At 38.1% G+C, this 60,093-nt stretch overlaps 1 protein-coding gene across 2 annotated transcripts; it reads left to right on the forward strand.

Annotated features, from left to right (window-relative positions):
• Positions 1 to 1,026: 1,026 nt before the first annotated feature.
• Positions 1,027 to 26,140, forward strand: c1orf116 (chromosome 1 open reading frame 116). 2 transcript variants are annotated; one of them, XM_012956176.3, is made up of 4 exons: positions 1,027 to 1,130; positions 11,259 to 11,428; positions 18,224 to 18,398; positions 22,387 to 26,140. In XM_012956176.3, the coding sequence occupies exons 2-4, from the start codon at positions 11,315 to 11,317 to the stop codon at positions 24,423 to 24,425; spliced, it is 2,328 nt and encodes a 775-aa protein (XP_012811630.1). In that variant the 5' UTR covers positions 1,027 to 1,130; positions 11,259 to 11,314; the 3' UTR covers positions 24,426 to 26,140.
• The last annotated feature ends 33,953 nt before the right edge of the window (positions 26,141 to 60,093 follow it).

The raw sequence follows: 60,093 nt of genomic DNA on the forward strand, positions 1-60,093 counted from the left end.
AGTTATTCTATTAATTTATTGTTCTACATCGTTACATAGTTAATTTAAGTTAAAAAAGCACAGTCCATTTGAACCTTCAAATGACCTTACACTAATGGCTTTATATTTTTTAGTTCAAGCTTGTTGGAGGGGGGCATTCACATAAGTGGACTAAAGAAAAACTGGAGTAAGACATAATTTGGTGCTAAATAAACATAAAGAGAACTTCAAATTCACAAAATCCATTTGTGGCACAGCATTAAATTGTCTTTCCCGATGCCACTGTTATAAATGTGACATACCATTTAAGAATCAGACAAATCTGTGATTACGATATTATGTTGGTGTTAAAATCATTGTGGAGAAAATTCACAAAGGTGAAGTTAATTCAAAATTGGAGTTAAAGTGGAGCACAATACCTGTGCCCTTCCCCCTGGTGGGTCAGCCTGACAGTTTGAGAATCACTGCCTGCTACCCAACATAAACACACAAACTCCCAATTTGCTTATCTTATCCCCTCACCACTTCCCTGTGCTAGGTATTCAGTGTGTATGTAATCTAGATACAAATTGCATATCTGAACAGAACATAGCACAGTCTGTAGCTTGCATCTGTATTACATGCTGACTAGTTACGCAGGTTGGGAATTTAATACATGTCCATTTTTAGACTTCTGAAGTTGCAAACCTAGTATGAGTCATTATAATTTTAGCTTTAATACTTGTTTTCTATAACAGCTTTAATGATAGTAAACAATATCCTGAATTGTACAATTGTAGTATAATGCTAAAAAAAGACCTCCACTTAGTAATCTACTCTTTTGCTGAGCTGTGAGTGAGCCACCACAGGTTAAAAGGATTTATAATATCATTAATACTACTTAAAGTTTTTAAATATATTTCTTTCACATTCTTAAACCTGCAATAACAACACACATTCCAACCTTCACCTTTAAAAAAACATGTATACCGTTGCAAAAGAGCTGTGCATAGCACAGTAAGTAATTGGTTAATTGTTGATTTGGCAATGTACCTGCACATACCTCAGCTTGCAACACACAAGAAAGCTGATTGGCTACAACATTCTTGCAGTACCGCCTCTCTGTGACCCGAGAGAGTGAGCAAGTTAGGGAGGGACTGACAGCCAGACAGGTGAGTTGCTTTTCACCTATGCAGCTGAGTCAGAGAAAACTCTCTGGAGACAAAATGTTTTAGAAGGATTTGCTTGTGGATTTAGGAAAACAAAATCTGACAGCTAGTATACTCCATTTGGCCATCTGGATATACAGATTTACAGGTGAGTTAATTAATAACTAGCCTTTATTTGTTTAGTTAACTAGACAGAAGTGCCCTGGGTTGTATTACACAGCAGAGGACTTCTTTGCTTCATTTAGATTTTCCTATTTTCTGGTAAACCATTTTCTAATAATGCTGGATGGGTTTAATTATTTAGAAGTAGAAACTGTTATCAAGGTTTTTGGTTAACTTTCATAGAAGCAAAAGGACAACGTTATGCCCAGCTCTTTTAATTCCCAGTCACCTCTTTGGGGAGGGAAAACGTATAATGAATAGTCCACTTAAAGAAATGTACTTATTTTTATCTGATCCATTATTGTTCTGGTGACTTTTACTCTTGAAACATTGAACTCTGACACAGTGGATAGAAAGCCGAAGGGCAATACTTGGTAAAATAGTTAATACGGCAACCAGTGTATGCTAATACTGCTTGAAATTCATGTTGGCTAGAATGTGTTGACATAAAGAAAATTCTATACATGTTTCTCCAGCCCTGTTATCACCATTTTGTGAAACTTGCTCTTCCTCTGTACTGTAAAACATTTTATGTAGGTAGAATATTTCTTTAAGTAGAGGCAGGTAATGGAAGCTAAGCTGTAATATACATTTAAGCTTGTCTATAATTATTTGCCTGATGCCTATTTAACTTGTAGCATGGGAACCAGTGGCTTGCCCTGTAATGATTACCTAGTTTTCATTTACCCTTTTTCTGCACTAGAGTGCAAACTGAAGGACTCTTATTTAATCCTGGTATGTTAGCTGTGTATGTGTATCATTAAATAGAAATCAGGTGATGTCTTACTGTTAAAGATACAGTGTCCCATATGTGCTGCCTTTGTATAAACCAACATGTGAAGTATATGTACTATGTTCAGAAACTGTAGCAATAGGTTTTACCTTCTGCCCACAAGCTGTCACAGGCTTTATTGGAAGCCATTCCATATGTCTTTGCAGTCTTGCTCTCGCTTTTTACTACACATGCTACCCTTTAGTAATTATTATTATTAACAGGTACAGGTATGGGGCCTGTTATCCTGAATGCTTGGGACCTGGGTCTTTACATAATTTGGATTCGGCTGAATAATGAACCGAATCCTAATTAGCATATGCTAATTACTATATGGAAGAGGTAAATGTAGGCGCATGCGGCTACGGCGAAAATTTTTTCACTTCCGTGTTCACATTGGGACATTTAACCCTTCAAATTAGCATATGCTAATTAGGATTCTGATTCGGTCCAGCCAGGACCGTGGATTCAGCTGAATCTGAACCCTGCCGAAAAAGGCAGAATCCTGCCTGAATACCGAACCAAGTCCTGGATGCGGTGCATTTCTAGTACAAATTATGTTCTCAATGTTTTGCAACATATGTGTTTAATTAAAAAAAAAAAAGGATGAGCATTAGATCTGGTCAGGCATACAAGAAACAATCCATTAAAAGCGAATTAATCTGTTTATGTAATGCTTGCAGATTTGTTTGCCTGTGGGCACAAAGTGATTTTACAAAGTGACTAGGGTTGTATGCAGCATCTGATGGGGGCATGAGGAAACTGAAATCTTATAGGAGGGGTTATGCTACTAGGGTTGGTGTATATTGGTGCATAAATATATGCATCTATTCTTTACTTGAGAACCAGTGTAGACTACCGCTAGCCATATATGTAACAATTTTGGCTGATTGCTTTGTCACGCTTGACTAGGAATGCACCAAATCCACTATTTTGGGATCCAGCTAAACCTCAAATCCTTTGTGAAAGATTCACTGAATACCCAACCGAATCCGTGGACATTTGTTTGATCAGATCACTGTTCAAAAGTAGGTCCCCATCCATGGACACAAGAGCAGGCAAAAAACAAAGAATGAAAGGGACACTAAACCCTACCATGCTGCACTACTCAACCACACTTTACTTTGTTGTTGGACTACAAATCCCATTATACTTTAACATATTATCAAGGTGGAGGCATTTAAACTATAGTTAAACAATATAAGCAATATTGCTAAATAAAACTGTGCCCCAAGTTTTCAGGCCCCACAGCTCTAGTAAATTGAAAAATAATAGACCACTGAAAATTGCTTTTCATCTATGTAAATCAGGCTCCATGTTTTTTTGTTCCTGCCACAGGCATTGAAAGCTTTAAGCACAGTTTTCCTAGCACTGAACAAGTGTGTCCCTTATCCTATGTATGATAACAGTGTATTGTAATAAATTACATAATATCCTTATGTAAGATGATAGCAAGATGACTAAATGGTAATCAGCATTCTCATTAGTGAATTCTTTTGTTTCGTTCAAATTCTCATTGGTGGATTGGTTTCTATATGTTTTCTTCAATCTCTAGTGGGTGAACTTCGGGGCACATGGGAATTTTGTGGTTGGTTTTAGTGTCCCTTTATGGTAACTTTGAACGTAAGATTGGAGTGATAGATGCAAACAAGGTGAAACCCCTCCCTTGTCTCAAAAAGCGAAATATTGTTTTTTTATTCTTGTACCTTATGGCAAGTTATTACATACATTAAAGTTTTTTAATGTATGTACGTACAGTAATTAAGGTTTCTGCTAGAAGATCAGATAGCAGAACAGTCAAAAAATCTCATGTCTTGCAGTGCAGACTTCTATGGAGTAACTGTTGAATTGTGAAGCCTATGAATCTGTTTTTTGAACTACCACTTTGCAATCAAAAACAAGTAAAGCTAGCTTAAAGCTACATTTTTTTAATATAAAAAATGATTAGAGTATTTTTCCTATTATTCTTGAAGCAACATCGGGGCCCAGGGTTTTTCTGGATAAGGGATTTTTCTGTAATTTGGATCTTAATACCTTGTCAGCTAAAAATCATTTAATTATTAATTAATTAATCATTAATTAATTGTTTTACCCCCAATATGAATCCATGTTGCTTAGGTACCAACAAGTACAAGGTACTGTTTTTTTAATTACAAAGAAAAAATAAATTATTTAAAAAAATATTATTTGCAATTTGTATTCCTGTAGGAATATTCTTACTTTTTGTTTTTAGGTTTTGGCCTTATGGATCAACAATGTTAGAGAATAGACAGGTCCTTCTGTATGTAGAGAGTCTTCAGTAAACATAAAGGATTGTCCCACTTCCCAAATGTCTAAGTCAGCTGTTTTGTACCACTATATGCCTGCCATCATGGATAAGCTAGCATTAGATACTTTCTCCTACAAACACGACCAGCATGCCATGACAGTCAGAGAAAGGAGCAGACTATTACCACACATGCTTAACAAATTTTATGTTGTTTGAAAACAACCTAAAAAAAACAATGAAAAGAATGATCACCCCATACCAGATGCTGGAAACTTTATCATAAGGAGACATTAGAGAGCCAGGTACTGGCAGACATTCACAATCACATTTTCTCTGTCCTTTAATAACTCCTTCTAATCTAATCTAATATTTAAAGCAAAAACTAATACAGAACACACTCCTTTGCTAGGACGACCTATCTACATGCTAAACAAAGTCCTTTATGTTTGAGTGCTCCTTCTCTGGGGATTGCCAATTTCTTAAGCACCCTGTGATTATAATTGTTTACCTCAAACATAAACCTGTGCAGTGTAATAGTCTAATGAGCACCATGACTTAGCCATTAAAAGCTTAACTTTTGCTCTGCTGTGCATGCCCATACCCCAGGGTTGAACAGAGATTCAGGGAAAGATAACAATATGGCAGCACTTACTAGGACAGTGCTCCAGGCCAGTGTGTTTTTTCAGCAGAGGAGTAAATGATCCATGTATGTGTTTCCCATTTTTGTAATGCAGTAAAAATTTTGTGCTGTGTGAGAGAGGTGTGAGAGTACTTGTAAGGAAACATTCCTGCAAAATTTTCTTTTTACTGTTTGTAAGCAGATCCTTGCAACACAAGTAAAACATGAAACAAGTTTACCGAGATACAGTAACCTATAAGAGATTTCCTTTTACTCAGGTAACTACTAAATGGTCACTGCTGATTGGATGATAAAGTTAAACTTTGCACCTTTTATTATATAACTTCATAAAAAAATTACTGCATGGTGTACTAAGTAATTTTAGCACTGATTAAAACAATGTTTTTCTTAGATGATAATATTTTATTATTATTATTGTTGTTTAGCTCTTTGTCTAAAAATGCTAACACTTCATTGGTTTGTTTACACAGGGGACCATTAGGCCATGGGCACACAGAAAGTTTGCTTGGCTTCTCTAAGCCTGCGTTTTTTTTTTTGTTTTTTTTGCAGGCTGAGAGAAGAGGATCCGCCCCATTCTGCAGCTCCATTTATCTGCAATGAAAAGTACAGCTTCTGCTTAAGTGCAGGTACACAGCACTTGGGCGGAAGCTGTACTTTTCAGTGCAGATTCACAGAGCTGCGGAAGGGAGGGTATCCACTTCTCTTAGCATGCAAAAAAAATATGAAGGCTAAATAAAAGAGAAGCGGAGCAAATGCTCCTTGTGCCCATGGCCTAACTAAAATGTGTTAATTTGTAAGACTACATTTGTAGTGTATATAAAGCTTATTGTTGTTTAAAGTGTAGGGGCAGACACTCAGCCTGTGTTTATCTTCAGGCTGAGACTCTGCCCTGTGTGGCAGGGGTCTAAAGCTCCTCTTTCATCAGTTGCTGGCATACTGAGCCATAGGCTGTCTGTATCTGATTGTTTCTTCAGTGTGAAATAAAGACCTATTCAAATGTTGGTTCAGTATACTTGCCAGTGCCAAATTTTTGCAAGGCAACACGAGAAGCAAGAACAGGGAATGAATCCCTTGCATGTTTCTGTAAAAACCACTACATTTCTGCTTGAAACTGTGCCAGGAGGAAGGCAGTGCATTCAACTTTCACTATTTACATACTACAGAGAAAGTTGAATATTAACTGCCATAGAAGCCTGCACCCTGTCCCTGGTATGCACACTGCTACTAGCATTTTGTTAACTGTATAATTGCTGTCTGCATAGTTTGCAAGTGTTAATACTCTTTTATGCACCACTTTTTTTTTATAGTTTTTATGTACCATCAAGATTAAATATACTAAAATATTTGTCTATAAAGTTTGGTGCAAGCAACTATAGGCCACGGCATCTAGGAGCATATTTATAAAGCAGTACAGTAGGTAACTTCACCCTAATTACCACAAGAGAACAAACCCTCCTGCTTGCTAGTCTGCTGGCACTAGTAAGGGCAACACCCTGAATATTTCTCTTACTGTTTGTCTATTTGCAGACAAGTATTCTTACAAACCACTCCCAAACCTCTGGAAATACCTTTCTAGCTACAAAAGTTTACTTTCCCAATATAAGGCAACCTGCTAGTAACTAGTAACCACGTTTCCTCCTGGTTGCTGATGAGGCACAGTACAACGAATTTGCCAAGCTCTTTACACACAGTAGCTGGGTAATATAAAAAGGAGGAAAATCTGATCTGGATTCTTCAGAAGCGAAAGTAGTTAATAAATCATTAACTATTAATCCTTCCTAACTGTGTTGCAAAAATATAGTACACCATTTTCCTATAGATTACGCTGTTGCAGTTGTACTAAACCAAATATGACAACCAGGCTAGGACTGGTTATGAGGCTCAACAAAGTTTGTTTGTGCAATACTTTTCATGGACGGAAGCATTCTGCAAACTAAAGTAATGTAGGACCAGTGGAACCAGCCTGGGAAGAATGCCACAGTATGAGTGGATAGAGCGGTCATATTAAGCCTACTGATAAATACCTGAATAAATACCTGAAGAATACCTGAATTTTGAATTTCATACGTTTTGCTTTTTGACACAGGGCTGGTATCTAAAATGTTAATAGCTTAAAACACAATATGGCTCATTTATTAACTCAGCCCAAGTGCAGTTGTTAAAAAAAAAAAAAAAAAAAAAAAAAAAAGGATGCAATCAGTGCATGTATGGACGCCATTAATTAAAGGTACTTTCACCTAAACACACTCTTTGCTTGTATTTCTGCCATTGCGCAAGTGGTGGGGTTCCAGGGTTCCCATCCTGCATTAACAGTTGGAGCAGGCTGGTGCCTAAAGAATAATGTGTACATTTTCATTTCAAGCGGCAAAAATTAAACAATCCCCAATATGAAACAAAATTACCTCTGATTCTTGAAAGCATGCAAGTGCCACTGTCCTGTTTTATTGCATTATATTGCATTATTTTGCATATTTGTGTCCAAAATTGCACTTGGCATACTACACTTGCTTCTCTAAATTAACCCCAATATCTAAACCTTGTAGGTGTCAATGTGACCAGCCATATTCTAGGTAAAATGTAATTGCTAGTTTGAATACTATGCAATGTTTTATTAATTTGCTTGGAAAAACATGTACTTTGACCTATGTATCTGGAAACTGGGCAAAGATATATAGCCATTGCTCAATATTGCAATCAGGTTTCACAAGTAAAAAAGCCAGTAAACATAGGATAGAGCTGTTTGCATTTTTTCCACTTTGATACTTCTTTAGAACTTGAGATTTGCAAGGAAGTATGAACTTTTAGATTTGTTAGGGCTTCACTGCCATGACATTCTCAATAATATCAAGAACCTTGGCAGTAAGCTTTTGTTACTGCCATCATAATAGCCAAAAGACTAATATCACACGTGATATTGGTATTCTTCTCTGGCATACAGTAAATATTCCAGCAGAACTAACAAGCACTGCATCTGCCTCTCAGTGCACACCAGAAGTAGGTCTCTGCCTGAAAATGCCCATCTGTGCATATTCAGCCACAAATCCTCCAGTCCTCCACCTAAAAAGTTTGTTGCACAGTGAAAGAAAAACAGCATTTTCAGTCCTCCACCCAAAAAGTTAGTTGCACTGTGAAAGAGAATGTAATATACATTGCAACAATGCAATGGTACAATATACATTAATTACAGTGGTAATAAAGTTATTTGTAAATGCATTTGCTATTAATAGCAATATCTGTCTGACTACATTTTCTGCATTCCTGGCTATGACTCCTAAAACAGTGTTTGATGCCAGCTGATCAATGATGGCAAAACATCATGGAGCAGATCTGACTTCAGTTACATTGGTTTGTGAGTCAGACCCAGAAGAGACTGCAAATATATTTCCAAATAACTTTAAAACCATGGAAATATACATTATGTGGGGAAGGTAGCTTAGACTTTCAAGTTCTTTCATTTAAAAAAAAAACAAAAAACCAACATTGTGCACTATTGCAGTGGTTTTTTACAGAGATGTCAACTAACCCTATGTCTCCCAGCCCTGGATGTTTTTTCAACCTTTTCCACTCTAAATTGTAATATCAAATACCTTCACAAAATGTGAAGAGTTTATCATAAATACTGGGTTAAATGAAGTGTAGTTTCTACTACATTCACCAACCTACAGTGGAGGAAATAATTATTTGACCCCTCACTGATTTTGTAAGTTTGTCCAATGACAAAGAAATGAAAAGTCTCAGAACAGTATCATTTCAATGGTAGGTTTATTTTAACAGTGGCAGATAGCACATCAACAGGAAAATCGAAAAAATAACTTTAAATAAAAGATAGCAACTGATTTGCATTTCATTGAGTGAAATAAGTTTTTGAACCTTCCAACAAAAAAAGACTTAATACTTAGTGGAAAAACCCTTGTTTGCAAGCACAGAGGTCAAACGTTTCTTGTAATTGATGACCAAGTTTGCGCACATTTTAGGAGGAATGTTGGCCCACTCCTCTTTGCAGATCATCTCTAAATCCCTAAGGTTTCGAGGCTGTCTCTGTGCAACTCTGAGCTTGAGCTCCCTCCATAGGTTTTCTATTGGATTAAGGTCCGGAGACTGACTAGGCCACTCCATGACCTTAATGTGCTTCTTCTTGAGCCACTCCTTTGTTGCCTTTGCTGTATGTTTTGGGTCATTGTCGTGCTGGAACACCCATCCACGACCCATTTTCAGTTTCCTGGCAGAGGGAAGGAGGTTGTCTTTCAGGATTTCACGATACATGGCTCCGTCCATTTTCCCGTTAATGCGAATAAGTTGTCCTGTGCCCTTAGCAGAAAAACACCCCCAAAGCAAAATGTTTCCACCCCCATGCTTGACGGTGGGGACGGTGTTTTGGGGGTCATAGGCAGCATTTTTCTTCCTCCAAACACAGCGAGTTGAGTTAATGCCAAAGAGCTCTATTTTGGTCTCATCAGACCACAGCACCTTCTCCCAGTCACTCACAAAATCATTCAGGTGTTCATTGGCAAACTTCAGACGGGCCTGCACATGTGCCTTCTTGAGCAGGGGGACCTTGCGAGCCCTGCAGGATTTTAATCCATTGCGGTGTAATGTGTTTCCAATGGTTTTCTTGGTGACTGTGGTCCCTGCTAATTTGAGGTCATTAACTAACTCCTCCCGTGTAGTTCTAGGATGCTTTTTCACCTTTCTCAGAATCATTGACACCCCACGAGGTGAGATCTTGCGTGGAGCCCCAGAGCGAGGTCGATTGATGGTCATTTTGTGCTCCTTCCATTTTCGAACAATCGCACCAACAGTTGTCACCTTCTCTCCCAGCTTCTTGCTAATGGTTTTGTAGCCCATTCCAGCCTTGTGCAGGTCTACAATTTTGTCTCTGACATCCTTGGACAGCTCTTTGGTCTTTCCCATGTTGGAGAGTTTGGAGTCTGCTTGATTGATTGATTGATTCTGTGGACAGGTGTCTTTTATACAGGTGACTAGTTAAGACAGGTGTCCTTAATGAGGTTGACTAATTGAGTAGAAGTGTCTAACCACTCTGTGGGAGCCAGAACTCTTAATGGTTGGTAGGGGTTCAAAAACTTATTTCACTCAATGAAATGCAAATCAGTTGCTATCTTTTATTTAAAGTTATTTTTTCGATTTTCCTTTTGATGTGCTATCTGCCACTGTTAAAATAAACCTACCATTGAAATGATACTGTTCTGAGACTTTTCATTTCTTTGTCATTGGACAAACTTACAAAATCAGTGAGGGGTCAAATAATTATTTCCTCCACTGTATGTAGAGAATGCATACTTCTGTTAGTATAGCAAATGGCATTCACAACTTAATTCACTGGCAAACGTCATCTTTGTAAGACCTACACAATGCAAAGTGAGTGTGATTTAAATATTGGTGGATGGATTTGGGCACTTGAAGATAGAAAAATTTTGTATTAAAAGGGAATAATTCAGTGAATGTGGTATCATTTGCAGGGATCATTTAAGAGGTGGACAAACCATGTCAATAACCCAACTGTAAGAAGCTCTGTGAAGGAATGATTTTAATGCATTGGTTTTTTTTTTGGCTAAACAAGTGCTTGCCAACTCTGTTAACCCTTTTTGTCTGTAACGGTCATTTGTTTTGTTTAATTTTCAGTAACAACAAGGATGCCCTGGTTATTTTATGGAATTGGTGATCCTAAGTAATGCACCGAATACTGCCTAAGTATTTGTTAGATGGGTGGGGGCAGTCTGTAGGTCTGGGCCTGATTATGCCACATTGCAGTCTCTTTATTGTGTTTATAAAGAAGTCTGAACTGTGCTCCTACCAATCTATATAGGTAAATTACTCTTTCATCCTACCAGCTCCTCAGCCATGTATTAGATGATAAACCTAAAGGAGTGCAAGTTTTGGCTGTCATGAGCTGTATTTTAGACCATGTGGTAAAGAATTTGAGTCTAGATTTGAGTAGATTCTAGGCAGTCCATACAGTAAATTAATTCTAGCCAGCTTTTAACCAGTTACACTGAAGGTGGAAAACCCAAAACCTAAGAATTCCTGGGGCACATCACAGGGCATGTCTGATAAAACTGACCATAGCGTGTGTAAATGGTATAGGGACTTATATTGTAAGCTTCACTGGGGCACATAATTATGTTTATGTATGATCTCTGTAAAGCCCTGTGGCATATTGTTTTTAGGCACAGAACTGAAAATGGTTTTTGCATTGTTTTTGTATATAATGATATCTTGTTACTGCTGAAATTATACCTGTATTTCTGTTTTTCATTGTTCCGATATCAGATATCCATATCTTCTGGAAAAAAATTTTTATTTTCTTCTGCGACTTTTATGGGTTGATGCCTGAAAAGGATCTTTGTATACGGAATGTAGGAATGGAGGTATTAAACAGCGTGGGCAGCACAGGCAGTTGTGACAGCATGGAAAGCATCTCTTCCAATCATTCTGCTTTGGTAAGTAGCTTACGCAAAATACATGTATCTAAGGCTAGGTAGAATGCTCAGATAAATAACAGTTGACGCCTTTGTTTTGCATCAATAGCTGCATGCATCCACACCTTATTTGATGCTCAATGCTTTCAAATAAACAGCTTTAACCATAATCCATGATTTGTGCAGACACTTGACTGCTGTTCTAATTTAAGGACTAGTGTTGCCAGAATGCCAGTTAAATCTGAACTGTTTTACTACACAACTCAGGCCAATAAAAGATTGGCAAAGATCATAAAAAAGCAAATTTATATTATGTTTCAACAATAGCCCTGCATAAATAACTAATGGAGAAGCAATTCTCCCCTTACTTTCTTTTGTGCGCACTTTTAAAAACAGTTACATTTTATTATGTGAGCACACAAACAAGAAGGAAGGAACACTTTGGGGCTGAGATTACCTAGTGGAGAAGACAGTGAAATACGTGAAATTGTTGCCTTCTCATATGTACATATTAGGACATCCTCCCCCAAGTACTTGTGCTACATGCATATGTCACACACTAACGTCATCCTCTGTGGGCTGTTAGAGTAGTGAGCAGGGCTGTAGGCACTGTGTACTTAAAGTGGGTAAGGCAGGGCCTCAAATTTTGTTTTTTAAGTAAGGAGATATGAAAGTTTAAATAACTGATCATATTTGCTTACCTGATACCCTGGGATGGTGCTTTTGTTTGAACTGCACTGGTCCAGGTTATTCCTGTAGTAGCTCTTTTGCTGTTATTTTCTTCTTTTTCTGTCTTCTTCTCTTTGGGCACGGGCAAGTGCGTGCGCAGTAGAGTAAATAAACTGGTTTTGTATCGAAGTTCAGCTTTCACTTTGCTGCAAATGCACCGGCCCAGACTGGAAAACAGAGAAGATAGAAGAAGACAAAGAATATGGAGATGAGGAACTTCAGAAATACCCCGAGCCGGTACAATTTCTAGCAAACGGGAGCACCGCCTGGGGTGTCGGATAAGCAATTATAACCGCAGGGGGGTTCATAACAATTTGGAACCCCCTGCTGATTTAAATTAAAAAGTAAACTTTTCTAATGTGGATCTTGAAGAAAGGGCTGAATATTTAGACAGATCCTCCTTTCTTCTAATTGAAATGGGTGCCATCATGGCTGCTGAAAGGACCTACTGGTATATAAATCATTATAAAGATTGTTATATGATACCTTTATAAGTGCCTCTTCTCCAGTGTAAACCACCCCAACTTGGCTAGTCTTTCCACAAAACTGAGTGCAGATTTTTTTTTGTTGCACGTCAAATTGAATCTATTCTCCAGAAGTGAGACAATTTTAGGTTTAGCATAGAAACAAATGGCATAAGCGGTATACCAGTCCCCATTTGGTTGGTGTCCGCTAAATAGGAATAACAGTACACCACTTGCTATAGAGTTTAGTTAATAAAATGTACCTGTAATAGGAACTAATTTAATTGGATACATTGCAAATCAGATACCTAGGGTTAAGATATTCTGCTGTCTAGATTGCTGTCAGAAGAATGGTATCCCCTGCAAATGATCATATCTATGCACATTTCTCTGAAGCTGATCACCCACAACACAGTGGAAGTTAGTGGAATGTCATGTGGGCTCAGATGTGAAATGATAAAAATGGGTTGGCCTTAATTAAAATAAGAACAACCAACTGTTTAGTACTATCAAAGATTGCCTTGATTGGGTGCTTATAGTGCTACATGCTACTATTTTAAAGAATGGAAATATTAAAGGGATTTTGTCATGATTTTCTGGTGTACTTTTTATTTCTAAATGACACTATTTACATTGCAGATAATTCACTCATCATATAAAATTTTATTCTTGAACCAACAAATGTATTTTTTTTATTCATTTATTTTTGGAGTGCAGCGGTAAAGAGTGACTGAAAGTTTATCAGAGCACAAGTCACATGGCTGAGGGCACCTGGGAAACTAAGAATATGTCTAGTCCCATGTCAGATTTCAAAATAAAATATAAAAAAATCTGTTTGCTCTTTGATAAACTGATTTCGGTGCAGAATTCTGCAAGAACACCGCTATTAACTGGTGCATTTTTAAAAGCATGTTTTCCCATGATAGGATTATTTTAATACTAACCCATAACTTTGAAATGTTGAGATTAATCTTAATTTTTTACAAATAAGAGTAAATTCAATTATATTTTGTTTTGGTTTCTCTATATTGTTAAAACATTTGTTGGGAGACAGTGAAATCAGATAATGTGGATTTTTGTATTTAGGCACAATCATCTGAGCATAGAATGTAAATTCTGTTGTGTACAGGGCTGATACTACACAATATTCAACAAACATGCCTAGTTTTGATTTTGTCCCTAAATTCAGCATACCCCGATTACCGCCAAACCCCATGCATGTTTCAGGTAGCCCTACTATGTTTGACTCTATGAATTAGGACTATGTGTCTAGTATACCTTTTAAAATATGCATTTTTCATCAGATCATATAAATGAGAATCTACTATGCTAGACTACTATGGAGAAAATGATGCATTCTTGTCTATACATACTAGGTATAAACAGGGCCACCATCAGGAGGTGAGAGGGGGTTCATGGTGTCCCAGGCCCAGTAAATTCTGCTTCAGGAGAGGGGCCCCGTCAGCGTTGTGAAAGTTATGCAAATTGTGTAAATTATGTATATAGTTACTTAATTTAATAACTTAAAGGAAAACAATACCCTCAAACGTAGGTTTCTGTAAAAATATATTGCATAAACAAGCTCATATGTAAAACCCTGCTTCTAAATAAACCATTTTCATAAAAATATACTTTTTTAGTAGTATGTACTATTGCGTATTGCGAATTAGGGGCCGCCTCCTGAGATCATAGAATTCACAGTGCACACAAACGAGCCAAGGCGCACATGCATGCTAGGCCACATCAGCCAATTAATGGACAGAGTTCTGTCTTTTGTTTCCACACTTCTTCCTGTTACAGTTAAAGCTGCATTATTTCTGGTCATGAGATTCTTTAATAGGTTACATAATATAAACTCTGTTTGTTAAGTATTCATTTTGGGGGTTTTCCTTCAACGTAACCTGCCAAGATAATAAATGTAATCTGCAAACTCTAAAATGCTATAATATTGTACTGCTAAAAACTCACTGTATCTGTTCTAAAAGTGTTACTTAAACTTACGTTTTTATATTATGCCAGTGGGGAGGAGGAGAATCCAGTTAGGGGCCCTGTGAAACTCACAGCAGACCAAACTGTATGGCATGGTTTTGGCATATCAAGGGCATGTTCTAAGCATAATGGGGTGTAGACAAATATGGAATTTAGTTTTTTTTTTTTTTGTTTTGTTTTTTTTAAAATTTGGGACTCATCCTAATCACTAACAGCTCTTTACTTACGTATACTAATAGCACTTCAGAGTATTAATGGGCCCCTGTCTGCTGCATAGACTTTTTTGTATGTACAATTTCCGAACAATCCAGACAGTGAATCAGATACAGGTATAGGATCTGTTATTTGAAAAACACATTATCCAGAAAGCTCAAAATTACAGGAAGGTCATCCTCCCATAGACTCAATTTTAAGCAAATAATTCAATTTTTTCTTTTTTATAAATGGTTTCTTTTTTTCTGTAACTATACTGTAAATCAGTAATTTGTACTTGGTCCCAACTAAGATATAATTAATTATTACTTACTATTTAATGTTTAAATACGTAGACTTAAAGGGGAACTATCGTGAAATTAATAATCATTAAAATGAATCATCACATAAAGTTATGAAAGTCTCTAAATATAATGTATTAAAAATTTTATACAGTTTTTAATATATATCAGTTTTCACAGTGCTCCCTCTAGCAGCTGCTTCTCTCAGCCCTGCTCCTAGCCTGCTATGAAGTCGGAGTCGGGTTTAGCTAACTGACAGGTATGCCTTTCTCTCATTGGCCGCCAGTGCTGTCAATCTGGAGCTAAGGAAAGCCAGCATCAGTAGTTCAATGGCTTCAGAGGCTCCGTTTGAATGCAAAACTCCTGCCTGCTCTCTCCTTTTGCAGTGCCCTCTCCCTAGAAAGGTTTGTAAGAAGTAAATCAGTGGCTGGTGAATATTACATACAGGGCATTCAAACTGGGACATCAGCGTGTCTCACTGCTCAGCTAAAAGCATGTGCTGTGAAGGGGGGGGGAACTACTTCTGACACAGTCGGGGGAAGGGGGAAGTTGAGGTAGAGGCAGGAGTTTTGCAGAAATCTGTCCCTGAACGGAGAGAGGAGCCTTTTGCAGCAGTGACCTACCAATGCTGGTTTGTAATGCACACGCTGTTGGGAGGGGGCGGGGTCAGGAGAGAGCAGGAGTTTTCTGTGAAGATTTCAGAGAAGGGACAGAGCTAAAGTTGCTGCCTTTAGGTGCCTTTTGGGAGAGGGGAGAGTTGTATATCTCTGGGTGTTTGTGTGTATGTGTATCATTATCAGTGTGTGTGTTTGTATATTTGTGTGTATCTGTGTGTGTGTGTGGGTATATTTGTATGTATCTGTGTGTGTGTGTGGGTATATTTGTATGTATCTGTGTGTGTGTGTGTGGGTATATTTGTATGTATCTGTGTGTGTGTGTGTGTGTGGGTATATTTGTATGTATCTGTGTGTGTGTGTGTGTGTGTGTGTGGGGGGGGGGGGGGGGGGGGAAATCTGTGTGTGTGTGTGGGGGGGGGGGGGGGGGGGGGGGAAATCTGTGTGTGTGTGTGTGTGTGTGGGTAAATCTGTGTGTGTGGGTAAATCTGTGTGTGTGTGTGTGGGGGGGGGGGGGTAAATCTGTGTGTGTGGGGGTAAATCTGTGTGTGGGTAAATCTGTGTGTGTGGGTAAATCTGTGTATATGTACGTGTGTGGGTATATCTGTGTGTGTCAGTCCGTGAATCTATGTGTGTCTTTCTGTGTGAGAGAGTGTGTGTGTGTGTGTGTGCAAAGAAACCCTTACAATGGGCCAACTGCGTATGCAACCTCACATGGGAAAAATAACCTCTGTTGTGTAACATTTGCCTAAAAAAAATAAACTTCAGATTTGTAAATGTTTTTTCCCAAATCTGTGTTTGTGGTTGTAATTCCTGCTCTGAACCCTGAGGGGAGTTACCAAGGTCAAGTAATTAATTACTGTTTGGTATGGTACAGGGTTGGCCAAGTGTTACACTAAGGCTACTGCTACGCAGGGCTGGATTGTCTGAACGAAGACCAAGAATCAGCCCCTTCACTGGCATCAGCCTTCTTACTTGCCTGTGCCCGGTACCACTGCTATGTACAGAGTGCACACACGCAGTGGATTTCAGCTCTGAAATGTTTGAGTATGCATTTAGGAACTGACACGTGTGCGCACCCTGGACAAAGCAGTGGTACCGGGCGCAGGGAAGAAGATGCCAGTGAAGGGGCCAATTCTCTGTGTTTTTCCATATGTTTTTCCATAGCCTTATATGAGAATGTAATGTAATGCAAATTCAGGGAAAATTCATATGCACTATTTTCATTTAGGGTCTATACATCCAACATACTTTAGCAAGAAATTGTATTGAGATGTGGCAAATTGCAACATTTTTAAACATTTTTCAGAAAAGTCATAAAAACCACTAAATTTAGGAGAGCTTTGCAGATTGGTACTTTGGTGTAAAAAAAGACTCTTTAACCTTTTTGGATTTGTCAGATTGTGTACTTTCCAAAAATATGTGGTTTTCAGGGGTCACCCTACATTTCTGCAGCTTTTACCCCACATAAAACTGCCATGTGTTTATGAATTAGGTAAAGGTAAGCCATGAAATTAGTGTGCACAAGGTATATTTTGGGGTCTCTAAGTGCCATGTGCTTTGATAAACCTATGTACAGTGGGCATCAAACTGTTCATTAGCCCCCTGGGGTTCATATTTAGGATGTTTTATCTTGGTACCTAATCACCTGTAGAAAATAAGAGGCTGCATATTGGAGGTTTTGAGGTGATTTTTGGAAATGTCATAAAAATCGGTAAACTTAGAAAAGCTTTGCAGCTTGGTACTTTGGAATGTGTACTTTCCAAAAATATATGGCTTACAGGGGCAAGCACACTTTTTACTAGCTTTATCCCACATATAATGATGTAAATGTGTTGATTTTGCAGGAGCTGAAATGACAGAAATAATTAATCATATGGGGGTATGTTCCCATTGGGCCCCTACATGCCACCCACATACTTAGGTAAACCTATACATATTGGTCATCAAACTGGCGTTCATATTTAGGGTGTTTTCTCTTGGTACCTAGTGATTTGTGGGAGATAAGTTGCTGCAAAGTGGAAGCTTTGAGGTGTGGAAGGATGCTTTGCCTTCAGCATAGGGGAGGGCGGGACATTGTTACTGGTTTTGTGACATCACAGCACGTTGTTGCCACTCCCATTCAGCAATCCCTTGAACTGACTCTGTGAGAAAGGCTTCTAATAGTCTGTAATCTTATTTCTTTTATTTAAAAAAGTAAGCATTTTTGGTAAACAAATATATTTGAGAATTTTATTATTTTGATTATATCTATCCATCTGAAAAATTTAATTTTCACGATAGTTCCCCTTTAAAGTATGGAGATCCAAATCACAGAAAGACCCCATATCCGGAAAACCCCAGGTCCTGAGCATTTCGGATAATAGATCCCATACCTGTATTGAGAATTCCCCCCATTTTATGAAAGAAGCAAAGAGAGCACTGTTTCAGTGTTGAAATGTGTATATACCCTCTTGTGTGATGCAAACTTCCTAAACTTTGGTTATCCTTATTTACCATTTTATATCATTTATTTAATTTGTTCAGAGTGGGGACAACTATGATCATCTTTCTGCCGAGGAACGAGAATGTTTGATGTTTCTTGAGGAAACTATAGATTCCCTAGAAAATGAAGCAGACAGTGGACTGTCCAATGATGAATCCGAAAACACAGAGAATATTCCCAGCCTACTGCAACCAGAACCCATTGGTATTAGACCTGGTACGTATATCTGTAATAATGAAAGAACAAGGTTTTTTGATAGACCTAATTTTATTCCATTGTTTGCTGCTTTATGGTGACTTCTTAAAAAAAATATTTTAAAAAAGGGCAAAATGTATGCTGTGCTTTTAGCTATTTCATTTACAAAGGGGCAAAAATCACAGATTATCAATTTGTCACACATTTTTCCTTGGAACCAAAAGTTTATATTGTTATCACAGATTATATAATATATATGACAAAAATAACGTGTGTGTTTGTTACATTCATTTAGTTAAATCATTTTTATTGGGGCTTATTTTAATTTAATTTTTATAAGGATGTACTGGCATTCCTTAATTCCTGCCATATCCATACTTTCAGTACAAAAGCTCTATGTACAACAGTTTAGTGAGTGGCTGCACATGGATCCAAAGTATATTATACAATAACATCTTATGTCCAGCTCTCAGTACTTAAAGTCATCAGCTTTTACCCTTGCACACTTTTTGCACAGGACATCTCTACACTTAAACCACATATGCATTAAATAACTTATCTTTTACTCCAAACTACAGGCTTGATAGAACTCATATTGGAGGTCCATGACTTATATAAGGTCACAGAACCCAGGTGGTGCTTTAAACCTCATATTATAATATTTATGGCCTGGGTGACTGTGATTTGCCAAAAACCATAAAGCGTTTATACAACAGATGTGGTCAGGCTTTAACACCAGGCACTCCTTTTCCTTTTCAGTTATTTTTTCTTTATCTTTTTCTTAAACTCTTATTGCAGTCCATTGGTGAGATATTTTATATCTGCTCAATGGATGAATCAGCGTGGGAAAAATATTCACATGAATAAAACCAACAGTCAAAACATTTTTTCCTGTGGAGATTAATCTTCCCCAATGTGTTTTCCATGACGTATTTAAAATAGGGATCACTTTCCTTTAGGGCATGTGGTTATGCATGTTAAGGCAGATTCTTAAAGGGTGTGGACATATAATTATAATCACAGCCTAGCAATCCACGTGAGCATTTGTTGGCCAATAAATCCATCTATTCTGTGCTTTTGGATTACATAAGATACAATTAAAAATCTAAATATAGCTTTTTTATGGTGAAATAGTGTGCATACTTATAATCATTTATCAGTCACGACAACCTCTTTGTACCATAATACCTTTTGCCTTTTTAAATGAGACTTCTACTATTTATATCACATTTAATGTGTGTAAGGGCTAAACTACACAGGAGATTTTGATCACATTTTGTAGGTCATTTTATCACACCCGCAGCATCTTGTCATACAAAACAGCACAAGATTTTGTTAGAATCCTACAAAATCTGATCCCTACAGCTGCAATATAAGTTGGTTCAGATAAAGTCAAATGGTGTCTTCTGATACAACAGTCCATGTATTTAAATGAGAGAAAAAAGTTAGTCAGACACCTTTAGATTTTATCTTGTTGGATGCAGACACAGCACACAGCATTCCCTTCCAAGAGACATGTTGTGTCAGACAGCAAGCCTTCCTTGTAGTTTACACATTATATTTTTCCATCAGTCCCGTTACTGTTTAACCCATACAGCTACATCTGACTTGTAACATGTAATCTGTCGATTCAACAGCACTATCCTCCTGTGTAGTTTAGCTCTAATACTTAATAAGTTGGTATTGAAATATAGTTTAACACTTTTTAAAATCCTTAGTTACAGTACCTGAGATATTTACTCATCATCTAGGCAGAAATGTGTAATAAGCGCATCTTCAGCACCAGTAGCAGAAAGCAGTCATTGTTTGTGGTCTGCATTAAACCCCACCCCAAACTGCTGAATACTTATCTCTGTCCTCTTTGCTGTGAACATGTGGCAACTATTCCTTATTTCTGGAACCCTTCACAGGATAACTTTTGGACAGTTGTGCCCCATTTTATGAAAGCACTACCTCAACTGATAAAAGCATGTCATCTCCTTTTAATATAGATAAGGAGGTCCCATTGCAGTAGGAAGCAAGAAAAAAAGACGACATTTTAAATATTTTTACTTAAGAGATTAAAAAAATGAGATGTTTACAAAACGTAAACAAGGCAACAACAGTCAAAACTTTACTATAAATCTGCCAGACTGACCTAAATGATGTCCTTTAGTTGTCACCCATCTCAGGTTAGATTAATAGGCTGTATTCTTGTGGATTTCTAAACATTGTAAAGGACTCACTTAGTTTATAGTGGCCAGTCTAAGGGGCACATTCATTAAAGTAAGAATCCAAATCACGAAATCGGATGATTGCCAAAGTCACAAAAATTCCGTTCTTTTGAATACGAAGATTTCGTACTTACGATCCGAAAGTTAAGAAATTTTTGTATCGAAACGATTGTTTGCGAATGGCGATCTGATAGTCACAAAATTTTCGTATCCAAACGATCCTAAACGGTGGGAAAACCTTTCTGACTTTGACACTTCAATGCATGATTTTGGAAGCCTCCCATAGGAATCAATGGCACTCCAGTTCCAGCCTGGCCCAAGGAAAGTCACGACATCGAAGCTTGAATGAATCCGAAACTTTCGTACTCTTTGCGACAAATACTATTTTCTTGCACAAATTGACGTGCAAATTAACAAAAACATCGCAGAAAATATGCAAAAGTTGTAAGCTTTAGAAAAAATACAAATACCAGTTGATATCAAATACTTTGTGATTTAACTCTAAAGGCATAAAATCCTTTCAGGATGTATCAAAGTAGAACAGTATATCCCACATTAGCCTTTTACAAATAGTTAATTTCATTAAAACCCCAAATTTGTTTTTATGAACCTTTTAAAGAAATGACAACACACCATCCAACTAACACTGTAGGCTGCATTTCCGCAGTATGTAGAATCCTTCTGCCTGACACCTTCAATGACCCATTAACGGGGTAGTTCACCTAGTTCATTTTTATTTATTATAGTGTTATAATTATTTGTCATGCATTTTTGCAGTTTTTAAATCATGGTCACTGACCCCAGCAGCCAGAAAATTATTGATCTGTGAGGTTACAATTTTATTGTTACTTTTTATTACTTATCTTTTATTCAGGCCCTCCTCATCATCTTCTAAGGTATCACTGAAACCACTGCTTCGTTGTTAGGATAAATCGGACTGTAGCAACAAGTCCTCAGACATTTAAATCTGGAATGCTACTTGACCGAAACCTAAATAATAAAATAAATATAAAAATTAATTGCAAAATGTCTCATAATATTACTGTGTACATTATACTACAAGTAAATTCAAAGGTGAGCTACTCCATTAAAATATGACAAATTGGGCAACAAACTTCTACAGGTATGAATGATGATAAAACATGCTTAATATTGGGCACCATTACAGTTAAATAGTTACTGATGCTATTCAAAATCATAGCCTATTATGCAACATGGCAACTCTTATCTGAACTTGTTTTCCCATCTTAAAGAGATGGCAAATCTTGCTTATGACAAATTTATTTGCCCCTGAAAAGTTGGATCATGGACATCTATGTTTTAATGCAACAATGTTTACCAGTATTTGGAATATTTGCCACATAATGTACCCTGGCAAAATTATTTTTGCCAGGATACAAAGGTTCAATGCAAAATATATTATTTGGAAAACTTCAAATAGATAAGGGGCTTAGATCCAGGGATAGTAATTCAATGTAACCAACTGCTCTACTCAGTCACTGACTTCTAAAAATTTAAAAATGTAATTTTTCTAAATGTGCACATTTTTTATTTTTTATAAAATCAAGTCAGAATAAACTTAGATTTTTTTTCAGCTTTCCTCTTGATGTGATATATTTTCATTGTCTCTCTGCTATCCATCTGATATTGTATATAAATGTTGAAGCCATCTTTGTGCTATTTGAATCCTGGTGGCTACTGATATGTATACCTATTAAATGTTGTTCTATAAAGAAATCATTTTTAAATGCGTTGTATCAGAAATAAATTAGTATTTTTTTTTGTCTTGGATACAGATTATGAGAAAACCAAAAGTGTTAACCATCCCAGAACTGAAAATATTGCAAATGAACAAGATACAGTAAATTTTAATAAACCTGCTTTGCCAAAGCAGGGGTACCACAGCTTTCCAAGAATCATTCAGGTGCCAAAAGAGGAAACCACGAAGCATTCAACTGAGGAAACACTAAACTCAAGAATACACCCAGGCAATGCACTGGATATTAAACACAAAAGTTTGTCATCTTTAAACTATACTGAAATAGTAGAGTTGCCTTTACAAGACCTTCATCTTTTGCCACCCCCAGAGCCTTTTCGTGATCTCCAAAATGTGGAGAAAGAACACTATGTAAGCATTCCCGCTGAACCACTTGAGGTCCAGCTCGAAAAGAGTTCGATAGCATCTGCACAACCTGTTGAACAGCCAGAAGCTGCTCACTCTGGTCATAGTAATGTAAAAGGGACAACATCTCTTATTTTTCCACGGCCCATATTGCAGAAAACAGTGGTAACTGGATTAGAAGAATCTCCCAATCCCCTTGTGGAAAAAGGGGATGGTAATGTTAAACAGGGGCCTCCAACTGCACCCAAGCCACGCAAATTGCCCCCACACATTATTATAAAGCCAAGCAGTGGAGTCATTGCCACAAACCTTGATCCTCAGCAAAGGCCAAGAGCTTTTTCTGCACATGAAAGGAACACTGACAAGTCTATTGAATCTATAAATACTAAACTTTCTCATTCTAAAGAGCAGGAGAGGGCAAGAAGAGAGGCTCTGCAGAAGTTGGGTCTGATGCAGGAGAAAAATGAAGCACAGAGAACTACTTCAGTTAAACCTCCTACAGTCTTTAGGGCTGCAGAAATCTCAATATCCCAGAGTATTGTAGGGCCTGGCCATAAGGATTCTTATGGAAATCGTATAAGCATAAATCAACAAGAAAAGGCAGATGTTCTAGGGACCAGTCCTACACAACATTGTTTCCAAGGTTCTCCAAAATCAGTTGATATTGGTCCTAGAAATGAAGCTTTGATAAACAAACCGAAGTCAAGGTTTATAGAGAATCCATATGAACCTCAGAGTGGGACTGGCACTCTGAAACAAGCTGAGTCTTGTAAACATGAAAGCACAAGCTCTGGAGTAAAAATTGATATTCACAGAAACCGATTAAGTTTGAAGGGAAGCTCTTTGGAGAAGTCTGATGAAACGTTGACCAGAATCTTTCAACCTTCTAAGGAGGCTCATTCTATTAAAACTGATAATCTTCGAAACCCTCCACCTGTAAGCTTACACACCAAAGATAAGGGGGGAGAGGTACTGGCTCAATTAGTGACTGATAATTCAGCCAGTAATGCGAAAAATGATGAAATTAGAAGCCTGAAAATAAATGCCCACGAGAAAGACCTTTCTGGTCCAGCATCATACCATGTTTCTGCTAGAGGAATTGAACATGTAACTGAGAAGAAACAGCAAAACATAACTAAAGTAGGCTCATTGGAGAATGTGAACACTAGTCCTGGCAAAAGCATTAATTTCCCAAGACCCATAGATACTGCAGTTCCTCAGAGTGTTTCAGAAGTTGTGCTTAGGGAGGGGAAGGGCAAGACTGTTGTAGACAGCAGCCAAAGACACAGTACACACTTTGATCATTCTGATGAACCATTTTTACGTCTTCCTCAAAGTACAGTACCTGGCCTAAGGCAAATTAACATCAAGTCTAACACTTTGGAACGGTCTGGAATAGGTATAAGTAGTTCATTGCCCAGTTCTGATAACCAGAGTCAAAAGGGAGGCAACTCTTTCTTCAAGAAACCAATGTTTTCAGCAAATTTCCTCAGAAATAACCGACCACGACCAGCTTCCTTAGGCACAGGCAAAGATTTTGCTAGTTTGGAAGAGCAAACTACTGATGCAGAGAAAGGTGATAGTCGACGCTTACTCTTCTTTAGGAACTCTAGAACCCCTGCTCCTGTCACCAGTGTAAAGATTACTCCTAAGGGATCCAATGATGAGCACCGCAGGGAAGCACTAATGAAGCTTGGTATTCTTAAGGAATAAGTTATTGACAATATGTCTTGCTTTAGTAAGACATAAGAGCTTAGATTTTTAGGTGTTACTAGCACTTGTTCAGTTTTGTATGTGTAAGGGGGGTATTTTTGTTTGTTTAGTTTTTCCTTTTTTTCCAGCAAATTTTTTTTTCTTGTATCTACTTTGTAAATCACCTACCCCACACAAATTTTGACTACTAAAATTCTGGGGTAAGGAAAGTTTGGCATAAAATGCAACCTAAATGGTAGTTGGGAAACATTAACCAATACATTGGAATGATCCCAGTATATCCCAGTATGTAACGAATGTTACTCTGTTTCTGATACATTTTTTTTAACTAAATAAAACAGATTAGGACAATCTTACCTAGAAATAATTGCAATGTTTGTGTATTTTATTTACAATGGTCTTCATTTCTTTTCTCCTTGAATAGCTTGTTGTAGTCTGTGCAGCATTACTTCCCAATGCAAGCAGAAGTGTCACTGACCAACAGAAGTGTGCTGTTCATAATGGAGTATTATAATAGGGAAGGAGGATGTATTTTCAAGACACATCAAGTCTCCTTTCATTAGTCTGCATTACCTAATACCAATTTTTAATGTGACTTTCTTTGGAGATATTCAGCATAAAAATTAGCATGGAGAAATTATGCTATTTAATAAAATAACATAATTGCAGTTTTTTAATTAACTTTTTCATCTACAGTTATTTTTTGAATGAAACGTTTGATTTGTTGATGGGTTCACTTTATTTCTATCACCATGCACCTGTTTAAATAAAAAACTGGAAGTCAAATAGCAAGACTACCTAAATAAGTGGTAATAACACATAATAGTAAAAAAATTAATTACTTTTTGACTGCTGAGCATCACTAATCCTCTCAACCATTTTGCATTTTAAAGATCCAGATTTTGAACAAAAATTCACACAAAAAATGTTAGGGTGAAAAAGGACAGAAATGGACTTTGTGACCAAACTGAAGCAAAGTTTGCTTATTAGCAAAAAAGCAGTGTGAAAAAGTTCAGTTTTTTCAAGAATACTGTTTATTACATTTCCGTTTTGTCTAATATAAATATTTCTATTAAACAGTGTGCATCTAATCACTGCCAATACATAGTCCATTTTTTGTTTTTAGCTGCAGCCTCCTTCATGGCTTTCACATGTTTGCCATCAGGCAGTCTGATAGACTGGACTAATGTTTGTCATCAGATTCTTTACCAGACACTGGAGAAATGGGTGACAGGCACAGTGTTTTATATACTTAATTTTAAAGAAATATTGATAAAGAGCTTTAGGTATTCCTTCAGAAACATCCATTTTGGAGAATATGTGTGAAAATAAATGTCGTCTTTTCATGGTTCTCCTTTTAAGTTTAATAAGAAACCAGGTAGATGCTAAAATATTTAAATCTGCTTCTACTAAGACCTGCAAATTACAGTAATTATATAACAGGATATAACGTATGTGCCTAATTGCAAATTTGCTTTTTCTTACTCAAGTTCAAATATGCAAAAGACATTGACTGTTTTTGCTACCAGTAAAATTCTGTTCTTAATTTGTTTCGCTATCCATACATTGCTGTAAATATTAATTCCATTGTCAATGTCTACCAATGTATTTAAATACTTGCTGATTTTTTTATTTTTCCTTCTGTGTGGCTTGTCTAATGTGAATGATTCTCTATGGCAATATAATATTTATATTAAAGTTATGAAACTGACAAAGGTATGGATTTTTCTTTTAGAAATTTGATTGATTCCTTTGCTGTAGCTTATAGGATAGGGTTTGCTAACGTCTCAAGAGGAGTGTATATATATACACAAAGGATGGCACACCGCTACATAACATATCTCGGGTGCTCAGTAAAGGGTTCCAATAGTATAAAAAAGACCAGCAACTCGGGGATTTATATATGTTTTGATTTTTCACAAGAAATCCCGGAGTTGCTGGTCTTTTTTATAATATATATATATCTATATACACATATCCACACGAGAAAAACGGAGCACACTCTATAGAATGAATCTTGGCCAAAAAGGCTACTTCACTTCACTTCCGCAATTTTGCAAGGTAGGGGCTTAGGACTTTCAAAGAGACAATGAGGTCCTGTAGAAGGCAGCATTTCTAGTGGACTCACGAAAAGTGCTATTATAGTATATGCAAGCATATACTGTATGTTTGCACATTCTACAGGCAGGTTTTATCCGGGTAATTCAGGTGTTTGGGGTGTGTCAATTTTTAAATCGTGTCACAGGTTCTCAGTTGGCTTGAAATCAAGGCTTTCTTTGGGGCATTGATAGACAGACATTTGCTAGAATGTAAATCGCCGGTAGGATGGCATACGCGGTGCAGCGATTTGCTCAAGTTGGCAAGTTGCCTTGAGAGGAAACTTTGGGCGACTTGGGCAAATCGTGGCGCCGCGTATGCCATCCTACCGGCGATTTGCATTCTAGCCGGTGGGATGGCATTGCGGGGAGATTAGTCGCCTGTAACAACGAAAATTTGTTGTGCAGCCGTGTGTCACTGCCCTAAAGCAATATGTGTTGAATAAATTGAACACCGCCCATGCCTTAAAACAGTCCTACGTTGAAGTATATTCATTAGCATCATGCTCTGTGGCATCTACATTTTTTACCAACAGGGACTGGGCATCTTTTTAAAATTAAAAAAAAAAAGGATGGATGATTCACAATACAAAGTCTGGATGAAAAAGTCACATTCACTATAATGCAATGCATATGTAAAACTACAGCGGAGTGGGAAAGTGTGCAAACTGTGTGGAGATCTGGCACAAAGGTGGTATTACCACATACAGTATTAAAGTGTGGGAACTGAATACTTACAAAACAGAATATTTCAGTTTCTTATCTATTTTTCTATAAAAAGATGCCTGGAGTTAACAGTATTACAGACAACACAACTTCATTTTTGGATTTGTTATTTAGAAAAAAAAACTGAACTGGTCAAAGGTCTGTTTTAAGAGCAGCAAACACCTTTATTATATATTCACATGGGAATGGAATTTTACTGATGCACACCTTGGGGCTGAAAAACTTGCTTGACTACCCATGCTCGTCACAAGTTGATCTATTGTGATGTGATTACAGAGGACTGTGCCAGCAAAGAATACTTCAATAACTTATATTATATTTAGATCCCCCTGTGAAAAAGAGTAGAAAAGGCATTTTGGCATTTTACTGCCAATAGATTAGCCACAATAGTGCCACCTAGAACACTATATTTATTCTACAGAAAACTTTGCCATACGTAAACGGCCCTAGAAGCTCCCTCTGATTACACAGCACAGCTGGGAGGGGGAGCAGGAGGAGGGAGAAAGGAGCAAATTGAGTAGACTCGTGCCCATGCCCTGAAGGATTTTTCTGAGAGCAGAAAGTCTGATACCGAAGAACATGTACACAAAAAATAAGAAAAGAAATCCTGTGTTTCTTTTGAAGTGCAGCTTTTCTGTGAGTGCTTATGGCTGTATTTACACGTTTGTGTTTCTGTTTTGTGAGAATTTGCATTACAACAGCTGTCAGCTGTGTGTAAGGCTTAGCCACAGATGTGTGACTGGCAGGTATAAGCCTATGAGAAGGGCAACCGGGTGTATACTTGTTAATGGCTAGATTAAGTCCGCAAGCCATGATACGGTAAAAACAATGATTTAATATCCAAGAAAAGAAAGGGGAAAAAAAGGGGTCCAAAACTCTAAAGCACATTCCCATACAGGCCTATTGACTGGCTGAGGCAGAGCCCAGTAACAGTCTGGTGGTTTGGGCTGACTGAAGACAGGGCAAGTCCAAAAGACAGACTGAGGTCTGGGAAGGCAATAGGCAAGTGAGAGTCAGGAACAGGCCAGAGGTCAAAACCATAGGATCTACATAAATTGGGCCGTCTTTTTGCTCTACTGCCCTCCCAGCCAAAGGCTGTACAAGGATGCATGAAGAGGAAGAATATGACTGCGTGGTGCTTCTAAAGTAGTCCTCTGGGCTGGTGCAGTTTACAGCAAACAGAAGCCCCTGACCCGGGGTCTCAGTTAAGCAATTAAAATCACTAGGCTTTGCCTAAAGCTGGCCATACATGCAGGGGCGGACCAAGCCTACCGGGCGCCCTAGGCAACCCGGTCGGCCAACTCCGCCCACCTCCCCACCCCCCCGAATGGCACATGCACGCCAAAGCACAGGCAGCGGTGCAATTAGATCAGTCATTGCCTCCACTGATAATGACAAGCGGCGGAGGCAATGACAAAGTAGAACTAGGGGTAGGCAGGAGAGGCTCCTGCCTGGCACCCCCCCAATCGTTGCGCCCTAGGCAGCTGCCTCTTCTGCCTACCCCTAATTCCGGCCCTGCATACATGTACTGATAAAATTGTACAAAACCTAGTTTGGTATGATTTTCAGGCCATGTGTGGGCTCAGAATTATCATCCCAATAATTTATGTACTATGTTAATCAGACATTTAATCAATCGGCCAGGTTAAAAAATTTAGGCCAGATAACGCTAAAATCTGCACATGTATTGTGTATCGGATGATATCCTTGGGGACCTACAATGGAAGTCACTTTTGTACAATTGGTGTCTGTAACTGTTTCATATTCAGATCATCCTTCGATTTGTTATTTTTAGGGCTTTATCCTAGAATTTCAGTCTGGATGTTAGCTATGTTGGGTTGAAAAACCCAACATACTGTACTTCGACTTCAGCTTATTCTTCCTCTTCTTCTTCTTCTTCTTAGCGCCCCCTATTTTCTAAACATTCCTTCTCCAACAGTGTTAGGGGTACAACACCCAAACTCTCCACACTTCTTGGCCCTATAGCAGAGCAGGTTGCTTGTGCTTTTCTAAGCGATCCCGCCCCCTGTCTTTTTGTAGCGCCGCTCTAAACACCCCAATTTTCCCATTGACTTTGACAGGGAAGATTTTCAAACTTACAGCTGTGAAGCTACACCCCCCCAAAGTGGGAGGGGCCAACAACAGCCAATCAAATTTCACCCATTGCCTTTAATGGGGAAATTGAAACTGATGCCAATCTTACAGCTTTGAGGCTACACTCCCCAAACTTGAATCACATAGTCATGGGGTCAGCCCGAATGATAATTGTTGGATGCCCAAAAGTGGGAGGAGCAGTAAACAGCCAATCAGATTTTACCTGTTGACTTGGTGGAAATTCAACTTGCTGCCATTCTCACAGTAATAACACCAAGGTCCCCAAACTTTGCAGAGTTATGCACCAGGTAACTGCAGTTCAAGGTTAGAAAAAAGTTGGAAAAGCCACCAACGGCCAATCAGATTTTACCTATTGACTTGGCAGAAAGTCAACCTGCTGCAAGTCTCACAGTAATAACATCAGGGTCCCCAAACTTTGCAGAGTTAGGCACCAGGTAACTACGGTTCCAGGTTAGAAAAAGTGGGCAGAGCCACCAACAGCCAATCAGATTTTACCAATTGACTTTGAATGGGGAAATTCAACCTGCTGCCATTCTCACAGTATTAATGCCAAGGTCCCCAAACTTTTCACAGTTGGTCACTAGGGGACTCCAGTTTTAGTTTTAAAAAGTGGGAGGAGCCACCAACAGCCGATCAGATTTCACCTATTGAATTTTATTGGTTTGATGCCAGGGTTCCCAAACTTTGCACAGGCAGTCACTGGGTGACTTCATATTCAAGGTTAGAAAAAGTGGGTGGGGCCACCAAAAGCCAATCATATTTCTTTCATTGCTTTAAGTGGGGAAATTTTAACTGCTGCCATTCTCACATGTTTAATATCAGGGTCCCCAAACTTTGCACAGTTTATCACTGGGTGGCTACATTCCAAGTTTAGAAAAGTGGGTGGGGCCATCAACAGTCAATCAGATTTCACCTATAGACTTCATACTTTTAAATTTAAACTGCGTCCATTCTTTAAATATTAATACTAAGGTCCCCAAACTTTGCAGAGCTAGTCACCAGGTAACTGGTTTAGATTTAGAAAAAGAGCCAGCAAAAGCCAATCAGACTTCACCTATTTAATTTTTTTGGTTTGCATTTAAAATCCTGCCTTTCTCACACTATTTATGCCAGGGTTCCCAGTCACTGGCTGACTACATATTCAGGGTTATAAAAAGTTGGTGGAGCCACCAACAGTCAATCCATTTCCACCTATTAAATTTCTTTGGTTTATATTTAAACTGATGCCATTATTTAAGTATTAATTCCAGGGTTGTTAAACTTTCCAAAGTTAGTCACTGGATATTTGCCGTTCAAATTTAGAAAAAGTGGGTGGAGCCACCAACAACCAATCACATTTCACCTATTTTCTTTCAATGGTGAAGTGTAAAATGCTGTCAGTCCCACAATTTTTATGCCTGAGTCTTTGCAAAGTTGGTCACTGGGGGACTGCAGTTCAAAAATAGGAAAAGTGGGTTGTGCCACTAATAGCCAATTAGATTTCATCCATTGAATTTTATGCCAGGGTGCCCACTGTTTGTCACTGGGTGACTTCGGCTCAAGGTTAGAAAAACTGGGCACATCAACTAACCACCAATCACAATTTACCTATTGATTTTTATTGGTTTAATTTTAAACTATTAATCCTAGGGTCCCTAAACTTTGCAGTTAATCACTGGGAAACTGCAGTTCCAGGTTACACAAAGTGGTGGAGCCACCAACCGTTGACTTGTTGACTTTCAGTGGGGAAAATTAAATTGCTGCTATTCAGACACTAATATAACCAGGGTCCCCAAATTTGCACAGGGGTTTTTAATATATAACTGTGGTCCAAGGTTAGAAAAAGTGGGTGGAGCCAACAACAGATCAGATTTCATTCAGTGACTTTACGTTTTTCAAACCAACATGCAGTTTGTTCTCAAACTTCCCTTGCTAGTTTTAGATTGTTGCATTTAAACGTTTGACCAATATCTGAATGTTCAAGACTAAAATCTGTATGTGTATGGCCACCTTAACAAACTGACACACCCAGTGATATATTTCCTTCTGCTTTAAGTAATTATGTTGCTGTGGAATATGGCTGGTGTTTAAAAAACGCTAATATTAGTATTTTCTTTCTTTTCCTTTCTTATTTCTTTACAGGTATTTATCTATATATGTGACAATATAACTATTTAAGGCCTTTTGCTTTATGTAAGTTAAAAAGATTATTTCTGAGAAGGCTCACAAAACTAGACAAGAACTTATCAAAAGCGTGCAATGATACTAGTTAAGAATTTTAGACATCTGAGTATATCATCACTGTATCCACAGGCTCTTTGTTAACCTCTTCCACAGACTTTCAGTTCCTTTTCCATTAATTATTTTTGGCTGTTGCTTGTGTAACCTCATCATTTTTAAACTGCTTTGATAAACACACTGCTTCTGTTGCATAATTACTGTCAAAGTTCTATACATGTATTCATGTATTAATTGCATTAATACCTCTAACAGGGTATGCTATTCTTGTACTGGAGTGGGGTTTGTTTTTGCAATGAGAGGCTTAGTCCCAAGTGAAAGGTGCTTGGTTCTTAATCTGTTAATAGTTCTTAATGAGTAGTTGATGAGGATCCTTACAGGAGGGCTCCAGTGAACTTTTGTTTTTGTTCTTTTATACAGTATATATCGAGTCTCCATGCTGGATGAAATAACTTTATTTCTCTGGCAGTTGCCTTGATATGTAAATAGATGTCTGATCTAAGTCATAAATTTAGTTTAGCCTTAAGGTAGGTGCAGAATGATCCACAGTAAAAGTATGCCTGGGTATCAAGAATCATTCACTTCATAAAAGAATCATGTTTAAAATTCCAAGATCACCTTTTGTAATAGCTGAGTAATAAAACCATGCAAATCATAAGAAGAATATGCAGCAGACCTTTTTGCAAGTGTGAAAGGGAACATTTCAGAACTGAGGGTGATTTTATGGCACATATTGGGTTATGTAATAAAAGGCACTAAGTTTGCCCAGGAGAAGTAACTCAAAGCAACTAAATCAGCAGGTAATATGTACTGATCACCTGTTTAAATGCAAAAATATTATTGTTTGCTATAGGTTACTGCTTCTGGGCAAACTTAGAGCTTTTTATAATGTATGCGAGTAAGTCTCTGTGTTTTTATACTTATTTTATGTATTATGGAATATAAACAGTAATTTGTTTAAGCATATACATCCCAAATACAGGGAATAAGCTTTCACTCAGTATCAAAAGCAAAGGGAATAGATGGCAGAGACCTTGTTAAAAAAAGTAACTAATAGAACATATTATAGAGCCTGAATGTTAGCGAAAAATTAAAACCTGGTTATTGAGATACAGGTTAAGGGTAATGCACTGAGAAAACTTAAAATCATTTCTTACTCTGTCAAGGATAACTCCCTGTGAATGTATATACAGAAACCACACACAACAGATAAAAAAGTAAAAAAAAAAAAAAGTAACAAAAAAGTGTTGTCATACAAATTTCCACATATAAGAGTTAGGTTGAGAACTGGGTGCAGCTGAGTCTGATTTAGTCTTAGTAATTATACACTTAATGGTGTTCCTCTGGTACCATCTTGTAAGGTGTGACACACACTGTTGCAGTCATGACATAAGTATACTTTTGTCTTTCAAAATTATCCATCACCTTTTATGGAAGTTTCAGCTTAGAGTATGAATACATGATGTAATAATTTGTAAGCAGGTTTTCCATATTTCCAATTGGCACTCCTTGAACATACCAATCTTCATTTTTCTCCCACCAGTTCATCACTGTAGAGGCATTTTAGTAAATCAAAAAATAGCAACATGGGGCAACACAATTAATGAAGGCACAAGGCTTGTAGCCACTTTTATTAGAGAGAAGTGCATAACGTTTTGGGGGTAAAGATCCTCCTTCAGGTGGAAAAAAAGGTACAACTGACTGGTCACACACACATCTCTTTATTAGCTAGCGCTCAACATTCCTGCCCAGTGGATAGAGCCAAATGTATTTAACCAAGTGTATCCCATTGGGAAGTGAAAAAAGTCCACAACAGTAGCCATTGAAAATGTCCATCCATTGAAAAACTTCATGTGTATAGCAATTTTAGGTCCCAGGCCATCCTCATGAATACATGTTCTTCCATAATTCATTAGTACTAATTCATAAACCTGAACCATCTAATTACATGTAACATTCAGCAGCAAAAATCAAGACAAGTTTCTTACTATTACCTTTTTCTGTAGTGGGCAATGATCATACATACTTCTTTCAGGAAATACTGACTGTCTATGCGGCATAATTTGCTGACATCAAACACCTTAAGTATACCTGAAAGGTAAGAAAACATATTAGTCACAATGAAAACAAGTTACATTGTATTACAGATTGATACCTTTGGGTTTCAGTGCCCTTAACCTTCAAATCCATTAACATTACCTTCTTAACAACTTATTTGTAAAATTTCTCCTCCCTCTTAAAGGACATGTAAACCCCACACACAAAAATTGAATCAGTGAACAGCCTCTTTGAAATCTTTCAATACCTGCCACACTGGTTGTCCAGGGGTTAATAGTAAGGCTGCAACATCCCCTTAATCACTTAGATTTCCTTCTCCTCCTGTAACCTCTCGGCCCCCTCCCTAGGGAATTTGCTTTGGCTGTTGGCTTGTGGGCATGCTCAGTTGTTCTAAGCTCAGATTACTAAACACTCCCTCCTGTTTAGCAGCCAGTGAAGAGATGGCATTGCTCGTTCCCATAGAAACTCAGCTCTAGCTGTCTGCTTCAATTTTTTTCTCCTGAGCTCAGCTTTACCATTACAGTGCTCAAACAAAGCAGAACTTTTATCAAAGACAGTTGTGCCTGTGTGAGCCTGTATTCTTGATGAAATGTATGCTGAATAAGGGTCTGTGTGTGTATGCTGTTTGCAGATTTAAATGTATCTGATTATGTATCAGAGGAAAAATGGCCACTGAGTGAAAGCTGCTATTTGCTTTAGGAAAATGTGATGGTGCTGGCAAGCGGAGGGGATATATGCAGTACAAATGATGCCATTTGGGTGGGGAGACATGCCCAACTGATATACATTGTAGGCAATTGTAGGCTTTACATGTCCTTTAAGCTCACCTGTTCTAAAATCTACCAACGTAATTCCTGTATAAAATGTCTGGCCACAGGTGTATGTCACTTTTATACTATTTTAATGAGACTGCCACCTAGTGGGTGTGACACCATTTCACCTTTAATAATCCCTGTGCAATGTGTACAATTTAAAAAGGGAAAAAAGTAGTAACAATGGTGTGTGATTATCAGAAATCAATTTTTTGGATGTTTGTGTAACAGAAGAGAATGGTAGGGTTGTCACAAAATTATACACTAAACCAATAGACAGGAACCAACTTTTACTAAGCCCCAATCTCAAAGCAATTCAGAATCTGTTGAATTAGTTAAAAATGTAGGTGAACAAGTGTTATCCAATTTGAATCCAATTTGAATCCAAACCTGAATAACCTGACTCTCCTAGGAAGAATGGGGCAAATGCACTCCCAAACAGTTTACAAAGCTGGGATTTACTCCAGAGGATTAAAGGGGACCTGATTGACAGTCAAGACCTTTAACCCTTTAAGTGCCAGCTGAATTTCGCATTTTTGTTCCCCCCAGTGCCAGATGTTTTTTAAGCATTCTGTATTCACTTTAACAATGTTTTTTGGTAGGAAAACCTTCACGAAACTAGGGAAATTATATATCGTTTATTTGTCACTAATTGGGCTTCGACATACACACTGAATTTTGTAACTTTTCGGGAGATATGGGGGCCAATTAACTAAAGTCCGAAAAAACGAGTGATATTTATAGCATCCGTTAAAAATATTATCACTTCTTATATTTTGAGAATTAACGATTGATTCATTAAAAGGACACTTGTCTGAATTAAGAAGCGATGTTATTGTCGTTATTTATCTGGCGATGACATATTTTTAAGAAATATTTTAAACCATGCAATATATTTATGCATTATTTCGTAGCACGCAATATTAGCGCACGCTATTATGCACGTAAGTGTTACTTTCTGAAAACTACCATTCTAAAAATTACCATTTTCCTGAAAACTGGAGGATGCATCACTCTAGGACAATCACATACTTGAAGAAATCCGACTGCAAACTCCATCTTGTCACCACAGACAATCACCAGCTGCAGTTTTGTTTAGTAACGCCTACTCCTGGGAGGTGTTAAGTTTCACAGTAATTATCGGCATTTTATGCTTTTAACACTTCAAATATGTCTGTGAATTATGCGTTAGTATTATGTCTATTCTATAATTACCTCAATGCGATGGAAATAACGCTTTGCAATAATCAGGATTTTTGCTCATGCGATATGAGTAGTAACGCATGCGAAATGACTTTGATGAATCAGTACTTAATTATCAAACATTTTATAATCCATAAAACTATGCGTTAAGCGTTAACGACCTTTAGTGAATGAGCCCCATGGTGTGTATTTTGGGTAAAATATAAAAAAAATACAAATAATACAAAAATGTTTAATAATTTAGTTTTTTTTCCATATAAAAGTTAATTCTACACATGTTTGTAACAGCCCTGATACTCCCAAGTCCAACAATACCAAATATGTGGTGGTAACCCACTATTCCTGTTCAGAAGTAACCCCCAAACTACTCTGTAGAATTTTACACCAGAACAAAGTGGAAAAGCACTAGTGACAGTTGATGCATAGCTTATATTTAAATCTAACATATCCCCTCATGTTTGGTATTTTTAGAAACTACAGACATTCATGTTTCTTGAGTGAAAATGTGTTTTCACCTCGAAATATGCTTGTAAACACAAAGCAGGCTTGCTAAGGCACTTGGGACAATAATATCGGACATCTCGCCTAACACCCTTGGAACGGCAAACTTTACAAGCTCTCTGGGGATATATTTTATTTGTGTTGGTGGAATTTGAGCAATGAAATGCTTACCTGCTATTTGGGCAACATTGTCATTACCCGACATGTCTGGAACCTAACCTACATAGCCAAATAACAAGGCAGGGAGCAGCTGCAGCAGATAATTGTGAAACTACAATATTGGGCCTGGTACAGTCACCTTGTAAACTATATAAGAATTATAAAGGGACATTTGGGTTATGTAAATTGCTGCTTTTTTGTCCCAGGCCCTAGTTTTTCTGCATTTTGCATTTGGTAGGTTTTATCGACACCACCCATGTGCTTACTATATTCTTTACTACACAGTGGCTTTGTTTTTGAGATCCTACCGCCACTTCTGTGTTGGAAATTATGGTCTCATTGTGGATTGTAGTAAACATAAAAACAACTTTGGTATCTGAATATTTTATGGCCAAGAGCTAGTCACTTCTTAGAGCATGTACTTCTCCACGCTTCAGTTTCCTATTTAGTAATTCCCTGGGTAGTCCTTTGCTGTTACAGTCTGTGCCACAGTCTGGGGTATCCAAAGTATGTAGTGCTCTAAATAAAGGGATGCTTGTATAAAAGTTATCCACATAAGTGGTAACCTCAGCCCAGCAGTGAAGTTATGAGCTCCCAAACAATTTTACCAATGGCAGTCAATTCAAGGGGAACAACCAGGGGGGTCCAAATTAGCATCCTTTCCCTCATACAGCATGAAATAATTAGTGTAGCTCATGCTGCTTTTGCAGAGTTTATAAAATTTCATCCCATACAGAATGCTTACTAGGGATATATTGGCTAGATTTTAGGCGCCCTTTGAACAGCAAAAGGGATTCATCCACACAGGTGTTTTGGGAAGGAGTGTAGACCTCTGCGAAGCGCTGAGGCAGGCTATCTATAAGGGGCCTCAATTTATAAAGCCTGTCATAACCGGGCTCATTGTGGCAACAGCTGTTGCATTGTCGTTAAAATGAAGAAACCACAGTATAATTTGATAACGGCTTCTTTGCATAACGATTAGAAAAAGAGGGATGGAAAGGACTGTAGTGGTATCCCAGTAGGAAGCTAAAGAGTTACATTCTATTTGCGCCAGAAATCTTTATATTTCATTAACATTTGTGGGATACCATGCCTAGCTCTTGAATAACCCAGTAAATGGTTGCAAGATACTGATCAGCATACAAATGTATGTAATGGCCATGTCCTGTAGGATGACCTCTGTAATATAGAGATTGAAAAAATCTATAATTTCAAAATTAGTGGTATCCACCTTGGTGCCAGGGACTGCAGTGAAAGGGGTAATTTCAGGGACATAATTACAGGCCCCCATGCAGGCTCTCCAACTGCTGCATTAGTGCTACCCTCACCCTCTTCTACATCCATGGGTACATCTGGTGCACTACCACCAGCCTCTGACTGTTTGGCTAAGTGTGCCTCCACTGCTAGCCTCTGCATTAATAGTGTCACTATCGTCAATATCTGATTCCTCAGTAGAGGAGTCAGATTGCACATACTCAGAATTAGAATTGCTCAATTCCTCTGAGCTGGAGTGCATGCAAAACCTAGCAGCTTCATCAGCGCTGTAAAACATTGGCCATTGTGCCAGAAATATACAGACAACTGCAAATCTAGCAATTAGAAGGCATAGTCAAAACAAGCAAGCAAAAAAAAAAAAAAAAAGCAAGCAAGACAATACCTCTAACACTTGTAATATGACAAGCTAGAAAAAAAACTCACTGTAACCTGTTGATAAACTCAACCCAGCAAGAGATGACCAGTTACCTTGGCAATAGAAACTGCCAGAAGAAAAAAAAAACTCCCAAACCTCACTTGAACTCCTGAACTCCCTGAACCCTTCTGGAAATCTATGGAATATATACTACACTTGGTCAGCTTGCAATCTGAACTCAGTGAACTCAGCCTAACCCCTCTGGACCTTTCTACAACAACTGAAATCAAATTACGTTAAAATAAAAACAAAAAAAATAAAATCCCTATGATGCAATAAAATCACCAAAAGCAATAAAAAAATAGTTATTGCAGTAATGTTTTCGGCAAGCGATTTTCGACTTGCCGAAAATATACGCCAGACGCCTCGTCTGGCATTAGCCTTAGAGTCAAAAAAATTTAAAATAAAAAAGGAAATGTGGCATATAATATTGAGATTTTGCAGGTTATGGTATGCCCACGGTATGTCCATAGTGAATTGAAATGGGGGAGAGGGAGCTAGTGCAAGTTTGAAAAGTGAGCAGATTGTTATCAGAGAAAGGGGTTAGTTAGTGAAGTTGGAAACTGAGAAAAAATGTCGGGAATAGGCCCAAAGGAGGATGTTAGCAAAATTAATTTAATTGGGGAGTGGGGACTGAGAAACTTAGCCAGAAGTACAGACACTTCCTCCTTCTAAACATCTGGTGTTTCCCCATTTGCTATAGACAGTAATTCATTTGTTACAAATAAAAGAAGTTAATTACAAGTATTGATGTCTCCACATACCCACTACTTTTTTTTATACAATAATCAGTTGTTGTTTTTTTAAACTCATTAAAACATTACAAATACTACCCAAAATGATAAGATCATGGAAAAAATCTGGAATAATTTAGAAAATACAGCCAAAAGAATCTTCTAAAGGCACTGTCTGGCATATTTAAAATACACTGATTACCTCTCTACATGCACATTTCACTTTATTTATTTTACACAGTTTGTTCATTTGTTTTGCAGTCATAAAACATGAGAAAACATCTACAACTGATATTTTGCAGCTTTTTAGCCCTTTTTTACGGCCAACACTGTACATTTTACATTGTTGATAAGGAAGTCACAGGAGGAAGTGTAGAATCTATATTTCCACATCCATTTAAATCAATGACAAGAATATAATTCTTTGAATTCTGAAAGGAAAAAACTAGGGTTGTCACCTGTCCTGATTTGACCTGGACAGCCTGGATTTCATAAGCGCTAGCCAGGTCAAAACTGCCTCCTCGGTTTTCAAATTAGGAAATCTGGACAGGGCTATGTAGTGAATGACATGGCTATCAGCCAATCACTGAATGCTGTGTCATAGTCATGCCAACTGATGTCACAAGTCCACCCACTAAATGTCACCCCCTGGCTGGCCTTCCTTGGTTGGAAAGGTGGTAACCCTAGGACAAGCTAATTTTTTTGCCAGTTTTGCGGACATTTGTGGTTTCACTAGCACCAGCTTTTTTCCTGAACCCACTTTAGACCTAGTCTGTTGCATGGGCAATATACTGCAAATGCAGATCATTATTATGCAGGTCATTATTATTATTCTACCCTTGCCTTCCACATAAACCAAAGATTTACCCTGTCTATTTAAGGAGCAAATTAGAAAGAAATTGACAACATACCAGACTTTTTTTTCTATAAACATCAGTTACAGCATAGTAAAAAGGTGCTTTTCTAACAAAGCAATAGGGCCAGTATATGTAATTGCAGAACTAAAAAAGACTTAACCACAACTTAATGGAAGTTCTTTATAGTTTTCTGTTGTTTAAAGGGGAAGTATTTTGCATTTACATATTTCAAGCAAATATTTAGCAAAATTGTTCACAATGCATGTCTTCAGATCACCAATCCTATCTGTACTAATTTCTGCTTTGTGACGGGAACACCAGTTCTTCATTTTTTCTCATCTGCATTTTAAGCCATGTCAAAATAAAATTTGTAAAAAATCATGTAAAAAAAAATCAAGTCTCATATTTGCAGTGCTGCGACCGAGGCAACAAACCTTTTTCCTCTTCTATGCTGGCACTATAAACAAAAGAACTATTAGCTTTCCAGTACAGTTTATGCACACATTTCTACAAATGATTTGGCATTTTATACAGTGTTGACATATTTCTCAGCACAGTGATAATTTACAATTCACCTCAGTAGTGATTTGTAATTTGCCATGCATGGATTTGCAGCGAATTTCCGCATTTTGCCATTGTTGGATTGTTTTGCGAAAAGGGTGACAAAATTTGCTGCGGAAAAATTTGGTGCAAAACAAAAAATTGTCGATTTGTAAAAAAATGACGCACGCCAAAAAAACTTGACGCGTGTGCCATTTTTGCTATTTCGGGACTCTTCACAAATTTTCACAAATTGGGCAGATTCGCTCATCACTACACCTACAGTCTACTCTAAGGTGTCATATTCACAAACACACTATGGACAGCTTTATTAGGGGCCAATTAACCTGCCTGTATGTTTCCGGAATGTGGTAGGAATTATTTGCAATCAAATAAAAAAACAGCAAGGAAACTCACACAGATATGAGGAAAACAACACACCACTTACATATAGTGCCTGGGCTGAAATCAAACGTGACTTGTTCATAAATGGATAATGTCAAATGTCTAAAAAAAATTCAAGATTTTATGCAAAGGGCCAATTTCCCAAGGATATTTTTTTTTTCAAAGCACGTTAAGCAGCATGTAAAAAAAGATACATGTTATCTACAGGAAATCAGGCCTTGGAAATATCATCCGATGGTTTTAAAAGGTGTTAATAACCCTTTAAATAGTCTTTTTAACCATTTAGCTGCAAGCGTTCCAACTTTAGGAGAGATACCAAGCCACAAACAAAGCCCTATACAAATGGTCTGCTGTAACTTTTTGTAATGCTTAGTGACACATTTAATAACAATTAGTAAGATTGAGAAAGAAAACCTAAGATGTATCTCACTGAAAGGTCCTGAAATACCATACAATAATTAAACACATTATTCAGTGAAAAACACAACCATTTATTGGCTCAAAATTTAAATACAAATTTCAAAAAACATAACATAAAACATACTATACCAAATGGAAGGTACATCCCATGCTACCTGGCACCCTCTCTCCTTCCTAACGCGTTTCGCACACTAAGTGCTTCATCAGAGGAAGTATTCTTTTTGAAATTTGTATTTAAATTTTGAGCCAATAAATGGTTGTGTTTTTCACTGAATAATGTGTTTAATTATTAGTTAGGTTACAGGTATGGGATCTGTTATCCAGAATGTTGGGAACCCAGAGTTTTCAGGATAATAGATCTTTTTGTAATTTGGATCTCCATAACTTTTGGCTGCTAAAACTCATTTAAAGGAGAAGGAAAGGCTAATAAAGAGTTAATCTAAAGCTGCAAGCATACCTTCAGTTCTCTCAATAGTGCCCTTAAGTCTCCCCATATTTCTCCCGTTCAGATGATCAGAAGCCAAACAGGAAGAAAAAACACTGAGCTGTGTAAAGAAAGTTCCCATAATGCCTCACTCCTGCACCAAGACCAAGTGTACATGCTCAGTTAGTTAGACTATGAGTCAGCTTCCTGCTGATTGGCTCAGATCCACATTCCTAAGGGGGGGAGTGAGTTCTTAGCATTATGAAGGGGGAGGGGGCAGGGGGACAGAGCAGGAGAGGGGAGAGAGCAGAGAACTATGTGTCTCTGGCACATGAATTATAGACACAACAAATCTTTTGACAGAGAACTCAGTGCAGCATTTCTGTGAGTGCTTATGGCTGTATTTACATAGACCTTTCTGATAAAGCTTACTTACCGTATTTTTCGGACCATAAGACGCACTTTTTTTCCCCCAGAAGTGGGGGGAAAAAGTCCCTGCGTCTTATGGTCCAAATATAGCCTACAGATATACTTTAAAAAAAGGTTTTTTACTTGCCCGTGTGGTCTCTGTGCAGGGCCCTCCTCTATATACCGGCGCTTAGCTCTGGCGCTGTGCGCATGCACAATGAAGCGCATGCCCATACGCATGCGCGTCATTGTGCATGCGCACAGCGCCAGAGGCAGCCAGAGGGACAGAGGCGCTGTGGTGCGGCGTTGAAAACCATCCTGAGGCCTGAGCAGGTAGGCTGCTTTTACAGGAAATGGGGGCAATTCTTGATTGCTGCTGCTGGTACAGATGGGGGCAATATGTTGGGTGCTGCTGGTACAGGTTGGGTTTTAATGCACATAAAATATTTTAGGACACTATTTGTTTCAGAATCTTTTTTTCTTCATTTCCCTTCTCTAAAAACTGGTGCGTCTTATGGTCCGGTGCGTCTTATGGTCCGAAAAATACGGTAGTTTTTACCTTTCTTTCTCCTTTAAATATTGAATAAACCCAATGGGCTTGTTTTGTCTCCAATAAGGATTAATTTTAACTTAGTTAGGATCAAGTACAAGGTACTGTTTTATAATTACAGAGAAAAAGGAAATCATTTTTAAAAAATTCGAATTATTTGCTTATAATGGAGTTTTTTGGAAAACATGATGGCAAGGCTGCGAGGAATGTTGCCAAAGTTTGATAAGATTTGGTCCAGATTAAATCTCTACATTTCCATGACTAAAAAGGAGATGGGCTCCCTAATTACCAAACAAATTTAGTTTTAGGATGAGTATATGTACAAATCCCATTACTCTTCCCCAAGCTACTTACGCTTTCTTTAATTACTCTCTCCCCTTCTCTTTTTTCTGAACTTCTCTTACCAACCCCACCCTGATATATATTATATTGTACTACAAGCACATTACAAAGCGCAAGAAATCTACCCCCGTAACAGCTGCCAACTCTATTACCATTAATGACTTAACACAGTAAAGCAGTAGAATGCTTGTCTCATGGTGTAATGGAAAATATTGCTATGTGTCTTAACCCTATGTTACATTCTGTAATATATATGCCATGGACTGTAAAATAAAAAAAAATAAAAAGATTAGCCTTTTTGACTAATATTTGACTGGGATTGGACTCATATATTTTGGGAAGGTTACCTTACATCAATGGGAAATCTTCTAAATATATTATTACTTTTTTTTTGCACAACCAAAACATCCCTAAATAGCTTATAAGTTTGGTTAAGTCTGTTTTACAAAAACAGTTTAAACTAGAAAGGAACGTTTGAGAACAATCTTCATTTTGGTTTGAAAAATGTGAAGTCACTGAATGACTGTTGTTGGCTCCACCCAGTTTTTCTAAACTTGGACCACAGTTATATAGTAAAAACCACTGTGCAAAGATTGGGGATTCTGGTTTTAATAGTGTCTGAATGGCACCAATTTAAATTTCCCCACTGAATGTCAATAAGTGACATCTGATTGGCAGTTGGTGGCTCTGCCCACCTAGAACTGCAGTTACCTAGTGACTAACTCTGCAAAGTTTAGGGACCCTAGGATTATTAGTTAAAGAACAGCAGCAGTTTAAATTCAAACCAATAAAAGTCAGTAGGTGAATTGTGATTGGTGGTTAGTGGGTATGCCCCCTTTTTCTAACCTTGAGTCAAGTCACCCAGTGACAAACTGCAAAGTTTGGGGACCCTGGCATAAAAAGTATGAAATTGACAGCATTTTAAACTTAAACCAATGAAATTCAATTGATGAAATCTGATTGACTGTTAGTAGCCCAACCAACTTTTCCAATTTTTGAACTGCAGTCCGCCAGTGACCAACTCTGCAAAGTTTGGAGACTGAAAAATTGTGGAACTGACAGCATTTTACATTTCACCATTGAAAGTAAATAGATGAAATGTGATTGGCTGTTGGCTCCACCCACTTTTTCTAACTTTGAACTGCAAATACCCAGTGACTAACTTTGCAAAGTTTAACAACCCTGGAATTAATACTTAAATAATGGCTCAGTTTACATATAAACCAATGAAATTTAATTGGTGGAAATGGATTGGCTGTTGGTGGCTACAACAACTTTTCCTAACCTTTAACCTTAGTCCCCCAGTGATAAACTGTGAAAAGTTTGGGGACACTTGCCTTAAACACGTGAGAATGGCAGCAGTTAAAATTTCCCTACTGAAAGCAATTAAAGAAATGTGATTGGCGGTTGGTGGCCCCACCCACTTTTTTCAAACCTAAAACTGCAGTCCCCTAGAGACCAACTGAGAAGCGTTTGGATATCCCGGTGTTAACAATGTAAGAATGGCAGCGGGTTGAATTTCCCTATTGAAAGACAATAGGTACAATCTGATTGGCTGTTTGTGGCTCTGCCCAGTTTTTCTAACCTTGAACTGCAGTTACCTGATGCCACCACTGAAAGTCAAAAGGTTGATTGATCTGATTGGCTGTTCGTAGCTCCACTTTTGGGCATCCAACAAATATCATATTTTCATTCAGGTTGACCCCATGACTGTTATTCAAGTTTGGGGAGTGTAGCCTCAAAGCTGTAAGTGAGGCAGACTTCCCTGTCAAAGTCAATGTAAAAATTGGGGTGTTCAAAGCGGGGCCACAAAAAGACAGGGGTGGGATTGTTTAGAAAAGCACAAGAAACCTCCTATGGGACAAAGAAATGTGGAGAGTTTGGGTATTGTACCCCTAAAACTGTAAGAGGAGTAGTGTTTAGAAAATGGGGGGCGCTAAGAATAAGAATAAGAAAAAGGAAAAGAAGAAGTGGAAGAATAAGCTGAAGTCGAAGAGCAGTATGTTGGGTTTTTCAAACCAACATAATAAAGAATCAATCACAAGGAGGTATGGGTAACCAAAGCCAAACTACTTACTGTAAAAAACAGTGATGCAACATTAAATATGAGAAGTGACTATGCAACATGACAGTTTCATTTTGCATTTTAAATATCTTGAAAGCCACACCCACATTTTGACAATTTTGCTTTCCAAATTCACAACACTTATTTTCCACCAGGGTCAGTTAGAAGGTGCCATCCTGAATTGTTGCTTCTTGGAAAAAGATGCAGAAGTGGTGAGTACATAATTTATCTTTCTGAACCACTGATAAAAAAATGCTCCCAAGAAACAATTGGATTTGTAAATACAAACTATAAGTAATAAAGATAGCAGTAAAAGTTGTTTGAATAACATGGTGTTTGATTTTTGAAAATTACTTATAAAAACATACACTCATATGCATGAGTACAATGCTGGATAGAAAATAGGGCAGACAAACAGATAAAAGATAATAGCCAAAAGAATGTAAGAATACTCATTAAATACTTCCATGTACGTATGTGTTCACACCATGAGCACCCAGGCTCCTGTGATTTAGTTGACATGGGTGCCAGCTTCTCCTGGATGTGTTTACATAAAAATATATATTTTTAAAAACAATTCAGCACACACAGGTCTGCCATTGGTAAGAAAAGTTTTTTTCCTGTTGATCTATGTTTCAAACAAAACCAGCGAGAAGCAATATTTTAAGGAAATTGAAATGTCATGCCTATCTACTCTTTGTTACTGCATCTAACTGATGTACGTTTTGAATGGAATCCTAGAGAACTAACACACCACTTGCTTCAAAGAGCAGTAAGTTGTCTACATGTCAGCTTTACATACAAAGAACCAGAAATTGTCCTACCTACCTTGTTGCTGGCTGTATTTTCTACTAGTGAGTATACTAATGTAGAAATATTCCTATATGACGCATCAAATATTCATTCAACATAATTCCAGTAAGGGTTTAGCTTGCATGCACACCTATGCACAGATTGGTATGTATATCTTTATTATAAATTGCTACTTATGTACGCAGCACTGTACAGTAGAATACATAAATACAAACAGGGTGTTATTAAAGGACAAGGAAAGTCAAAATCTATTAAGCACACTATTAAATAGTACTACTATTGCTGTGTAAAAACGCTATATTTCTGGCTTGCCTAATGAAAGATTTACAGAGATACACCTGCTACATTCTACATACTTATTTCAGTGAACGGCGCCACCATCTTTAAAAAGGGATGCCCACTCCCTTTCCCTCACTGTCTCTACTGCGCATACACCCCCAACATCCTCCCTGCGGCCCCCAACATCCTTCCTGCGGCCCCCCGCGTCCTTCTGTGTCTCCCCCCAGCAGCTGCGTTATGTGTATACACTTATGCAACTCGTCAGCACCCCCCTTCCCCCACCGTGTCAAACACACCACCCGCTCCGGTCCACTCCTTTTGTCAGAACCCCCCCCCTGGGTTCGCTCGCGTCTTGTCCTCTTGTCTGCACAACCCAACCACCCCCCACCCCCAGTGCGTCTTCTTGTAAGCATCCCACGCTCCCCGCTCGCCTCTCCCCCCACCACCACCTGCCTGCCGGCTGTCTTGTCTTGTTCTGGTCCAAGCTTACACTGTTTATAATGGCGGCAGTCGCCATGGCAACCGGACGCTGGCGGGGGAGCGCTCCTGCTGGTGCGCACACGCCGCCTACAGTCCCAAGTCGCCAAGTCTAGGCAGGAGCGAGGCATTATGGGAAGCTTCTCTACCCAGCTCAGCGTTTTTTCTTCCTGTTTGGCTTCACATCTTCTGAATGGGAGAAATATGGGGAGACTTAAGGGCACTATTGAGACAACTGAAGGTATGCCTGCAGCTTGAGATTCACTCTTTACTAGCCTTTCCTTCTCCTTTAAGATAGTAATAGATAAATACAAAGTATAACAATAAATACAAATAAATACAAGATACAGTTGCAATAAGTTAAGAGTCAAAGACACAAGAGGATGGAGGTCCCTGCCCCATAGAGCTTACAATCTATATGGGAGGGTAACTTACAGACACAAATAGGCAATATAAGTGCTGTAGGTCACAGTGGGTGACACTACAATATAAGTGCTAGTTCCCAGATCAGGTGCTGGGTGAGTGCTCCAAAAGGTAGTCTTCAAGTTTAGTTTTAAAAAGATTGAGGGAGGATTCTCTCCGGAGAAAATCAGGGAGGGCATTCCAAATGTAAGGGGCAGCAAGGCAGAAAGGTTTAAGACGGGAAACAGCAGTAGTGGGGGTTGCTCTGCGAGGAACGAAGGAGTCGGCCAGGAACGTACGGAGACACAAGAGAAGAGATATAGTGAGGAACAGAGGATTGGAGGGCTTTGAAGGTTAAGAGAAGGAGTTAGGGAGGCCAGTTAGTAGCAGGTTACAGTAGTCAAGTCGGGATAGGACGAGAGCATGCATGAGCAGCCTAGCTGTTGCAGTTGAAGGAAAGGGACGGATTTTGGCAATATTGCGTAAGAAAAAGTGACAGGTTTTGACAGTGGTGTTAATATGGTCAGAGAAGGAGAGACAGGAGTCAAAGATCATCCCCAAACAACGTGTTGAATCAACAGGGTTGATGAAGTGCCATCAATAGAGATAGTAAAGGGGGGTTTAGGACCAGGCTTAAAGGGGAAGGAAAGGCTAAGTCACTTGGGGGTGCTAAAATGTTAAGCACCCCCAAGTGACTTTTTAGGAGAAAACCGCACCAGCTTGGGGCACCTGGGGCGATGCGCTTCCTCCTTCCGCCTTTGTTTCGCTGCGACTCTGAGTCCGGCGCATGCGCAGTAGAGTGAAAAATCCGACTTCTCTGTTAAAGTTCGGCTTTTCACTCTACGGCGCATGCGCGCGTAGCGAAGGAGGAAGCCATCGCTGCTACCCCAGGCTGGTGCTGTTTTCTCCTAACAGGGGCACCAGCCCAGGGTACAAGGTAAGTGATTCAAGTCACTTGGGGATGCCTAACATTTTGGCACCCCCAAGTGACTTTTCCTTCTCCTTTAAGCGGAAAGATCATTAGTTCAGTTTTTGTTAGGTTCAGTTTGAGGTGGGGTTGGTTCATCCAATTGGAGATAGCTTGAAGGCAGATTTGCACACATACTATATATGTCTTATGTTAAAGTAGACCTTGTCTATCTATGATGCATGGATAACATCTATAACCACCATAGTTAAAGTAAAATCTTAAATAAGCTCTAATGCAAGGGATGTTGACATTTTGATTTATTTTATCATAAAAAGCAAATATATTTGGGAAATCCGTGTTCCCTATCTGCCACCTACACATTTTTCTATACTATATTGGCTTTGTCCCTGTAACCCACTGCATGTTTTATGCTAAATTATGCAGAAATACACATAAGAACTTTCAACTATTTCATATGCATGTACTGTTTAACTGATATATTACGGGCATTTGTGGGTTGCTTATACTGATGACATGAGTTGAAAACAGATTTTTTTTAATATACACCTTAGTGACCTTTTACAAAAAATTCTTCCTGAAACTGGTATTAAAGGGCATGTTAATTCATATGATGTAAAATTTGTAAATATATATCCTGCTTATTAAATGCTTACAACAGGTTATAATGTGGTCGTTAGCATGTAGCACATATCTGTACATGTATCTGTGTTGTATCGATATGGCTATATAGGAAAATACAGTGGGGGCATTTACAGCTCGTGTGAATTGCCCAGTCAGTGGAAAATTTCCAGAATGTGAATGTGTAACCCATCATATACTTGAATTTTAATTTTTGGTCAGGTTTTAGCTACAAACACTAAGAATACAACCATGAGCTAAGGGTTTAAGAATGCTCTTACAAGAACATCTGTGACTATTTCGTCTATAGAACCAGCCAGGCAATGTGGGGTTGGGGTATGTTCTCATTTTTTGTTTATGATACATAACTACCCTCTACCCATCACTCCCAAGAACCTCCATGCCATATTTGTTGGGCAGTATTCTGCTCCAGCCTTCCCTTACATAGATAATTAATAAAATAGGAAATCCCTTTTTCCTTAATATACACTTTTTAGTCTATTTTCCCCTGGGCCTGTTCCTCTTATTATTAAGGATATGTAGCAGTAACAATCAAGACTCTGTACTGTCCTGGTTAACTTCTCATTGGTTTCTGAAAATATAATAAAAAATAAATGATAATCATGGTAATTGGAAAATCCCCAGCCACAATTGCCATACTCTCTTTGAGTTAAAAGATAATTTGTGAAATATTAACTTAAATATCCTCCAATATTCTATAAAGAGGAAGAAAAGGTGTCTGTCCTGCTTGCCCAGCCTATTCCTAATAACATTTAGGGATTTTTTTAATGTGAAGGAAAATTACAACAAAAATATACAGACAATATAATATTAATAATTCTAATAATTTATATAGTTTAAATAATATATGTATATAATAAATATATATAAATATAGTCCTTTCTGGGACTGGTATAGAAACAATCTCTACACATTTATTTAACACTTTTTTATAACTAGTCCTAGAAAAGGATTCTTTGATGTAGTTTTCTTCCACATGTACCCTATATTAATTATATTTACACAATCCATACTATTGCACCCTTATGTACCACAGGTACTATTTACTGGTGTGGGTTCTGTTATGCAGACACCCATTTTCCAGAAAGCTCTGAAGTATGGGAATGCTATTTCCAATAAGGTATTTTTGAGTGACTAATTTTCGACTCAGTACCCTGATGATAATTAACCCAGCATAAATCTATATTGATGGCAAAATAATATCTAATTTTTAATCAAGGCAAAGTAAGTATTTTCATATTTGGGGGGGGTGTTCTTTTTCATTAATGTACTTGGAACCAAAATATCAGAATAAAGAATTCCTCAAACCTGAGTTTCATATTTTTGTAATGAGAAAACATGTTTTGTTTTGTTTTTTGCTTCTGTATTTTCAGGATTGAGTAACTCAGTGTGGTGTTTTGGGTGAAGTTATTTGCATGAAGCCGTCCCATGATATCTACTTGTGATTTCTGAGGGTAGAATATGCAAATCTTTATTTGGTTTCCATTTCTTCTCCAAGGTAAGTTAGAGCCACAAATGAAAATACTTAAATTATGAAGGAAAAGAATCCTGTTCTAGAAATGAGTAAGGATCTATTAGAACAAATATAGTCCAAATAAATTTAAAGGGACAAGGCAAGTAATGTAAAGTTTTATATTTAGTGATGAGCAAATTTTTTTGCCAGGCATGGACTGCATTTTCTGTGAATTTTTTTGCGAAACTTCAGCAAAAATTTGCCATGGATAAATTTACTGCCACAAAAAAGTTGCCAAGACAAAAATGGCACAGAGACAAAAATGTTGCAGATACAAAAAATGCCCATTGACTTTAATGCATTTGGAGTGAGAAAAAAAATACCCATTGTCTTTAAAGGAGAATGCAAGTCAAAATTTAAAAAGCATACTGCCCAATAGTCCTCCTATTGTTTAGTAAAAACACCACACTTTTGGCTCACCTAATCAAATATTTACTCAGTCACACTTACTTCACATTTTCTAGAACAGGCAGCCATCTCTAAAAAGGTATTCTCCCTTCCTTTCCCTCCTTGCTTCATACTGCACATGTGTTTTATTCCCTCCCCCCCCTCCCCTCTGGCAGATCCGCTTCTGATTGACTGGTGGGCATGTGTAGCTCAGAACAGGAGACAGAATCAAGTTACACACATGCTCAGAGAATAGGAAGGCTGCCGCTGGCAGCCTACAGGAAGGACAGAGAGATTTCAGTGATGTCACTGTAGTCTTCACACTGCTGTAGGCTGCCAGCACCATATCTCAGAGAAGCAAGCAGGGATCTGGGAATTTAGATATACAGTAAGTACTTAAAAAGAATGCCTTTAGACTTACTTTTAATTTATATTAACCTTTCATTGTCCTTTAATGCATTTGGAGTGAGAAAAAAAAGCCCTTTAACTTTAATGCCTTTGGAGTAAAAAAAAAGTTGCCCGCATAATTTTGTTGGGGGTAAAATTTGTCATGATTCAAATTTGTTGCCTATTGACTTCAATGGCATATATATATATATATATATATATATTAGTATAAAAAAGACCAGCAACTCCGGGATTTTTGTGAAAAAATCAAAACATATATTTAAAGTAGCATAAACAGCCGACGTAACGTTTCGGTCCCCATCGGGACCCTTCTCAGTATTACATACTAATACTGTATATATATACAGGTCCTTTTCAAAAAATTAGCATATTGTGATAAAGTTCATTATTTTCTGTAATGTACTGATAAACATTAGACTTTCATATATTTTAGATTCATTACACACAACTGAAGTAGTTCAAGCCTTTTCTTGTTTTAATATTGATGATTGTGGCATACAGCTCATGAAAACCCAAAATTCCTATCTCAAAAAATTAGCATATTTCATCCGCCCAATAAAAGAAAAGTGTTTTTAATACAAAAAAAGTCAACCTTCAAATAATTATGTTCAGTTATGCACTCAATACTTGGTCGGGAATCCTTTTGCAGAAATGACTGCTTCAATGTGGCGTGGCATGGAGGCAATCAGCCTGTGGCACTGCTCAGGTGTTATGGAGGCCCAGGATGCTTCAATAGCGGCCTTAAGCTCATCCAGAGTGTTGGGTCTTGTGTCTCTCAACTTTCTCTTCACAATATCCCACAGATTCTCTATGGGGTTCAGGTCAGGAGAGTTGGCAGGCCAATTGAGCACAGTAATACCATGGTCAGTAAACCATTTACCAGTGGTTTTGGCACTGTGAGCAGGTGCCAGGTCATGCTGAAAAATGAAATCTTCATCTCCATAAAGCTTTTCAGCAGATGGAAGCATGAAGTGCTCCAAAATCTCCTGATAGCTAGCTGCATTGACCCTGCCCTTGATAAAACACAGTGGACCAACACCAGCAGCTGACATGGCACCCCAGACCATCACTGACTGTGGGTACTTGACACTGGACTTCAGGCATTTTGGCATTTCCCTCTCCCCAGTCTTCCTCCAGACTCTGGCACCTTGATTTCCGAATGACATACTTTGGACCACTGAGCAACAGTCCAGTGCTGCTTCTCTGTAGCCCAGGTCAGGCGCTTCTGCCGCTGTTTCTGGTTCAAAAGTGGCTTGACCTGGGGAATGCGGCACCTGTAGCCCATTTCCTGCACGCGCCTGTACACGGTGGCTCTGGATGTTTCTACTCCAGAGTCAGTCCACTGCTTCCGCAGGTCCCCCAAGGTCAGGAATCGGTCCTTCTCCACAATCTTCCTCAGGGCCCAGTCACCTCTTCTCGTTGTGCAGCGTTTTCTGCCACACTTTTTCCTTCCCACAGACTTCCCACTGAGGTGCCTTGATACAGCACTCTGGGAACAGCCTATTCGTTCAGAAATTTCTTTCTGTGTCTTACCCTCTTGCTTGAGGGTGTCAATGATGGCCTTCTGGACAGCAGTCAGGTCGGCAGTCTTACCCATGATTGCGGTTTTGAGTAATGAACCAGGCTGGGAGTTTTTAAAAGCCTCAGGAATCTTTTGCAGGTTTTTAGAGTTAATTTGTTGATTCAGATGATTAGGTTAATAGCTCGTTTAGAGAACCTTTTCATGATATGCTAATTTTTTGAGATAGGAATTTTGGGTTTTCATGAGCTGTATGCCACAATCATCAATATTAAAACAAGAAAAGGCTTGGACTACTTCAGTTGTGTGTAATGAATCTAAAATATATGAAAGTCTAATGTTTATCAGTACATTACAGAAAATAATGAACTTTATCACAATATGCTAATTTTTTGAAAAGGACCTGTATTAGTATGTAGTATATAGTAAAAGCATAGGTGATTCATTAATGCAAAAACAGTGATTGTATCTTACTTGCTTTAACTTATAACTTAACTTTAACTTATAACTGTTAACATTAACATAATATATTGCAGCTGTTCAGTCATACCTTGTGGGACCTAGAGAAGTCACAGGGACTCTTGGAGGAACTGTAACAATAATCTGCCTCTACAGTAACATCTCTGCAAACATCCATGGGAGGAAGTTTTGGTGCAAAATGTCAAAAAGGGGTTGTGAAACAGTTATGTCTACCTCTGGCTACATAGCAGAGAACCACATCAACAGGACTCATATTGAGGTTATGAAGGACAGATTCAAGGTACAGATTGAACAACTTGGACTTGAAGATTTTGGTCACTATAGATGTGGCATTGGCTCCAATAACAATGGCTTTTATCACAGTGTTGAAGTGATGATTTCTTCAGGTATGATTTATCTAATTCTCTGTAAAAACACTAAAATGCTTTCATACATGCTTAGGAATTAAGAAAAAAACATATAGACAAAAAGAAATGCTGCATCCCCTAAATACCATTCCCATTTTACAAAATTTGGCAGGTTATTTAAAGTTTTAACACATTTCTGGGTTTTGGGGTTTTGTATTATGTGTTATTATGTTGGGTTGAAAACCCCAACATACTGTTCTTCGACTTCAGTTTATTCTTCCGCTTCTTCTTCTTCTTCTTCTTCTTAGCGCCCCCCATTTTCTAAACACTACTCCTCCTACAGTTTTAGGGGTACAACACCCAAACTCCCCACACTTCTTCGCCCTATAGCGGAGCAGGTTGCTTGTGCTTTTCTAAGCGATTGCGCCCCCCGTCTTTTTTTGGCGCCCCTCCGAACCCCCCAATTTTTCCATTGACTTTGACAGGGAAGATTTTCAAACTGCTGCCACACTTACAGCTTTGAAGCTACACCCCCCAAACTTGAATCACATAATCATGGGGTCACCCCGAATGAAACAGCGACATTTGTTGGATGACCCCAAAGTGGGAGGGGCCATCAACAGCCAATCAAATTTTACCCATTGACTTTTATGGGGAAATTGAAACTGCTGCCAATCTTACAGCTTTGAGGCTACACTCCCCAAACTTGAATCACACGGGCTCAGCCTGAATCAAAATATGATGATTGTTGGATGCCCAAAAGTGGGCGGAGCTGTGAGCAGCCAATCAGATTTTACCTATTGATTTGGCAGAAATTCAACCTGCTGCCATTCTCACAGTAATAACACCAGGGTCCCCAAAATTTGCAGAGTTAGGCACCAGGTAAGAAAAAGTGGGCAGGGCCACCAATAGCCAATCAGGGTTTACCTATTGAGTTTCAATGGGGAAATTCAACCTGCTGCCATTCTCACAGTATTAACCCCAGGGTCCCCAAACTTTTCACAGTTGGTCACTAGGGAACTGCAGTTTTAGTTTTGAAAAGTGGGTGGAGCCACCAACAGCCAATCAGATTTCACCTATTGACTTTTAATGGAGAAATTCAACCTGCTGCCATTCTCACAGAATTAACACCAGGGCCCCCAAACTTTTCACAGTTGGTCACTAGGGGACTGCAGTTTTAATTTTGAAAAGTGGGCAGAGCCACCAACAGCCAATCAGATTTCACCTATTGATTTTTATTGGTTTGTTGTCAGGGTTCCCAAACTTTGCATAGTCAGTCACTGGGTGACTACGCATTTAAGGTTTTTTTGTATTTTTTTAAGTAGGTGAGGCCACCAACAGCAAATCGGATTTTACGTATTGACTTTTAATGGGGAAATTCAACCTGCTGCCATTCTCACAGAATTAACACCAGGGCCCCCAAACTTTTCACAGTTGGTCACTAGGGGACTGTAGTTTTAGTTGTGAAAAATGGGCGGGCCACCAACAGCCAATCAGGGTTTACCTATTGACTTTTAAATGGGGAAATTCAACCTGCTGCCATTCTCACAGAATTAACACCAGGGCCCCCAAACTTTTCACAGTTGGTCACTAGGGGACTGCAGTTTTAGTTTTGAAAAGTGGGCGGGGCCACCAACAGCCAATCAGATTTCACCTATTGATTTTTATTGGTTTGTTGCAAGGGTTCCCAAGCTTTGCATAGTCCGTCACTGGGTGACTACGTATTTAAGGTTTTTTGTATTTTTTTAAGTGGGTGGGTCCACCAACAGCCAATCATATTTTACCTATTAACTTTCAATGGGGAAATTCAACCTGCTGCTTTTCTCACAGAATTAACACCAGGGCCCCCAAACTTTTCACAGTTGGTCACTAGGGGACTACAGTTTTAGTTTTGAAAAAGTGGGCGGGGCCACCAACAGCCAATCAGATTTCACCTATTGAATTTTTATTGGTTATGTGTCAGGGTTCCCAAACTTTGCACATTCAGTCACTGGGTGACTTCGTACTCAAGGTTAGAAAAAGTGGGCGGGGCCGCAAAAGCCAATCACATATCTTTCATTGTTTTCAGTGGGGAAATTTTGCCATTCTCACATGTTTAATGTCAGGGTCCCTAAACTTTGCACAGTTTGTCACTGGGTGATGTTCCAAGTTTAGAAAAGGGAGTGGGGCCAACAACAACCAATCATATTTCACTTATAGACTTCATATGTTTAAATGTAAACTGCTGCCATTCTTTAAATATTAATACTAAGGTCTCCAAACTTTGCAGAGCTAGTCACCAGGTAACTGCGGTTCAGAGTTAGAAAATGCGGGTGGAGCCACTAGCAGCCAATCAGATTTTAACTATTGGTTTTCAACGGGGAAATTCAACCTGATGCCATTCTCACAGTATTAACACCAGGGTCACTAGGGGACTGCATTTTTTTTGTTTTAAAAAGTGGGTGGAGCCACCAACAGCCAATCAGACTTCACCTATTTAATTTTTTTGGTTTAAATTTAAAATGCTGCCTTTCTCACACTATTTATGTTAGGGTTCCCAAACTTTGCAAAGTCAGTCACTGGCTGACTACATATTCAGGGTTAGAACAAGTGGGCGGAGCCACCAACAGCCAACCCATTTCCACCCATTACATTTAATTGGTTTATATTTAACTGATGCCATTATTTAAGTATTTATTCCAGATACTTAAACTTTCCAGAGTTGTTATACTTTCCAGAGTTACTCACTGGGTATTTGCCGTTCAAAGTTAGAAAAAAGTGGGAGGAGGCACCAACAGCCAATCACATTTCACCTATTTACTTTCAATGGTGAAGTGTAAAATGCTGTCAGTCTCACAATTTTTATGCCTAAATCCCCAAACTTTGCACAGTTGGTCACCATGGGACTGCAGTTCAAAAACAGGAAAAGTGGGTTGGGCCACTAATAGCCAATCAGATTCCATCCATTGAATTTTATTGGTTTAAATTTAGAATGCTGTCATTCTCACACTATTTATGCCAGGGTGCCCACTGTTTGTCACTGGGTGACTTTGACTCAAGGTTAGAAAAAGTGGGCACACCCACCAATCACCAATCAAAATGTATCTATTGACTTTTATTGGTTTAAATTTCAACTGCTGCCATTCTGTAACTGTTAATCCTAGGGTCCCTAAACTTTGCAGAGTTAGTCGCTAGGTAACTGCAGTTCCAGGTTAGAAAAAGTGGGTGGAGCCACCAGTCAGATGTCACTTGTCTTTCAGTGGGGAAATTTAAATTGCTGCCATTCACACACTATTAAAACCAGGGTCCCCAAACTTTGCACAGTGGTTTTACTATGTAACTGTGGTCCAAGGTTAGAAAAAGTGGGCAGAGCCAACAACAGATCAGATTTCATTCAGTGACTTCACGTTTTTCAACCCAACATGAAGTTTGTTCTCAAACTTCCCTTTCTAGTTACAGTTTTGTAACCCTTTAAGATGCAAATCTCAGTTCCTGCAAGAGACCTGTTTAACTTATTAGTTACAACTGTATCTAAGTGCAGGTGTAGCTTGTTAAGTTTTCTGGGCTATCTGCCAAAAGTTTGAGAAACATTGTATCTTTTTTAGCATTCAGTGCAGGAGATCAAAGAGAAATAAGGGACTTTTGCGGCTGAGCTGTTGGGACATTTGGGAGGTATGATATAGACGTTTCAGTAAAGTACAGATATAGGATCTGTTTTCAGGAATTTTTGTGACTTAAATAAACCCAAAATGATTGTCTCCAACTAACACGAATTCATGCAGTTTAGTAACCATTATGAACAAAGTCCAATATTATTAGAGAGAAAAAGGAAATCATTTAAAAAAACAATTACTTTCTTAAAATGTACTTTATAAGACATGTCCTTCCCGAACTTTCTCGATATTGGTTTCCTGGGTAAAGGATCCCATGTCTATAAAAGGTTTTCACATTTTTAACAATGTAAAGAATGAAAAACATAACAGACCCACAGTCCATCATGCAGTAAATTAGGTGCCTGTGTAGGGGAGATTTATAGTGGACAACTAATCTGTGTGTCATTGCCCTTAGAGCTCAGCATATGTCTTACGTCTAAACAAAAATGATATGTAGGAAACAAATAGTTAACATAAAATGGTGACTGAAGACACCACTTTGCTCCCTGCCCTGCAGTCCTAAAGGGTCTGTTAAACCTATTAACCTAGTCTTGAAGGGTTTCTTATATTATAAAACAATTGTACTGAACATTCTCACGCGTTTTCATGTGTATATCGGCTACATGTGCCTGCACCCGAGCGTATTCCATTCATTCGGGTGCAGGCACAAGTAGCAGGCGTAGGGCTGAATTTTCGCCAAGCGTTTTTCCGCTTGCCGAAAATATCAGCCCTACGCCTCGTGTGGCATCAGACTTAAGTGCATATATATAGTGCTTTACTTACAGCAGATTCTGGTGGATATTTTCCATTTGCAGCTGCCTGCAATAAATGGTCCTGTGTTAAAATTGCATTAACTTGTTCTTTGTGTAAATTATAAACATAATCAGTTAAGGGTAAAGCTTTATTGACACCTACTGGCTATTCCTTTTTTTCCAGACAAAATATAATCAACAGAATATATGGCTGATGCATTTAAATACAAAACAGAACTACTAATCAATGAAACCCCATTATATACAATTTTAACAAATTTGTTTTAGAAGTTAAAATCACACCAATGATTTTAAGGATATTTTTGCACTTTTCAGTGCTCTCGTGCAAGGGGTATACCTGTCTGGTGCTTATAGCAACATGCCTTTTTTATTTTTTGCAAAGTCTTCAATAAAAACCATAGAAATCCTCTATCACTTGGCTGCTAAGATCTCAAAGGCAAATATCAGACTGTTTAACATGCTAATATACCCTCCTGATATGGTTATGTAAACCTAAAAATAAATTGAAGTAAAATTACTCAGAGAGCTCTTCTTAGCACTTTCGCAGTTTACATTACTTATTTTTTATTTTTCAATTTAAAAGGCCTAATATGAAAAGTCAGGAAAAAAAAACATAGGGTCAGATTTATATATATAAAAAAAAAAGCACAAATGTTGACATTTGTTAAAAGCACGAACAAATAAAAACACGGAACAAATAACGTTTAAAAGAGTCATATGATGTTCCTCTGGTCAGTATTAAACAGAGCAACAACACCTTTATTTTCTCAGAGTTTTTAGCTTTCCCCGACTGTAGACAGTCACCAAAAAGAACAGCAGGTGGAGCGGTTGTAACAAAATTGTCTAACGTCTTGGAAAGAAAAAGAAAGAATAATGTAACTGGTAAAACTGCTAAGAGTGCTGTAATTAATTTTACAATACATTGTTTTTTGGTTTACATATCCTATAAGAAGGGCACTCCCATGATGTGAAATCAACAGCAGGTATAAATAATAGTAGCAAAACTCAATTGAAGGCATGCACAAGTAAAATTTATTACAATATTGATCCCAATATATAGGAACAGATATCAAAAGTGGAGCTCATTAGCCCACCTGGCATATTTACAGGTTAATAAGGTTAATAAAGTTAACTGTTAATAGAACATATGCAATAGCAGACATATTAGTGATGCCCACAACAGTAAAGGTAAGTGATATTCCAAGGGTAGAACATGTATATTGAGTTAGATAATTAGAGGTAACTGTAGATCCCACTGACAAAACTACTAACAAAACAAAAATTACTTTGATGGCATTGTTTTACTGTCATAGGATTGCATAATGTTATATTTTTAAGCTTATCTGGTTGTAGTTCTTGAATAATAACTACAGACTTTATTGAACAATGAACTGTAAACTAATGAGTTTAATACTACAGAAATGTACAAACTAGATGTGCTACAAATAAGTCAAAAGGTCAACTGTGTGCAAACTGGTTAGGCAACACCTTCCAACCCCATATGCTTATCTCCCATCTCCCTGCCGAAAAAATACCTCCAAGCTTTTTACTTTCTCCTGTAGGCAATTTATGCACATTAAATCCCTCTGCTTGTTGAACTCTTTAATGTGTGTTCACAGCTGTGAGAACAGCCAGTTGGGCCATTCCAAGCAAAGATATAAAATTAAAACTGCCATTAAGAATACGGTATGCCATTTAATCTGTTTTTAATGAACTATAAATGAACACATATATTATTAATGTAAATTTGAATCTAATAGAGCAGGTTAAAAAGTCTAAAATGCATTACTTATATATTTCTTTTTACAGCAAATAAAGTGCCTTCTTCATCAGAGTTTATATTTGGAACACTTCTAGATTCTCTGACTATTTATTGTCCAGTGCCAAGGACTTCCTACAACCATACAAAATATTGGTGTAAAATGGGCAAAAACAATTGTGCCCTGATGCTGGATAGCGATGGGTTTGTACACAAGGATTTCTGGGGAAGGTCCATCATTCAAGACAATAAGAATTCATCTGGGTATTTGGTCTTTATGAATAATCTTCAAAAAACTGACTCAGGATTTTACAGATGTGGAACTGGATTATATGATGAAGCTTTAGATTGGAAAGATATTTACATTTTTCTCAGGAGTGGTGAGTAGAGAGAGGTATGCAACAAAATACTGTATAATAAACATGAAATAATAATTAAAAAGGCATGTCAATTCGAGGCTAAGCCAAAAAAACTGTGGAAAGGCTAATACAATTAAATGTTTTTGTTCCTTTAGTCAAACTGCACCTAAAATTACCCAAGCCCAGTGCTACGTACTCCTCTCATGTCTAGTGATGAGGAAAAAGATGCTGTATGTCACCTCTCACTGGGGACACATAGTTACCTTACATAGGCTACAACTGTAAGTAGTATTCGTGCCTACTTAAGAATAATTTTCGTAAGTCACTCCCAACTCTCCGTGAGTGACAGAAGAGGTGAGCAAGTCAGAGTTTTTATGTTTTTTTATGAAATAAAGCTAATTTATTTGTATGCTATATTTCATGAAAAACCTGTGCCTTTTGCTGCACTACTTTAAAAACATATATATATATATATATATATATATATATATTCAGTATATATAATACATGGTAATACAGGCATACGTATAATTCTGGAGCTAATGTGCCTGGGTGCAGTATAGCAGATATCACATAAACCATAAAGATAGATTCCGCACTCACAGGACTTAAATAAAAGTAGTAATAT

This window comes from Xenopus tropicalis, chromosome 2 (genome assembly GCF_000004195.4).
Source record: "Xenopus tropicalis strain Nigerian chromosome 2, UCB_Xtro_10.0, whole genome shotgun sequence".
NCBI lineage: Eukaryota > Metazoa > Chordata > Amphibia > Anura > Pipidae > Xenopus > Xenopus tropicalis.

Coding starts and splice junctions, on each gene's coding strand:
- c1orf116 (XM_012956176.3), top strand. CDS start 11,315: ATGCCTGAAAAGGATCTTTGTATACGGAATGTAGGAATGGAGGTATTA. Junction 11,429..18,223: donor CTTCCAATCATTCTGCTTTG/GTAAGTAGCTTA, acceptor TAATTTGTTCAG/AGTGGGGACAACTATGATCA. Junction 18,399..22,386: donor ACCCATTGGTATTAGACCTG/GTACGTATATCT, acceptor TCTTGGATACAG/ATTATGAGAAAACCAAAAGT.